The sequence below is a fragment of the Onychomys torridus genome, unplaced genomic scaffold, assembly GCF_903995425.1.
Source record: "Onychomys torridus unplaced genomic scaffold, mOncTor1.1, whole genome shotgun sequence".
NCBI lineage: Eukaryota > Metazoa > Chordata > Mammalia > Rodentia > Cricetidae > Onychomys > Onychomys torridus.
The window spans coordinates 278,960-351,048 of record NW_023411183.1 but is presented as its reverse complement, the minus strand read 5'-3'; the positions used below and the strand labels follow the sequence as shown (position 1 = coordinate 351,048).

The 72,089-nt window shown below is 35.9% G+C and overlaps 2 pseudogenes; both read right to left on the bottom strand.

Annotated features, from left to right (window-relative positions):
- Positions 1 to 3,150: 3,150 nt before the first annotated feature.
- Positions 3,151 to 13,075, bottom strand: LOC118574991 (annotated as a pseudogene).
- Positions 13,076 to 22,893: 9,818 nt separating this feature from the next.
- On the bottom strand, positions 22,894 to 61,655 carry LOC118574990 (annotated as a pseudogene).
- Positions 61,656 to 72,089: the final 10,434 nt, after the last annotated feature.

Below are 72,089 nucleotides of genomic sequence, written 5' to 3'. Positions count from 1 at the left end.
TGTCAACAAACTACCTGCCTTGGAATTTTCTGAGTTCCCTTCCAAAGGATCACTGAAGCAGAGTCAGGTTACTATTATAAACTGCCAAGTCTGCATGTATCCTTGCAAAGGAGACACAGACACACAGACACATAGACACAAACACTGACACAGATACACACACACACACACAGACAGAGAGAGAGAGAGAGAGAGAGAGAGAGAGAGAGAGAGAGAGAGAGACAGAGACAGAGACAGAGACAGAAAGAAAGAAAGACAAAGAGCGCTAAAGATGGGTAAAAGGAGAGGAGGAAGGAAAGGAGAGTGGGAGAGAAAGTGTTGAGGAAAATTAGATAGGAGCTTTCATCTATGTGTCTAAGAGCCTTAATCCCTCCTGAAATAGACATTTCAGGTGCAGGCAGTTGGGTTGGAGTCCCCAAACTACTGTTAAGAATGCCTCATCTCTATTCTGCAATGAAGCCTAGTAGATGCACTGAGTACACAGCATGGCTTTTAGAGGAATTGAGCCTTTGGTTCTTAATGGTACCTTAGAACAAGGGGTAGATGTGGTTTATGGCTTCCCTTAGGAATGATTTTTAGCATCAAAAACATTTTAAAACTTTTTCTGGTATTTTCCTTCTTAAGAATATGGATTTTGTTATTCTACGTTACTTTTGACTTCAAGCAAAGTACTTCCTTTATAGATGCTAATTATGAAAAAGCAGTAGGATGTTAGTAGAATTTTAGACTGACCTGTCCCATAGTAAAGTCAACAGATTATTATTCTCACAATGTTTATAATACATAAAATGTCTATATTATAGGACATTTTTGTCTCAATTTTTACTATTAGATTAAACTGGAGAGTAAGAAGAAATATGTCCATGCATTCATTTGTTCTTCAAGAATAAATTAATTTATATCTTAATTTTTATTCATACAACTCCATATAAGATTGATGTAAGTTTCAGGGTAATTTCAGAACATATCTAATTACTTACTTAGTAAGGAAATCTGAAGACCAACTGTAAAAGCATAGATGACATATATCAACTTTGAATGCCAATGAATAGAAACATTTTTAGTTTTGAGATGATAATGAAATTACATCATTTTTCTGTTCTTTTCTTCTCCCACTAAATATTCCTGTTTACCCATTCCTTCTCTCTTTCATACTTTTCTATAATTGTTATTACATATATACATGTATGTGTGTTTGAGTATATTTTAAGCATATAAATGTATATAAATAATGATACATAACATATATCTTATATTTATATGCACAAATAACCTATGCATTTAATTGAAATAATATATATGATTCTAATATATTTATATGTACACATATAATCCTAAATTATATATGAACACCATTTTGTCTTACAAATTGTTTAGTTTGCTCCGCCCATGGTAGACTGTTTCTTCCTCTGTCAGCATTACTTCGTACACGGTAGTTTTTATATGGTTCAGGTCCCATGAGATTTTGCCAATCCTATCAGGATTCAAAAGTTGTGGTCCTAGATCAGCTCATAATTAGGAAGCCATGTTTATTAGATTTTCTGTGTTGTTATGGGCAATGTATGGCATTGCTAGAAGACAATCGCAAAGCAAACTACTTGGTCCTCAGGCTCTTACATTCTATTTCATCTTCCTCAGTGAAATCTGAAACTTAGGAGTAGCAATAGTATTTATTGTAAATGTATCTGGTGGAATCTACAATTCTTCATTTTGATTGGCTGTGGCTTTTGATAATTGTGTAAATCTGAATCAATATGACATGTCCTTAAATAGATGTGAGGAATAGACTTAACTGTGTGTATGCAAACAATTACTTAGAATGTTTAGGGGCTATGCTGCTTTAGTGAAAAGGCAGTTGCATTTTCTCCTCTGACATCCAAAGTTCACTCACTCTTGGTAGTTGGTTTAGTTTCTATAACTAAGCATATTTTTCCCTTTGACCAGCAGGAATTCTGTTCAATTACTGATAACAACTGAATTTGCGACCCTCCCAGCCTATTATATAGACATAAGAACAAATAAATCACCCCAACAAGGATAAAACCCACAGTAGTAAAGGTCTAACAATTTTGTACAATTTTAATTTTATTTAATGATGTGGAAATGGAAAATATTTTACTTAATATATTGTATATATTTTTAGGAACTGGTGATGAATTCTGGAGAAATGTAAAATAATACAGCTGCACGTTGTAACCTATTTGTGACTTTAGAAGAAGAATACATACCAGTTCATGGAAAAGCAATGAATTGAAAGAAGCATTCAGACAAATGTTTAAATATCTAGACTTGAAGAGAAAGTGGATGTATTCATCACAACTTAACACAGTTAGAAATGTGACATTTGTCCTCAGAGGATAAATAAGGAAGGGGTCTTCCATGATATTCAATCTAGTAACTTGTTCTGAGTGTCTGCCATTTGACATTGGGTAATATAGTTCTTACTAAGTCTACATTATAACTTACCATGCAATATATTATGCAACGACTGGTGAAGTATTATATTCTCAAAAGCTTACATTCACCTTTTGTAAAATCCTGTGTTCTTCAGTATAATCACTCAAATCCAAATGGAGCATGATAATTTACTAAAGGGCCTTGGGGTCTTAAGAAACAGATTGATGCCCTTGTACAAATCTGGTATATTAAAAGCTGAATATAAAATAAAATTATAATCTACATATTTTGTCACAGAGATTGGAAGTCAAGAAAAAAATTTATTGGAATCCACTTTCAAAATTTAAAACAACATGTGATTAATACAACTAGAAATTAGAATATGCATGATTCTCTTAAAAATTATATCAATAACATAAATATTAATTGTTTATATTAGAGGAGAATATGGTAGGGTACTATGACTGGCCATCTTTAATTCCAGAAGAGCAGAGGCAGATGTAAGTAAATCTCTGAGTTCAAAATAACATGATATTCACAGAAAGTTTCAGAAAAGCCCAGATGTATACTGAGGTCCTGCTAATATGAAAATAAAATCTGGATTTTAAGCATGAATCACTCTATTGGCTCCATTATAAAGAATCTATAATACAATTGGTTAAAAACATAATAGCCCAATGAATGAAACCTATACTATAGTGGTAAAACACACATTTGCAATAGATATCAACTGGACTTCATCTTTGAAATTTATCACTTATCATAAGAACTATGTTTAATTTTGTACTTTGTTTTAGGAGGGTTATTCCTTCTAGAATGTGGCCTATTCCTGATATGATGAACTGAGTTCTTATCTGGCCTTACTAAGATAATATAACACTTAGGGGCAAAAATGAAACCAAGGAGGGCTGCACTAGAAGCCAAGATAGAGAAGACTTCCATAGCCACCATGACCTTCCCCTTGGTGCTGTGGTAGACAGGGAGGAATGTGACCCAGACACAGAAGAACACCAGCATGCTAAATGATAGGAACTTGGCTTCATTGAATGTGTCTGGCAGATTCCGAGACAAGAAAGCCACAGTGTAACTTCCAAGTGCCAAGGAACAGAGGTATCCCAGTATACCATGGAACGCAAAATCTGAGCCCTTGTTACATACAAGTATGATATGTCCATGTTCAGCATGAGCATCTTTGTCAAGGAAGGGAGGAGAGGTTCCTAGCCAGATTCCACAGAGGACAAGGTGGACCAGAGCACATATGGGGATTATAAGGTTTGGAGCCTTTGATATTATTAACCACCTCACCACTTTCCTTGGAAAAGTGACCTTGAAGGCAATAAGCACAGTGATAGCTTTAGCCAACACAGTGGCAAGAGCCACAGTGAAAGCACCTCCAAATGTGATCTGCTGCAGGATACAGGTTGTGGTGTTGGGATAGCCAATGAAGAACAAAGAGCAGAGGAAACAGACAGTGAGTGTGATGAGCAACATGTAACTGAGGGTCCTATTATTAGCCTTGACAATTGGAGTGTCTCTGTGCTTCACAAATAGTGCAAGAACCACAGTTGTGAGTACCGAGAAGCATAGAGCTATGATTGTGAGAGACATCCCCAAGGGGTCCTTATGGTTGAGAAAACTCACAGATTTCTGTAGGCAATGCTTCTTCTCTGTGTTTGCATAATGACTTTCTGGACATTTCATGCACTTTTCCATATCTGGTAAAAAATGAAGGTGATATTTTGTCTGAATTGATGTTATCTCTCTAATTCTAACCCATTTCTCTGTACCTGTTCACAGGATTGTTATCTACATCACTTTCCTTCTCAAGGACAAAGAAGTATGGGCTCTGTAGTGAATACTTTCATATTTATAATGTATATCTTCCTTACTGGATATTTCAGTTATTATTTATTTGCACACATAAACTGTATGGCTACAACTCACACCTTTTTCCTCGTGTTCCATTACTTACTGTCTCCATCGTTTACTTCCCAACTTATTGTGCTTTCTATATCTTCTTTTTATATTTTAATACACATTGAGTCTATTCTGTGATGGTTGTATTACAGGTTATAGGGGAATGTAATGGAATTTGTGTAGCATTTCAGAATTCACAATCCTAAAGAAAAGAGATGTCCCTCTTTTGTAAGTAGTTATCAATTACCAGTAGCTTCTCATACAACCCATAATCTTTATAGTGATATAAATTAAATAAACCTTTTCTCTCGTATATACTTTCAGTGCCTCTGTCTTACTGGTATATCTCTTTGCAAGTCTTTAGAATATGGACTTATAGTGCATAAACATGCTTTCTTTTGGATTCCACATCATAGGTTATATCCACATAATGAATTTGAATAGTGCAAAAGATAAAAAATGGCCTGTGAAATAATTTTGATAATAGTTTGCTTTTTAGCATAGGTTCTCAAATTTCTTATCATTATAAAATACTTTGACTCTTTCCTGTGGATGCTTTAGTAAGTAGACATTGCTATATTGTTACAGGATTGAATAGTGCACTAGTGAACTGTTGTAATTCCAGTTGGGGAAATATCAGAACTGTTTTAGAGTATGAAATAAAACAGTCCTTTACTAGTCTTCTCTTGTAAATTTGCAAAAGTCACCTTGTATTTGAAGTATATTAACAATAATTTATGCATGCCAGCTTTCTACTATCATTTTTCCTGTGTTTGTAAAAGAAACTCATCACCAGACTTTTAATTTTATTTTGTTAATAAATTTATTAACATATTATTGAATAATCATCAGAAGAATCAAATTTATTTCCATATATTTTGTAAATATTGCTCCCTTACATCTATTGTGACACATTGATATCTGTTGTTGGGATCTACTTTCAAGGTATTGCCTCAGACTCTTTTATGTGGAGGTATTTATTTTCCTTTGATTTTCTACCTTTCAATGGATGACTAACATGTATAACTCCATTCCTTGCTAAAGGCACACAGTACATGTAATACAACATACATATATATATACATATATATACATATATATTTTAATATACTATAACATTTTTGATACATTGAATCAGTAATCTATCCTAAAATATCTGACATAATTGAGTTACATAATTTTTGGAACTATGCTTATTAATTAGAATCTTGAAGGACTTTCCATGGGTAAGTGAAGCATTCCTATATATATGAATGTGTACAATTTGTGCTTAGATATTCACTAAATAAGTATTTTTTAATACCAGCTTGAGTGTACAGTCTATTATATCTCAAGTTCAGACACCCATGGGAGAAGATCCAAAAAGACTCTAAATTCAGAGGTCATGAAATACTGCAAGGGAATAGAAAGTTACAGACACAGCAGGGCAGTTGAATACATAAATATTAGGTATGTTATCATACATATCATGCCTGAAAAGCATAGGCAAGATGACCTATCATCAAGCATATATGGTTGCCATAAAATACTACACTTAACTAAAAAGCTATTTGACCTCACAGGTACTATAAGAGGAAAACTCATTAATGCTTAAGAAGGTGGCCATGGCTAATCAAGCAGTACTCCACTGGAGGCTACAATATACAGTATTTGGGTACCATAAATTGTATTTAGTGAGTTTTCCTTAATTATTTAAAATTAAGAGAGAACAAATTAGATAGGTAGATAAGTTACAGATTTGGGAGGGTATGAATGTCACTCAAATACATAGTATTAAATTGTCAAAGTAGGGTTAGGAGATTTAGATCAGTTGTAGAGTGCTTGCCTAGCAAGTGCAAGGCACTTGGTTCTGTCCTAAGCTCTGAAAAAAAAAAGAAAAAATAACAAAAATTCTCAAAGAAAAAGAATTGTTTAAAAATTTCAAAATTAGAATAACCCCAGTAACAAATTTAGTACTAGGTATGAAAATACTAGCTTTTAAAGAATTTTATTCCCAATGAAACATGCTGTGAATACATTCATGACCTGTTCTTCTAAATGCAGATTCTATATTCCATTGCATCTCTTAGGTCTTGGAACAGCTCTCCATAACAGAGTGTAGAAACTGCCTTCAGTATATTGTTTCATAAACTACTTCTCTAAATTGAAGCAAAAAATTGACATAATCACTAAGGAAATTTGAAAGTTTTGTTATTATTTACAGCCAAAAAGTATATATTGGGGTTATTAAACCCAAATTTCTAACCTTCTGCAATGTATGAAAAAGATTGCTGGGAACAATCATTAGAATAACCTATGAGCTATAATCATTATTGAAATACAGTTATAAAATATCTAATTTTGATACTTTTTTGAATTATGTTTTACATTATGTGTGCGGGAAAAGCATATTGTTCAGCACAGAGGAATGAAGTTTCCTGCAGCAAACAATATCTGCAGTTGGTCGTAGATATAAATCAATTGCACATTTTAATGTTCATTCTTTACTATTTCAAGAAATGGTGATGCACGTTTCATATACTAAATAAGAGAAGGAATAAATTTGTCTGACTTCTCTCTGGATATTTTTCAGTTTGTAAGATAATGCAGTATCCTTTAGAAATGAGGAACCATTCCTGTAGATTTATTCTTACCTGTCTCATTGGAAATCTCATTGTCTGCACAAGGAGTGCAATCATAGCAGCAAACAGCCTTGCCCTCTAGGGACATTTTCCTGAATCCAGGCCCACAGTTCTCACTGCACACAGAATGAGGAATCTGAGAAAAATTGCAGCAAAGTTAACAAAATCTCATGGTTCCTTGAAAACCGCAATAATAAGGTTTTTTATATCACACAATTAATTTCAAAGTTTTATTCCTATAAATTTCAAAAGGATCTCAAGCATCTGTGATCTACATAAGATTGGTCTAAGGATTTTCCCACTCTTAGACTAGAGTATAGTGGGGTAGGAAAAATTATGATGCTGGTAGATCATAAAAGCCACGACCTAGAAGGTCAAATGGACTTTCCAGATAGTTCCTGTCTCTATACTTACTTTCTAAGTAAGTGTTGTGAAAGTTTTATTTTCATAATGATTGTGAATGTTGATTGTCAACTTTATAGGACTTATAATCATGATGGAAACATATTGTTGGGTATTTTTGTGAGTATTCTTAAAGAGAAGTTTAAAGGGTTCACTCTAAGTGTGACCGTCATCATTCCAAAGGTGGTTGTGTGAGAATGAATGAGAATGTGAAAAAGGTGATCTGTGGTATTTACATTATTATACTGACTGAGGATATGATGTCACTGTGAATTTCATGTTCCTAGAGCAATACATTTGCAAAGATAAGGGCTGCATTCTCATAGTGTCCGCCAAAAGAAACACTTTTTAATGTAATATTGGGTATGTATGTATTTGCAGCAACAGAACAGGAGAGAAACATACAGGAGAGAAACATACGCACATGCTCACTATAATATTGTCCCATTTAAGAGGTGGATGAAAGAAAAATGATAACTATTTACGGTCTGTAATTTTTAAGCATGGAATCAAAATGAATGAACTTTTCAAATTTCAGATACAGTGAAGGTATTCTAATAGAGACATTGTGTATTGCTTTGAAAAAAAAGTGGCAATCACAAGCACAGATAGGTGACTACATATTTCCTCAAGGTCGGTGCTATCTTGAGAGTTATTGATATTTTAAGAATTGAAGAATTATTGGAAGAATTATTTCAATGGTTGGAGTTCTGATGATTTGTGAACCTGATCCAATCCCACTATTACTCTCTACTTCCAATGTGTGGACTGAGACTTTTTGATTGAGGTTTCTGCCCATCTCTCCATGGGTGCCATTCATTGGTGTGCCTCCTGACCATAAAGGACTCCCATAACTTTAGAAATGTAAGTCAGATAAACTCATTTTATTCAAAAGTCACTTTAGGTGATAGTGTTTGATCATAGAAAGAAAAAAGAACTTATTCAGTTTGTGTTGTGAATGAAAAGAATTTTATCTTCAGAGTGTCCTGGGATTTATTATGAAGCTTGCATGTACCACTTCTGAGATGAACTTAATTTGTGTCCACTTGATAAAAACTATCCCATACATCACTGAGAAATAATAGACATTTAAAGCTAAGAACTCCCACTTTTAAGAATCAGGGAATGGTAAATCATTATCTTCTACTAGTTCAGTTTTATATTTCTCTACTTGGAATTTATTTTAATGGGATTTAGTTTCAAAACCAGGAGTTGCTATAATGGGGGATGTGTTTGTGTTATTATGATAAGTTGAATGCATTGAGATAATATATAACTCACCTCTGAATATCCTTTTGGCCATTGTACCATCTGCTCAGTCAAAGACAACTGTTGACCTTGGGGAAAACTGGGTGAAAATGTTCCAACTTCCACTTTTCGCACAAGGCCCTTTGGAAAATTCCAAAAGTTGAGAATATCATACTTAGTATCATGTAGCTTCTGTTCCAATTCTAGAGCCATGTTGGCTCCCGCATGGATATTCCTCAAGAAAGGATGCAGCTGAAAGTGATGCAAGAACATATTTTAAAGTGGATGTGAGAGGTTGACCAGAAATACATTATTGAGTGACTATCACTGGTCATGATCTCTGGTGTAGGCTACCAAACTAGGTTTTACATATTTCAACATTTTGCATATAATATATGTATAAATACACATATCCACAAAGACAAATTTGTATATATGCATATGGAGGTAGTATGCATATGTTCAATTTTATATGTAAAATGTTGAAATATGTAATACCTTGTTTGGTGCCTGTGAAAAGTCTTAAAATGTCACATTGTTGATGCTCTAATTCATTGGAAGGGATATTACCTGCCAGGGGGAGAACTCCATTCTTTCCCCCTTTCCAAATGGTTGCATTTGTACTTGCTGAAGACTCATCTCATGGAGACTCTGCGCCACAGTATAAACAGCCTTGTATGTATTGTAGCTGTCTTCATTCATTGCTGTGTCAAAAATGTATCTAGGCAGAAATTCCAAGGAAGCATTGGGTTGGCAGTTCTCCAACAGATGACAATCCAGTTCTGAAAATGAGCACTTGAAGAACATCATCCACAATTTAGGAAGGTAATTGTCTTCTGGGTATTTATAAGGATTAACTGTTTGGATAAAATTTTTAAATTCAATGACCTGTTCATGGTGTTGTGAAAAAATGAGACTTCCATGGAGTGAATCCAGCAAAAAATAGTCAGCGATATTAGTAAGGTCCCATTCAGAGGTCATGAGCCAAACTTTCTTTGTCAAAATCTGTTGCCCTAGATTTCGCATTAAACCTTGTAGTGAATCATTGTCACCATAAATGATGATGATATTGGCTGAATGATTCCTGGACCATGCCAAGAACTTTCCAGTATTTGTATGAAAATGTATTCCAGGTACTTTGGATCATTTCAACAAAAGCTATGCATACTCGATTTTTCTCCATCTTTTCTCTGATATCTGATAGAAACTGAGTCCCTCTGTGATCATCTGGTATAAGTAGAACCAACCCAGTTCCAGCCAAAATGAACAATCAGAGAGACCATTGCAAGAGACAGAGATGTGTCTTTGGGGGCCATCTGGTAGAGAGAAGTAAAACTGACCTTCGGTCACTGAAGATTAGGATCAAAAGGACCAACAGTGAGCTGAAGAGAAAACAGTTTGGAACAAGAGAAAGAACAATGGCATTATGCACAATCCTGTTCTGCAGAAACAGATGGAAATGGTCAGCACAATGATGGATTCACCTTTAATTAAAGTCAAATTTATCTGACAGAATTTTTCAGAAAATTACTAGCCTGTCCTCCATCTTTATTAATTCTCCTTGTTTACTCCATCCTCCCTTTCTTTCCTTTCCAAGTGACTGAAATAGAAGTCCATCTCCAATTGTCTGGACACTTGTCATCAATATCTACTAATCCAAATGTCTGACTTTTTCTTTAGTATAGCCCAAAATGTCAGCAAATAGACCTGGCTCTTCTCCCATACAACTCCTCACCTGTGGAAATTTGTAGAGCTGAAGCAGAGTCTCAATATGAGCAGATTTTGCCCATGATGGTCCTGTTAGTACAGCAGCTGACTTTCTCTTTTTATACAGTTATAATTACAGTAGGGACTACTCAGCCCTGTGAGCCAAATAAGGGGATTCATAAGAATGTTTTTCTCACTGTATGGGACATTATAAAAATCAAATCCCAGAGATATGTTGGGTAAAAGATGAGGGTTCCTGTTAATTGTTCAATGGCAAACACCAGGGACAGAACCAACTGGTATATTTTAAAATTATACCTGCAGATATTGAATAAAAATACACCTGAGGAAATTACAGACCACACAGAGCTGCAGATTTAGTGCAATGGTTTTCTAGTGCAAATATTAGTGTTTATATGAAATCCACATTAAAAATTTTCCACCAAATGCTGGAATTCAACTCACTATATTACCTTGTTAGGATGATATAAGATCATGTAGGTGTGACCTTATAATATGCAGTCCCATGACTGCTCACTGTATTTTTATTGTTTTGGTACACAAAAAATTTTACCTTGTAAATGTAAAAAGTCACTTACAAAATACCATATCTCCTGCTGCATTGTTTTTTGTTGAGTGATTCATCTTTATAAATATTTGTGAAACTTTGACTACATTATATTTGTGTGAGATTATATTATTTTGTATCTTTATGTGTGTGGCACTGTGTGTGAAATGTTTGAAATTTAAATGTTATGGGCAAGACAGAGAATAACCTCCACAAGCAGATGTTGCTTTACTTTTCCTTTAATAGTGGTTCTACTCATCCATTTGCATATGCCTGGATTTATTTATTGCATACTTCCTGGGCTTTTCGTGTATAAGTCTCTCTCTTGCTCATCATCCCTAGATTGCACATGTTCACTCAAGAATTTTTGTGGACTGAACTCAGGTAATCTCACTTGCACCTCAGGCATTTTTACCTTCTGAGATATTCCTTAATTGTCAATGCCTGAAATTTAGAAATATAGGTTTCATTAGACTACCATAAAATATTGCTTAATAAACCTCATTGCCAAGCAATGGAAACCAGTTTTTGAATTGTTGTTTTTAGGGAGTCCAAGAGACTTCCTCCCAAAATATAAGCAGTTGCCCATGTCCTTTGTACCTTTTACAATAAGAAGGAAATATCTTATTGAAGATATCACACACTTCAAAAGTGAAAAGATCAATCTGTATTAACCAGGAAGCTTCCCTACTGAGGACTGGCTCCCAAATTAGACACAGTCATACAACCTCAAAATGAAGAAAAGCTACCTGTAGTCCTATCCATATGTAAGGAGAATGAATAACTACAATAGTCAGCAGAGTGAGATATTCTTATAGGTGTAATTATGATACTTATAACCTTGGATAACTCTGTTTCCTGACCAGCAGGAATTTTTCAATACTGATAACACTTGAATTTGCGACCCTCCAGCCTGATTATATAATAAAGACAAATAACTCACCCCAAAACAAGGATCCAAAACCCCACCAGAGTACAAGGTCTACAATTTTTGTAGCCATCTTTATTTTTTTCGTTTTTTTCTCACTTTATTTAACGATGTGGAAATGGAAAATATTTTTACTTAATATATTGTATTATTTTTAGAACTGTGTGTGAATTCTCTGGAAAAAGTGTACATAATACACGCTGCACGTCTGTGAAACCCTATTTTGTGGGAGAGCTTTAGAAAAGAACTACTATACCAGTTCAATGAAAGCAATGAATTGAAAGAAGACAGTATCAAGACAAATGTTATAATATCTATGACTTGAAGAGAAAGTGGATTGTATCCATCACACTTAACACAGTTAGAAATGTTGAATTTGTCCTCAGAGGATAAATACGGAAGGGGTCTTCCCATGAATTCAATTTAGTAACTTGTTTCTGATGTCTGCGCATTTGTGACATTGGGGTTAATATTAGTTCTTACTAAGTCTACATTATAACTTACCAATGCGCACATATATTATGCAACGACTGGTGAAGTATTATAATTCTCAAAAGCTTACAGTTCACACCTTTTTAAATGCTGTGTATCTTTCAGTATAATCACTTCAAATCCAAATGGAGGCGCATTTAATTACTAAAGGGCCTGGGTTCTAAGAAAACAGCATTGATGCCCTTAGTACAAATCGTGGTATATTTAAAAGCTGAAATAAATTAAAATTATACATCTACATATATTTGTCACAGAGATTGAGTCAAAGAAAAAAATTTCATTGAATCCACTTTCAAAAATTGTAAGAACAACATGTGATTAATACAACTAGAAATAAGAATAGCAATGATTTCTCTTAAAAATTCTATTCAATAAACATAATATTAAGTTGGTTTATATTAGAGGAAATATTGTAGGGTACTATGACTGGCATCTCTAATTCCAGAAGTAGCAACAGAATGTAAGTAAATCTCTAGAGTTCAAAAAACATGACTATTCACAGAACAGTTTCAGAAAAGCCAGATGTATACTGAGGTCCTGCTCAATTAGGAAAATAAAATCTGGATTTTAGCAATGAAATCACTTAGTGGGCTCCATTATAAAGGAATCTATAATTAACAATTGCGATTAAAAACATAATAGCCCAATGATGAAACCTACACTATAGTGGTAAAACCACATTTGCACATAGATACAATGGAACCTTCATCTTTAGAAATTTACTCACCTTATCATAAGAACTAATGTTAATTTTGATACTGTTGTTTTAGGAGGGTTTATTTGCCTTCTAGACATGTGGCCTATTCCTGATATAATAACCTAGTCTTATCTGGCTACTAAATAATATAACATTACGGCAAAAATAGAACCAACGGAGGGCCTGCACCTAGGAAGCCAAGGATAGAAGATTCCACTAGCCACCATGACCTTTTCCGCCTTGGTGGCTGTGGTAGACAGGGAGATTGACCCAGACATCAGAAGAACCCAGCAATGCTAAATATATGGAACTTGGCTTTCATTGATATGTGTCTGGCACGATTCCGAGAGACAAGAAAGCCACAGTGTAACTTCCAAGTGCCAAGGAAGCAGAGGATATCCCAGCTAATACCCATGGAACGCAAGAATCCGACGCCTTTTACATACAAGTATGATATGTCCATGGTTCAACATGGAGCATCTTTGTCAGCAGAGGGAGGAGAGGTTCTAGCCAGCATTCCACAGTAGGACAAGGTGGACCAAGCCACAATATGGCGGATTAAAGTTTGGAGCTCTTTTGATATTATTAACCACTCACCACTTTCCTTGGAAAAGTGACCTTGAAAGGCAATAAGCACAGTGATTAAGCTTTAAGCCAACAGTGCGGCAAGGCCACAGTGAAAGCCCTCCAATGTATCCTGCTGCAGGATACAGGTTGTGGTTTGGGATAGCCAATGAAGAACAACAGAGGCAGAGGAAAACAGACAGTGAGTGTGATGAGGCAACCATGTACTGAGGGTCATATATTAGCCTTGGACCAATTGGAGTGTCTCTGTGCTTCACAAATGTGCAAGAACACAGTGTGTGAGTACCGAGAAGCATAGAGCTATGGATGTGAGAACATCCCAAGGGGTCCTTATGGTTGAGATAAAACTCACAGATTATCTGTAGGCAATGTCTGTCTTCTTCTGGTTTGCAATAATGATTTACTGGACATTTCATGCACATTTTCCATATCTGCGGTCAAAAATGAGGTGATATTTTGTCTGAAATTGTGATTATCTTCTATTCTTAACCCATTCTCTGTGACCTGTTACAGGATTGTTTATCATACAAGTCACTTTCCTTCTCAAGGGTACAAAGGAAAGTATGGGCTCTGATTAGTGAATACTTTCATATTTTATAATGTCTATCTTCCTTTACTGGATATTTCATTATTATTATATTTGCACACATAAACTGTTATGGCTACGACTTCACACCTTTTTCACTCGTGTTCCATTACTTACTGTCTCCATGTTTACTTCCCAATCTTATTGTGTTGCCTATTCTTCTTTTTTATATTTTTAATACACGATTGGATCTTTACTGTGATGGTTGTATTACTGGTTTATAGGAATGATAACTGGATTTGTGTAGCTTGTCAGAACTCACAAATCCTTAAAAAAGAGATGTCCCGTCTTTGTAAGTATGTTATCAATTACCAGTGCTTCTCATAAACCCATACTCTTTATAGTGCATATAAATTAATAAACCTTTTCTCTCGTATCATCTGTTCAGTGCCTCTGTCTTACTGGTATAATTCGTCTTGCAAAGTCCTTAGAATATGGCTTATAGTGCATGAAACATGTTCTTTTGGTTCCATCAATAGGTTACTATTCACACATAATGAATTGAATAGTGCAAAAGAAGAAAAATGGCCTGTGAAATAATTTTGATAACCAGTTTGCTTTTTAGCATAGGTTCTCAAATTTCTTAATCATTATAAAACTTTGACTCTTTCTGGGAGCTTTAGTAAGTAGATCATTGCTGAATTTTACAGGATTGAATAGTGACTAGTGAATGTGTGTACATTCCATTGGGGAATAGTCAGAACTGTTTTTAGAGTTGAAATAAAACAGTCCCTTTACTAGTGCTTCTCTTTGTAAATTTGCAGAAATGTCACTGTATTTGAAGTATATTAACAGAATTTATTGCATGCCAGCTTTCTTACTATCATTTTTCTGTGTTTGTAAAGAAACTCATTCACAGACTTATTAATTTTATTTTTGTTAATAAATTATGTTTAACAGATATTATTGAATAACACTCAGAAAAATCAAAATTTTTTCATATATTTCTGTTAAAGTATTGCTCCTACAGTTATATGTGACACATTAGAATATCGTGTTGTGCGGATCTACTTTCAGGTATTGCCTCAGACTCTTTTATGTGGAGGTATTATATTTTCCGTTGATTTTAGCCTTCAGATGGATGAACTTAACATGTGTATAACTCCTCATTCCTTCTAAGGCAGCACAGTACATGTAATACAACATACATATTATAATACATATATAACATATATTATTTTGCAATATACTAATAAATTGATACATTGGAATCAGTAAATCTATTAAAAATATCTGACATATTGAGTAAGTAATTTTTGAACTATGCTTATTAATTAGAATTTGAAGACTTCCATGGGTAGTGGGAGCATCTATATATCATGAATTGTTTACAATTGTGCTTAGATATTCACTAAATTAAGTATTTTTTAATACAGCTTGAGTGTACAGTCTATATATCTCAAGTTTCAGACACCCATGGGAGAAGATCCAAAAAGACTCTAGAATTCAGAGGTCATAGAAAATACTGCAAGGATAGTAGAAAGTTAACAGACACAGCAGGGCAGTTGAATACATAAAATAATTAGGTACTGTTATCATACATATCATGCTGAAAGCATAGGAAGATGACCTATCATCAAGCATATATGGGTGCATATAAATACGTACAAGCTGTGAGACTAAAAGGAGCTATTTACCCTCCAGTTACTATAAGAGAAAATACTCATTAATCGCTTAAGAAGGTGGCCGATTGGCTAATCAAGCATACTCCACTGGAGGCTACATATACAGTATTTGGGTTACCAATAAATTGTATATTTAGTGAAGTTTTTCCTTAATTATTTAAAATTAAGAGAGAACAATTAAGATAGGTAGATAAGTTACAATTGGAGGTCATTGAATGTCACTCAAATAACATTAGTAATTAAATTGTCAAAGTAGGGTTTAGTAGATTTAGATCAGTTGTAGAGTGCTTGCCTAGCAAGTGCAGAGGACTTGGTTCTTGTCTAAGCTCTGAAAAAAAAAAGAAAAAATAACAAAATTCTCTAAAGAAAAGAATGTTTAAAAATTTAAAATTAGAATTAACCCCAGTAACCAAATTTAGTACTAGTAATGATAAATATGCTAGCTTTTATATAGAATTGTTTTCCAATGAACATGCTGTAATACATGCAGATCGCTTTCTTTAAATGCAAGATTTCTATATTCCTGCATCTCTTAGGTCTGTGGAACAGCTCCTCCATAACAGAGTCGTAGAACGCCTTCAGTATATTTTTCATAAACTAACTTCTCTTAAAATTGGACACGCAAAAAATTGACATAATCACGAAGGAATTTGAAAGTTTTTTATTATTTATACAGCAAACAGTATACTATTGGGTTTATAAACCCAAAATTTCTAAACCTTCTGCAAATGTAATGATAGAAAGATTGCTGGAACATCATTAGAAGCATAGACCTAAATGAGCTATATATCATTATTGAATATACAGTTATAAAGATTAATTTTGCTTAACTTTTTTGAATTATGTTTTTACATTATGTTGCGGGAAAGCATGATTGTTCAGCACTAGAGGAATGAAGTTTTCCTGCAGCAAACAATCACTCTGCAGTTGGTCGTAGTATAACATCCAATGACGATTTTAATGTTCATTCTTTACTATTTCAAGAGAATGGTGATGCACGTTTCATAATACTAAATAAGAGAAGGAATAAATTTGCTCTGACTTCTCTTGGATATTTTCCTCAGTTTTGTAAGATAATGCGTAATCCTGACGAATGAGGACCATTCTGTAGAGTTTTTCTTACCTGTCTCATTGGAAATCTCATTGTCTGCAGACAGGAGTGGCAGATCAATAGCAGCAAACAGCTATGCTGCTCTCAGGACATTTTCCTGAATCCAGGCCACAGTTCTGCACTGCACAGAATGAGGAATCTGAGAAAAATTGCAGCTAAAAGTAACAAACATTACTCATATGGTGTCCTTGAAAACCGCAATGAATAAGGTTTTTTATATTCACACAATTAATTCAAAGTTTATTCTATAAATTTCAAAGGATCTCAAGCATCTTGTGATCCTACATAAGATTGGTCTAAGGATATTTCCCACTCTTAGACTAGAAGTATAGTGGGTAGGAAAATTTATGAATTGCTGGAGATCATAAAAGCACGACCTAGAAGGTCAAATGTGGAACTTTCAGGTAGTTCCTGTCTTATACTTACTTTACTAAGTAAGTGTGTTGTGAAAAGTTTATTTTCATAATGATTGTGAATCGTTGACTTGTCCAACTTTAATAGTGACTATAATCAGATGAAACCATATTGTTGGGTATTTGTGAGTATTCTTAAAGAGAAGTTTTAAGGGTTCACTCTTAATGTGACCGGTCATCAATTCAAAGGTGTTTGTGTGAGAATGAATGAGAATGGAAAAACGGTGATCTGTTGGTATTTACACTTATTATCCACCAACCTACCGTCACTGACTCGAGGAATATGATGTCACCTGTGAATTTCATGTTCTAGAGGCAATACATTGGCAAAGATAAGCGGCTTGCATTCTCAATAGTGCCGCCAAAAGAAAACACTTTATTTAATGTAATATTGGCGTATGTATGTATCTTGCAGCAAACAGAACAGGAGAGAAAATACAGGAGAGAAACATACGCACATGCTCTACCTATAATATGTCCCATTTAAGAGGTGGATGAAAGAAATGATAACTATTTAACGGTCGTGATAATTTTAAGCAATGGAACAAAGTGAATGAACTTTTCAAATTTTCAGATACAGTGAAGGTATTCTAGATATGAGACATGTGTATTGCTTTTGAAAAAAAAAGTGGCAATCGACAAGCACAGGATTTGGTGACTAATATTTCCCTCAAGGTCGGTGCATCTTGAGAGTTAATTTGATATTTTAAGAATTGAAGAATTATTGGAAGATTTAATTTCAATGGTTGGAAGTTCTGATGATTTGTGAACCTGAAGTCCAATCCCCACTATGATCGCTCTCTATCGTCCAATGTTGTGGACTGAAGACTTTTTATAATTGAGGTTTTTCTGCCATCTTCCGATGGGTGCCATCATTGGAGGGTTGCCTCCTGACCAATAAAGGGAACTCCATAACTTTAAAATGTAGTCAGATAAACTCATTTTATTCAAAAGTCACTTTAGTGATAGTGTTTGATCATAGAAAAAAAAGAACTATTTCAGTTTGGTGTTGTGAATGAAAAGATTTTATCTTCAGAGTGTCCTGGGATTTATTATGAAGCTTCGCATGTACCACTTCTGAGATGAACTTAATTTGTGTGTGCCACTTGATAAAGAAGCTATCCCATACATCCCTGAGAAATAATAGACATTTAAAGCTAAGAACTCCCCTTTTAAGAATCAGGGAATGGTAACATCATATCTTTCTACGTAGTTCAGTTTTTAATTTCTCTATTGGTATTTATTTTATATGCGATTGTAGTTTCAAAAACCAGGAGTTGCTATAATGGGGATGTGTTTGTGTTATTATGAAAGTGAATGCAATTGAGATAATATATACTCACCTCTGAATGTATCCTTTTGGCCATTGTCCATGCTGCTTAGTCAAAGATAAACTGTTGACTTGGGGAAAACTGGGCTGAAATGTTCCATCTTCCACTTTTCGGCACAAGGCCCTTTGGAAAAATTCCAAAGTGAGATATTCTATACTTATTATCATGTAGCTTCTGTTCAACTTCTAGAGCCATGTTGCCTCTCCCGCATGGATATTCCTCAAGAAAGGATGCAGCTAAAGTGATGCATAAGAACATATTTTAAAGTGGATTGAGAGGTTGACCAGAAAACATTATTGAGGACTATCACTGGTCATCGATCTCTGCTGTAGGCTACCAAACTAGTTACATATTTCAACATTTTTGCATATAAGTATATGTTATAATTACACATATCACAAAGACAAATGTGATATATGCATATGGAGGTAGTAGCATATTTCATGTATATGTAAAATGTTGAAATATGTAATACCTTGTTTGGTGCCTGTAAAAGTCAAAATGTCACATTTTGATGCTCTAATTCATTGGAAGGGAACTTACCTGCAGGGGAAACTCCATTTCTTTCCCTCTTTCCAAATGGTTGCATTGAACAGAAAATGAGCTAGAATGGATTTAAGCTTGGGAAAAGATGTGAGGTGGAGTGGAAGGACTGTAAGGAATGAGGAAGGGAAAACTGCAAACAGGATATAAAATAAAGAAGAAAGAAACAAGGACAAAGAGAATAAAAATAATAATTCTCCCTCCCTCTACCTTTCTTTAAATTGTCCTTTATATCTCACTCTGATCTTCAAATTCAAGGTATCCTTCTTATTTAATTGTTATCACATGCAAATGTGTATTTGGATTGGCATATATATTCCTAAATATAGCATACTCAGGACATGTAACATTACAAGTATGCATATTTAAAACACTAAGTGCTTGTTACTGAACAACACTTTTTAAACAACTCCCTGGAGAGAGCTACCACCCATCATGCCAGCTTAACTCATTTGTCTGTAGTAATTTGTATAGGGCTGAGGATCTTATCAATGACCTGCATGTCATAGTAACACAATGAGTTCTAGAGTGACAGAAATAGCTTGGTGGTAACCTACACATCTTTAATTAGTCTCAAAATCAGCTTAAACAAGAGGAATACCATGTCAACAAACTACCTGCCTTGGAATTTTCTGAGTTCCCTTCCAAAGGATCACTGAAGCAGAGTCAGGTTACTATTATAAACTGCCAAGTCTGCATGTATCCTTGCAAAGGAGACACAGACACACAGACACATAGACACAAACACTGACACAGATACACACACACACACACAGACAGAGAGAGAGAGAGAGAAGAGAGAGAGAGAGAGAGAGAGAGAGACAGAGACAGAGACAGAGACAGAAAGAAAGAAACAAAGAGCGCTAAAGATGGGTAAAAGGAGAGGAGGAAGGAAAGGAGAGTGGGAGAGAAAGTGTTGAGGAAAATTAGATAGGAGCTTTCATCTATGTGTCTAAGAGCCTTAATCCCTCCTGAAATAGACATTTCAGGTGCAGGCAGTTGGGTTGGAGTCCCCAAACTACTGTTAAGAATGCCTCATCTCTATTCTGCAATGAAGCCTAGTAGATGCACTGAGTACACAGCATGGCTTTTAGAGGAATTGAGCCTTTGGTTCTTAATGGTACCTTAGAACAAGGGGTAGATGTGGTTTATGGCTTCCCTTAGGAATGATTTTTAGCATCAAAAACATTTTAAAACTTTTTCTGGTATTTTCCTTCTTAAGAATATGGATTTTGTTATTCTACGTTACTTTTGACTTCAAGCAAAGTACTTCCTTTATAGATGCTAATTATGAAAAAGCAGTAGGATGTTAGTAGAATTTTAGACTGACCTGTCCCATAGTAAAGTCAACAGATTATTATTCTCACAATGTTTATAACATAAAATGTCTATATTATAGGACATTTTTGTCTCAATTTTTACTATTAGATTAAACTGGAGAGTAAGAAGAAATATGTCCATGCATTCATTTGTTCTTCAAGAAAAATTAATTTATTTATCTTAATTTTTATTCATACAACTCCATATAAGATTGATGTAAGTTTCAGGGTAATTTCAGAACATATCTAATTACTTACTTAGTAAGGAAATCTGAAGACCAACTGTAAAAGCATAGATGACATATATCAACTTTGAATGCCAATGAATAGAAACATTTTTAGTTTTGAGATGATAATGAAATTACATCATTTTTCTGTTCTTTTCTTCCCACTAAATATTCCTGTTTACCCATTCCTTCTCTCTTTCATACTTTTCTATAATTGTTATTACATATATACATGTATGTGTGTTTGAGTATATTTTAAGCATATAAATGTATATAAATAATGATACATAACATATATCTTATATTTATATGCACAAATAACCTATGCATTTAATTGAAATAATATATATGATTCTAATATATTTATATGTACACATATAATCCTAAATTATATATGAACACCATTTTGTCTTACAAATTGTTTAGTTTGCTCCGCCCATGGTAGACTGTTTCTTCCTCTGTCAGCATTACTTCGTACACGGTAGTTTTTATATGGTTCAGGTCCCATGAGATTTTGCCAATCCTATCAGGATTCAAAAGTTGTGGTCCTAGATCAGCTCATAATTAGGAAGCCATGTTTATTAGATTTTCTGTGTTGTTATGGGCAATGTATGGCATTGCTAGAAGACAATCGCAAAGCAAACTACTTGGTCCTCAGGCTCTTACATTCTATTTCATCTTCCTCAGTGAAATCTGAAACTTAGGAGTAGCAATAGTATTTATTGTAAATGTATCTGGTGGAATCTACAATTCTTCATTTTGATTGGCTGTGGCTTTTGATAATTGTGTAAATCTGAATTTCAATATGACATGTCCTTAAATAGATGTGAGGAATAGACTTAACTGTGTGTATGCAAACAATTACTTAGAATGTTTAGGGGCTATGCTGCTTTAGTGAAAAGGCAGTTGCATTTTCTCCTCTGACATCCAAAGTTCACTCACTCTTGGTAGTTGGTTTAGTTTCTATAACTAAGCATATTTTTCCCTTTGACCAGCAGGAATTCTGTTCAATTACTGATAACAACTGAATTTGCGATCCCTAGCCTAATTATAGACATAAGAACAAATAAATCACCCAACAAGGATAAAACCCACAGTAGTAAAGGTCTAACAATTTTGTACAATTTTAATTTTATTTAATGATGTGGAAATGGAAAATATTTTACTTAATATATTGTATATTTTTAGGAACTGGTGATGAATTCTGGAGAAATGTAAAATAATACAGTGCACGTTGTAACCTATTTGTGACTTTAGAAAGAATACATACCAGTTCATGGAAAAGCAATGAATTGAAAGAAGCATTCAGACAAATGTTAAATATCTAGACTTAAAGAGAAAGTGGATGTATTCATCACAACTTAACACAGTTGAAATGTGACATTGTCCTCAGAGGATAAATAAGGAAGGGGTCTCCATGATATTCAATAGTACTTGTTCTGAGTGTCTGCCATTTGACATTGGGTAATATAGTTCTTACTAAGTCTACATTATAACTTACATGCAATATATTATGCAATGACTGGTGAAGTATTATATTCTCAAAAGCTTACATTCACATTTTGAAAATCCTGTGTTCTTCAGTATAATCACTCAAATCCAAATGGAGCATGATAATTTACTAAAGGGCCTTGGGGTCTTAAGAAACAGATTGATGCCCTTGTACAATCTGGTATATTAAAGCTGAATATAAAATAAAATTATAATCTACATATTTTGTCACAGAGATTGGAAGACAAGACAAAAATTTATTGGAATCCACTTTCAAAATTTAAAACAACATGTGATTAATACAACTAGAAATGAGAATATGCATGATTCTCTTAAAAATTATAAATCAATAACATAAATATTAATTGTTTATATTAGAGAAATATGGTAGGGTGCTATGACTGGCCATCTTTAATTCCAGAAGAGAGGCAGATGTAGTAAATCTCTGAGTTCAAAATAACATGATATTCACAGAAAGTTTCAGAAAAGCCCAGATGTATACTGAGGTCCTGCTAATATGAAAATAAAATCTGGATTTTAAGCATGAATCACTCTATTGGCTCCATTATAAAGAATCTATAATACAATTGGTTAAAAACATAATAGCCCAATGAATGAAACCTATACTATAATGGTAAACACACATTTGCAATAGATATCAACTGGACTTCATCTTTGAAATTTATCACTTATCATAAGAACTATGTTTAATTTTGTACTTTGTTTTAGGAGGGTTATTCCTTCTAGAATGTGGCCTATTCCTGATATGATGAACTGAGTTCTTATCTGGCCTTACTAAGATAATATAACACTTAGGGGCAAAAATGAAACCAAGGAGGGCTGCACTAGAAGCCAAGATAGAGAAGACTTCCATAGCCACCATGACCTTCCCCTTGGTGCTGTGGTAGACAGGGAGGAATGTGACCCAGACACAGAAGAACACCAGCATGCTAAATGATAGGAACTTGGCTTCATTGAATGTGTCTGGCAGATTCCGGACAAGAAAGCCACAGTGTAACTTCCAAGTGCCAAGGAACAGAGGTATCCCAAGTATACCATGGAAGGCAAAATCTGAGCCCCTTGTTACATACAAGTATGATATGTCCATGTTCAGCATGAGCATCTTTGTCAAGGAAGGGAGGAGAGGTTCCTAGCCAGATTCCACAGAGGACAAGGTGGACCAGAGCACATATGGGGATTATAAGGTTTGGAAGCCTTTGATATTATAACCACCTCACGCACTTTCCTTGGAAAAGTGACCTTGAAGCAATAAGCACAGTGATAGCTTTAGCCAACACAGTGGCAAGAGCCACAGGAAAGCACCTCCAAATGTGATCTGCTGCAGGATACAGGTTGTGGTGTTGGGATAGCCAATGAAGAACAAAGAGGCAGAGGAAAACAGACAGTGAGTGTGATGACAACATGTAACTGAGGGTCCTATTATTAGCCTTGACAATTGGAGTGTCTCTGTGCTTCACAATAGTGCAAGAACCACAGTTGTGAGTACGAGAAGCATAGAGCATGATTGTGAGAGACATCCCCAAGGGGTCCTTATGGTTGAGAAAACTCACAGATTTCTGTAGGCAATGCTTTCTTCTCTGTGTTTGCATAATGACTTTCTGGACATTTCATGCACTTTTCCATATCTGGTAAAAAATGAAGGTGATATTTTGTCTGAAATTGATGTTATCCTCTCTAATTCTAACCCATTTCTCTGTACTTTCACAGATTGTTATCTACATCACTTTCCTTCTCAAGGACAAAGAAGTATGGGCTCTGTAGTGAATACTTTTCATATTTATAATGTATATCTTCCTTAGCTGGATATTTCAGTTTTATTTATTTGCACACAATAACTGTATGGCTACACTCACACCCTTTTTCCTCGTGTTCCATTACTTACTGTCCTCCATCGTTTACTTCCCAAACTTATTGTGCTTTCTTATCTTTCTTTTTATATTTTAATACACATTGAGTCTATTCTGTGATGGTTGTATTACAGGTTATAGGGGAATGTATGGAATTGTGTAGCATTTCAGAATTCACAATCCTAAAGAAAAGAGATGTCCTCTTTTGTAAGTAGTTATCAATTACCAGTAGCTTCTCATACAACCCATAATCTTTATAGTGATATAAATTAATAAACCTTTTCTCTCGTATATACTTTCAGTGCCTCTGTCTTACTGGTATATCTCTTTGCAAGTCTTTAGATATGGACTTATAGTGCATAAACATGCTTTCTTTGGATTCCACATCATAGGTTATATCCACATAATGAATTTGAATAGTGCAAAAGATAAAAAATGGCCTGTGAAATAATTTTGATAATAGTTTGCTTTTTAGCATAGGTTCTCAAATTTCTTATCATTATAAAATACTTTGACTCTTTCCTGTGGATGCTTTAGTAAGTAGACATTGCTATATTGTTACAGGATTGAATAGTGCACTAGTGAACTGTTGTAATTCCAGTTGGGGAAATATCAGAACTGTTTTAGAGTATGAAATAAAACAGTCCTTTACTAGTCTTCTCTTGTAAATTTGCCAAAGTCACCTTGTATTTGAAGTATATTAACAATATTTATGCATGCCCAGCTTTCTACTATCATTTTTCCTGTGTTTTGTAAAAAGAAACTCATCACCAGACTTTTAATTTTATTTTGTTAATAAATTTATTAACATATTATTGAATAATCATTCAGTAGAATCAAATTTATTTCCATATATTTGTAAATATTGCTCCCTTACATCTATTGTGACACATTGATATCTGTTGTTGGATCTACTTTCAAGGTATTGCCTCAGACTCTTTTATGTGGAGGTATTTATTTTCCTTTGATTTTCTACCTTTCAATGGATGACTAACATGTATAACTCCATTCTTGCTAAAGGCACACAGTACATGTAATAAACATACATATATATATACATATAGTACTATATATTTTAATATACTATAACATTTTTGATACATTGAATCAGTAATCTATCCTAAAATATCTGACATAATTGAGTTACATAATTTTAGGAACTATGCTTATTAATTAGAATCTTGAAGGACTTTCCATGGGTAAGTGAAGCATTCCTATATATATGAATGTGTACAATTTGTGCTTAGATATTCACTAAATAAGTATTTTTTAATACCAGCTTGAGTGTACAGTCTATTATATCTCAAGTTCAGACACCATGGGAGAAGATCCAAAAAGACTCTAAATTCAGAGGTCATGAAATACTGCAAGGGAATAGAAAGTTACAGACACAGCAGGGCAGTTGAATACATAAATATTAGGTATGTTATCATACATATCATGCCTGAAAAAGCATAGGCAAGATGACCTATCATCAAGCATATATGGTTGCCATAAAATACTACACTTAACTAAAAAGCTATTTGACCTCACAGGTACTATAAGAGGAAAACTCATTAATGCTTAAGAAGGTGGCCATGGCTAATCAAGCAGTACTCCACTGGAGGCTACAATATACAGTATTTGGGTACCATAAATTGTATTTAGTGAGTTTTTCCTTAATTATTTAAAATTAAGAGAGAACAAATTAGATAGGTAGATAAGTTACAGATTTGGGAGGGTATGAATGTCACTCAAATACATAGTATTAAATTGTCAAAGTAGGGTTAGGAGATTTAGATCAGTTGTAGAGTGCTTGCCTAGCAAGTGCAAGGCACTTGGTTCTGTCCTAAGCTCTGAAAAAAAAAAGAAAAAATAACAAAAATTCTCAAAGAAAAAGAATTGTTTAAAAATTTCAAAATTAGAATAACCCCAGTAACAAATTTAGTACTAGGTATGAAAATACTAGCTTTTAAAGAATTTTATTCCCAATGAAACATGCTGTGAATACATTCATGACCTGTTCTTCTAAATGCAGATTCTATATTCCATTGCATCTCTTAGGTCTTGGAACAGCTCTCCATAACAGAGTGTAGAAACTGCCTTCAGTATATTGTTTCATAAACTACTTCTCTAAATTGAAGCAAAAAATTGACATAATCACTAAGGAAATTTGAAAGTTTTGTTATTATTTACAGCCAAAAAGTATATATTGGGGTTATTAAACCCAAATTTCTAACCTTCTGCAATGTATGAAAAAGATTGCTGGGAACAATCATTAGAATAACCTATGAGCTATAATCATTATTGAAATACAGTTATAAAATATCTAATTTTGATACTTTTTTGAATTATGTTTTACATTATGTGTGCGGGAAAAGCATATTGTTCAGCACAGAGGAATGAAGTTTCCTGCAGCAAACAATATCTGCAGTTGGTCGTAGATATAAATCAATTGCACATTTTAATGTTCATTCTTTACTATTTCAAGAAATGGTGATGCACGTTTCATATACTAAATAAGAGAAGGAATAAATTTGTCTGACTTCTCTCTGGATATTTTTCAGTTTGTAAGATAATGCAGTATCCTTTAGAAATGAGGAACCATTCCTGTAGATTTATTCTTACCTGTCTCATTGGAAATCTCATTGTCTGCACAAGGAGTGCAATCATAGCAGCAAACAGCCTTGCCCTCTAGGGACATTTTCCTGAATCCAGGCCCACAGTTCTCACTGCACACAGAATGAGGAATCTGAGAAAAATTGCAGCAAAGTTAACAAAATCTCATGGTTCCTTGAAAACCGCAATAATAAGGTTTTTTATATCACACAATTAATTTCAAAGTTTTATTCCTATAAATTTCAAAAGGATCTCAAGCATCTGTGATCTACATAAGATTGGTCTAAGGATTTTCCCACTCTTAGACTAGAGTATAGTGGGGTAGGAAAAATTATGATGCTGGTAGATCATAAAAGCCACGACCTAGAAGGTCAAATGGACTTTCCAGATAGTTCCTGTCTCTATACTTACTTTCTAAGTAAGTGTTGTGAAAGTTTTATTTTCATAATGATTGTGAATGTTGATTGTCAACTTTATAGGACTTATAATCATGATGGAAACATATTGTTGGGTATTTTTGTGAGTATTCTTAAAGAGAAGTTTAAAGGGTTCACTCTAAGTGTGACCGTCATCATTCCAAAGGTGGTTGTGTGAGAATGAATGAGAATGTGAAAAAGGTGATCTGTGGTATTTACATTATTATACTGACTGAGGATATGATGTCACTGTGAATTTCATGTTCCTAGAGCAATACATTTGCAAAGATAAGGGCTGCATTCTCATAGTGTCCGCCAAAAGAAACACTTTTTAATGTAATATTGGGTATGTATGTATTTGCAGCAACAGAACAGGAGAGAAACATACAGGAGAGAAACATACGCACATGCTCACTATAATATTGTCCCATTTAAGAGGTGGATGAAAGAAAAATGATAACTATTTACGGTCTGTAATTTTTAAGCATGGAATCAAAATGAATGAACTTTTCAAATTTCAGATACAGTGAAGGTATTCTAATAGAGACATTGTGTATTGCTTTGAAAAAAAAGTGGCAATCACAAGCACAGATAGGTGACTACATATTTCCTCAAGGTCGGTGCTATCTTGAGAGTTATTGATATTTTAAGAATTGAAGAATTATTGGAAGAATTATTTCAATGGTTGGAGTTCTGATGATTTGTGAACCTGATCCAATCCCACTATTACTCTCTACTTCCAATGTGTGGACTGAGACTTTTTGATTGAGGTTTCTGCCCATCTCTCCATGGGTGCCATTCATTGGTGTGCCTCCTGACCATAAAGGACTCCCATAACTTTAGAAATGTAAGTCAGATAAACTCATTTTATTCAAAAGTCACTTTAGGTGATAGTGTTTGATCATAGAAAGAAAAAAGAACTTATTCAGTTTGTGTTGTGAATGAAAAGAATTTTATCTTCAGAGTGTCCTGGGATTTATTATGAAGCTTGCATGTACCACTTCTGAGATGAACTTAATTTGTGTCCACTTGATAAAAACTATCCCATACATCACTGAGAAATAATAGACATTTAAAGCTAAGAACTCCCACTTTTAAGAATCAGGGAATGGTAAATCATTATCTTCTACTAGTTCAGTTTTATATTTCTCTACTTGGAATTTATTTTAATGGGATTTAGTTTCAAAACCAGGAGTTGCTATAATGGGGGATGTGTTTGTGTTATTATGATAAGTTGAATGCATTGAGATAATATATAACTCACCTCTGAATATCCTTTTGGCCATTGTACCATCTGCTCAGTCAAAGACAACTGTTGACCTTGGGGAAAACTGGGTGAAAATGTTCCAACTTCCACTTTTCGCACAAGGCCCTTTGGAAAATTCCAAAAGTTGAGAATATCATACTTAGTATCATGTAGCTTCTGTTCCAATTCTAGAGCCATGTTGGCTCCCGCATGGATATTCCTCAAGAAAGGATGCAGCTGAAAGTGATGCAAGAACATATTTTAAAGTGGATGTGAGAGGTTGACCAGAAATACATTATTGAGTGACTATCACTGGTCATGATCTCTGGTGTAGGCTACCAAACTAGGTTTTACATATTTCAACATTTTGCATATAATATATGTATAAATACACATATCCACAAAGACAAATTTGTATATATGCATATGGAGGTAGTATGCATATGTTCAATTTTATATGTAAAATGTTGAAATATGTAATACCTTGTTTGGTGCCTGTGAAAAGTCTTAAAATGTCACATTGTTGATGCTCTAATTCATTGGAAGGGATATTACCTGCCAGGGGGAGAACTCCATTCTTTCCCCCTTTCCAAATGGTTGCATTTGTACTTGCTGAAGACTCATCTCATGGAGACTCTGCGCCACAGTATAAACAGCCTTGTATGTATTGTAGCTGTCTTCATTCATTGCTGTGTCAAAAATGTATCTAGGCAGAAATTCCAAGGAAGCATTGGGTTGGCAGTTCTCCAACAGATGACAATCCAGTTCTGAAAATGAGCACTTGAAGAACATCATCCACAATTTAGGAAGGTAATTGTCTTCTGGGTATTTATAAGGATTAACTGTTTGGATAAAATTTTTAAATTCAATGACCTGTTCATGGTGTTGTGAAAAAATGAGACTTCCATGGAGTGAATCCAGCAAAAAATAGTCAGCGATATTAGTAAGGTCCCATTCAGAGGTCATGAGCCAAACTTTCTTTGTCAAAATCTGTTGCCCTAGATTTCGCATTAAACCTTGTAGTGAATCATTGTCACCATAAATGATGATGATATTGGCTGATGATTCCTGGACCATGCCAAGAACTTTCCAGTATTTGTATGAAAATGTATTCCAGGTACTTTGGATCATTTCAACAAAAGCTATGCATACTCGATTTTTCTCCATCTTTTCTCTGATATCTGATAGAAACTGAGTCCCTCTGTGATCATCTGGTATAAGTAAACCAACCCAGTTCCAGCCAAAATGAACAATCAGAGAGACCATTGCAAGAGACAGAGATGTGTCTTTGGGGGCCATCTGGTAGAGAGAAGTAAAACTGACTTCGGTCACTGAAGATAGGATCAAAAGGACCAACAGTGAGCTGAAGAGAAAACAGTTTGGAACAAGAGAAAGAACAATGGCATTATGCACAACCCTTGTTCTGCAGAAACATGGAAATGGTCAGCACAATGATGGAATCACCTTTAATTAAAGTCAAATTTATCTGACAGTATTTTTCAGAAAATTACTAGCCTGTCCTCCATCTTTATTAATTCTCCTTGTTTACTCCATCCTCCCCTTTCTTTCCTTTCCAAGTGACTGAAATAGAAGTCTATCTCCAATTGTCTGGACACTTGTCATCAATATCTGACTAATCCAAATGTCTGACTTTTTCTTTAGTATAGCCCAAAATGTCAGCAAAGTAGACCTGGCTCCTTCTCCCATACAACTCCTCACCTGCGGAAATTTGTAGAGCTGAAGCAGAGTCTCAATATGAGCAGATTTTGCCCATGATGGTCCTGTTAGTACAGCAGCTGACTTTCTCTTTTTCATACAGTTATAATTACAGTAGGGACTACTGAGGCCTGTGAGCCAAATAAGGGGATTCATAAGAATGTTTTTCTCACTATATGGGACATTATAAAAATCAAATCCCAGAGATATGTTGGGTAAAAGATGAGGGTTCCTGTTAATTTTCTCAATGGCAAACACCAGGGACAGAACCAACTGGTATATTTTAAAATTATACCTGCAGATATTGAATAAAAATACACCTGAGTAAATTTCAGACCATACAGAGCTACAGATTTAGTGCAATGGTTTTCTAGTGCAAATATTAGTGTTTATATGAAATCCACATTAAAAATTTTCCCCCAAATGCCTGGAAATCAACTTACTATATTACCTTGTTAAGATGATATAAGATCATGTAGGTGTGACCCTTATAATATGCAGTCCCATGACTGCTCACTGTACTTTTTATTGTATTTGGTACACAAAAAACATTTACCTTTAAATGTAAAAAGTCACTTGCAAAATACCATATCTCCTCTTGCATTGTTTTTGTTGAGTGATTCATCTTTATAAATATTTGTGAAACTTTGAATACATTATATTTGTGTGTGATTATATTATTTTTGTATCTCTTATGTGTGTGGCACTGTGTGTGAAATGTTTGAAATTTAAATGTTATAAGGGCAAGTCAGAGGATAACCTCCACAAGCAGATGTTGCTTTTCTTTTCCCTTTAATAGTGGTTCTACTCATCCATTTGTATATGCCTGTATTTATTTATTGCATACTTCCTGGGCTTCTCGTGTATAAGTCTCTTCTCTTGCTCATCATCCCTAGATTGCACATGTTCACTCAAGATATTTTTGTGGACATGAACTCAGGTAATCTCACTTGTACCTCAGGCATTTTTACCTTTTGATATATTCCTTAATTGTTAATGCCAGAAATTTAGAAATATAGGTTTCATTAGACTACCATAAAATATTGCTTAATAAACCTCATTGCCAAGCAATGGAAACCAGTTTTTGAATTGTTGTTTTTAGGTGAGTCCAAGAGACTTCCTCCCAAAATATAAGCAGTTGCCCATGTCCTTTGTGCCTTTTACAATAAGAAGGAAATATCTTATTGAAGATATCACACACTTTAAAAGTGAAAAGGTCAATCTGTATTAACCAGGAAGCTCCCTACAGAGGACTGGTTCCCAAAGTTTTAGACACAGTCATACAACCTCAAAATGAAGAAAAGCTACCTGTAGTCCTATCCATATGTAAGGAGAATGAATAACTACAATAGTCAGCAGAGTGAGATATTCTTATAGGTGTAATTATGATACTTATAACCTTGGATAACTGAGAGTTACCAAATTGGATTTAAGGCATGATGGGATAGGAAGGTAACTGTACTTGTACATATAGACAACTACCTGTAGCAGAAGGAATAGACTCTAGAGGAGAACCTACTCCTGTCAGTTTTCATAACTAGTATAATCTCTAACTGCATTCTAAACTTAATCTTGTACCCACAAATAAGTATAGCTCTCCCCCTGTGTAAATTTGCTTCTTTATATGGTAGACACAGATCATTAAAGGATGCTATAATTTGTAATCATATACTGTTTAGTCAACTGCAGAGTATCTAACACCAATTAATATATATTTACAATACAATGCTTATACTGAAAGACAGGAAAATTCATAGATGATAGGTCAAAAAACTGTTGTTATGAGACAGAGATGAGTTTGAATGTTGCCAACCTTAACCTTGTATGAAGCTACAGTCACTCTGAATTCAAGCCACAAATAGATGCAACAAAGAAAAATAATTACAGACTAATGTCCCTCATGAACATTGACACAAAAATGCTCAATAAAATATTGGCAAACAGACTCTAAGAACACATCCAAAAATTATTCACCATGATCATTTAGGCTTCATCCAAGAGCTGCAAGGATGGTTCAACATACAGAAATATATCAAAGAAATACATCATACAAACGGACTGATAGAAAGAACCATGTAATCATTTCATTAGAAGCTGAAAAGGCTTCTGACAGAATCCATTACCCCTTCATGATAAAGGTCTTGTAGAGATCAGGAATACAAGTAACATATTAACCATCATAAAAACAATATACTGTAAGCCAAATCCAACATCAAATCAAATGGAGAGAAACTCAAACCAATTCCACTAAAATCAGGAACAAGAAAAGGCTGTCTGCTATCCCCATATTTATTCAATATACTACTAGAAGTTCTAGATAGAGCAATAAGGCTACAAAAGAAGATCAAGTATATAAAAATTAGAAAGGAAGAAGTTGAAATTTTACTACTTGCATATGATATCTTTGTATACATAAGTGACCCCAAATATTGTACCAGGGAACTCCTACCAATCATAAACACCTTCTGTACTATGGCAGTACACAAAATTAACTAAAAAACAATCAGTAGCCCTCCTATATACAAATGATAATTTGGCTGAGAAAGAAATCAGAGAAACATCACCTTTCATAATAGCCACAAATAATATCAAATACCCTGGGGTATCTCTACTTAAGCAAGTGAAATACCTGCAGGACAAGAACTTTAAACCTCTGAAGAAAGAAATTGAAGAAGATATCAGGAAATGGAAATATCTCCTATGCTCATAGATAGGTAGGATTTACATAGTTGGAGCTTCCGTTCTCTGAACTGATAGCTCGGGAACCTGCATGGGATCAAACTTGGCCCACTGAATGTGGGTGACATTTGTGTGGCTTGATCAGTTTCTGGGGTACCTATGGTGGGATACCTTGCTCAGCTTTGATATAATGGGGAGGGGCTAGGATTCCTTCAACTTGGTATGCCAGATTTTGTTGACTACCATTGGAGGCCTTACCCACTCTGAAGAGTGGATGGGGGTAGAGTGGGAGGGAGGTGAGGAGTCAGGAGAATGGGATGGAGGGAGAACTGGAGTTCGTATGTAAAATGAAATCATTTTAATAAATAAATATATTAAAAATAATAATAAAGGAAAGAAATTAGCAAAAATGTTTAGAAATAAAAATACAACATTCTAACTATACAGAAATATATTTTAGTAACTCATGATGTAAATATTGTCACAAATGGATGATATCTGTAGATGACAGATGAACATATTGGAAGTCTTAGAAATCTTGGAATGTGGTATAGGAATTACTGCCCCTGAACCACATACTTTCCTTTGGACATCAGAGATGTCATTAATTTTTTATTCAATTACATTGGATACAATAGTGACATTGGACAACTTAATATTTCGTAATCTCATCAGACTAAATCAATCTAAAATGGTCTGAATTGTTACTGAATATGAATGTGGTGTTAGATAGGCATATGCATTTCTGGAAGTGACACATTGAGATAAATATTAAAAGAATCACCACAGTGATAACTCTGACTGCCATCAGTGCTCACTTCTATGAGACCCCAAAACATTCTTACAGCAGGTAGGTTGGTGTGCATCTGATTAGCTGCCTGTATGTGTGTTTCTGGTTGTGTTGTAATATATCAGGGCAGAATACATATTCTTTGTGAAACACCCGAAGAAAAATGGAACTAGCAAGTAAGATCTCAGTGCTAATGGAAAGACCATACTGAGGATGAACCTCACACAGTGGCTAAAACAGAACAAACAACAAAAAAAGTGTTTTTAAAATAAATGAATGCAATCCACATAGACATTCATAAAAGAATATGGAGAACATTCCAGAATCACTCTGTCTTTATGAAGAGTAAAGGCTACAAAGTTTCAACTCATGGAGAGAGGTCCATCAGTAATGAGGCCACAGGCAACAATGGAGGGAAGAGCTCAGAATCATGACTGTTAAGGGTAGAGCCATTTTCACTGCTAATACACAGAAGGAGGACACATGGAGGGAAACATGCAGGTGACTTTCTATGTATGAGTTATGCTTCAGAAAATTGATAGTTATGTCTCTTTATTGCTGGTTTTTCAGTTCTGAAAAATAAAATATACATATATTTATATGTATGTAGTGTTGCCCTTAACTATTTGTCCTAAAAAGACAGTGAAACTGGTCATTACTCTTATTAAAAAGCAATGTTGATAAATCTTTTTCAGTCCAAGTTACAAAAAATTGTGGCATTTTATAATTAATGTCTTTTTTGTTTGTTTTTTGAGACAGGGTTTCTCTGTGTAGCTTTGCACCTGTCCTGGATCTCGCTCTGTAGTCCAGGCTGGCCTCGAACTCACAAAGATCCGCCTGCCTCTGCCTCCCGAGTCCTGGGATTACAGGCTTGAGCCACCACTGCCCGACTCTATAATTAATGTCCTATCCTGAATGTTTCATGAACAAAACTGCCGAAACATGATATGAATGAGGAGGAGAGTATTAGACACACCAAAGTGGCTGGGAGAAAGACCATAAGGTATTAATCCTAAACAAAGAATTATAGGCAACCAAGGAATGTTAAGTGTCAGAGAAATCTTCTATAGGGAAAAGCAACCCATTCAAATGTCAAATATCAAATGGTTTCCCCAAATATATACAATAGTGTAGTTTTATATATTCTGACCTGCTTGTATTTAGGAACACACATAAATGTGTGTGTGTGTGTGTGTGTGTGTGTGTGTGTGTGTGTGTGTGTGTGTGTGTGTGTGTGCAAACATCTGTCTATGTAACAACGTTATAAATAGCCCATGAATTTGAAAGGGAAGAAGTAGAGTTACGTGGGAAGGTTTGGAGGTAAGGAAGGAAAAGAGAAATGCTCCAACAATATTATATTTTCAAAAATAAATTAAGTAATAAAAAATTGTAAAACAAGCATCCCACTGCAAAATATTTTAGAATAAGCTGCAAGAAAATACTTCCAGAAACTTCACATAAAAAGGTGTATTTTTATAGTAGAGGAGAAAAACTCTTAACATCCGAATTGTGAAATATAAAATTCATATGATACATGAATTTATATCACATCATAAACATAAGAAATATCTGTTGATTTGGGAAAATCTAGTTTGACATATCAAGTTAATCACATTTTTTAATTTACTGGGAGGGACATGTTCCTCATCTCATACATTTCTAGAGATAATACCAATTTTATCTTGGAAGTGTACCAGTTATCATATATAACAGTATTTGCCATATGGTTGAAAATATATTTCACCTAGGGCAAAATCTTTGCACTGAGTATGGCATAAGTTTGATCTCAACACACACATGGTAGGAGGTGAAGTTAACCTTTCACAGATGATCTCTCACCAGCATATGAGAACTGAGGCATGAGTATGCATTGAAAAAAAAGTGGTAAAAATGCTTTGAAACATCTGTATCATGTGAATTCCAATAGGCTAATTCATATTGCCCCTAAAAGATCACTTACATTAATCTGGAAGCTGGCATGAAATTTTAATGTTGATATAGTATATTTTCTGAGCAGTTATTATAGTCTTAAAGTAAAATCCATTTAGTAATTTAGAACACTCTAAAACCAATTTAGTGCAGGAAGATTCCTGCCTACAGCTTATAAGTGTTGTAATGTTGATCACTAAGATGAGTATTCTAGGCATGCAAAAATTCAGAAACAATTGAATAGAGACAAAGAGACAGAGCATCAGAGAGAGGATAAATTCCCTCTCTTAACATATATATGCACTCTCATACTGTAATAAAGGATGTAATAAGAAGCCCTAGAAAATGATGTTAGTGCTGACATATATATATATATATATATATATATATATATGTATATGTATATGTTTATGTATATATATATATGTATATATATACTTCTTATACCCTAACCTGTATGTCAAAATTTAGGAAAGTTGTTATACAACACTAGATTTTGAGGGAGGAAAGGAATGGAGGAAAGGTACACATATTAATCTTTTGTAGTACAAAAAGTATTTTCTTACCAAAAACTTAGTTTGATTTTATTTCTGACTTAATACAAAACAAGCCTCATGAGGCCACGTTGAAACCAATGTATCTTATGAACACACCCATGAAAATGAGATAAAAATGTTATTTAAGATGCATGGAACAACATGTAAAAAGGCAAAAGTGTCTGGCAGTAATAGATGAGCAAATAATTAATTTAATTACAGGAACCTAGAAGACAGACTGAGATGTCTAAACAGAAAGAACCATTCCCAACTTCTAAGTTTGACACTTTTACTCCTAAGTCAGTGGCATCTTGTGACTCTACCATCACATCCCTCTGTAGTAACAGCTTTTGGGTGCATCAACTTTTTTCACAAGAGTACATCTTGACATCTACTCTACCCTGAAGAGGCAGGTCAAACTTTGACAAAGCCATCTTTCCTCTGAAAATCTAACATGAAAAACATGTTACTTAAAGGCATGACCAAGAAAGATCACAGGACTACAATTGTGTAATCATATTTAGAAACAATTATCAATTAACAAACAAGAAAACTTATTTTTTCATCTTTGAGAAAAGAAAATAAAAGAAGAGTAACATGCAACTAAAAAAGAAATTTTGAATTTTTCTTCATAAAAATGGAAGTTTGGAGGATTGAATACATATATTACCTGGGTCATATGTAATATGAAACCTGAAATCAGACAAATGAGTATCATCACTTACTGTATGTGAACATCGCTGAAATAGTATGGCAGATTAGGATGTGGAATTTTTCTGCTTGTGTACATAGTATGAACTGGGAAAAATACTCCCATGACCACATCTCCTTCATGTTGAAAATCTTCTTTGATTCTGACATAACACTCAGAGAAACTGTAGGCAAATACATAACTGTGATTAGACAAGATCCTGATAACAGTAAACAAAAGAAAACATCCTATTAACACACATGTCTGCTCAGACATAAGTCTGAAGGATCCAGATCTCACAGTGTCCAGCAGGTTTTTACTTAGCTCTGGTGTTTGGGATCATATGTACTTCTAACTTTGTTGATGAGTGAGGTTGTCACAGTAATCACTCTGAGCACTTTCTTATTCCCCCTCTACTGCCATTGGGATTTCTGGAACTCTTTGTACCCTTGGGCTCTGCATCTGGGGCCCTATATTCAGGTGAAAAACAAGCTGAAAAATATGTTTATAGATTTTCTTCTGTACCCAAAAGCACCATGATTTCAGCAGAAAAAAAACATGCAGTAAGAGCTCAGGGATGAAATACTTTTTGGCTTATTTGGCCACAAGAATGAAACACGAAACTTTTCATATGAAAACACCTAAGGTTGTTGTAAACAGGCCATATCAGAGGATGACTTTCCAAGTGCAGTGTGAAAGAGAAGGGGCCAAACTCCCATGCTGAACAATACCAAGCAGAATAATTGACACATAACAATTTAACAAACCAAAGGAAATCAGTAGATTCTACCTTGTTTATGTCTGTATTTCAGAATTTTCTTCCTTCTATGTTACATCCAAATATGCAGATCAATGTAATGCCCACACCTAATACAATCCATTAATTTCTCACTTTGAGAGAATTAATGGTCCTGTTATATTATTCAGTTACAAATTGGCCAATTATTTGAGAAATGAAGTTTCCTGGTAAGATGCTGGACTTTGACTACTGCCCCACTGCTGTCCTATTTAATCCTCAGTAAACCCATGAGTAGATAATTTGTACTAATCCACACTAGTGGGTTTACCAGCTTCTTACCCTATTATAAGAATATGATGGTGATGGGAAATCCTTCTTTTCTGCATAAAGCATAATAATTTAAACCCTCTAAATGAACCCATCATCTAATAAACCAAATGAAGCTGTGATGAGGAGGGCTCTATTTCCTAGTTCACAGAATAAGGTAACTCAGTGAAAGTACATTATATTATGTTGCATTAATGAATGTTTGTTCCAACCCATATATGAGCTCCTTGAGGAAAGGATGGAAGAGTGGAGTGTACAAAATCCCACAGACACTAGTCTGTAGATTGATAACCTTTATTTCTTTCTGAGTCCTGTGAAGTAGAAAGCAGACTGAAACATCTGAAATAATTCAGTTGGTAGTGAAAGTAGGATATCCCTTGTGGTTGTGTTGTGTTCCCCACAATATTGTACACCCTTATAAATTTATCTGGGGTCAGAGAACAGACAGCCACTAGAACAAAGCCAAAAATGGTGGCTAGAAAATGGGTCAGAGCAAGCCATAGCAGAAGTTGGGTGGTGGTGGTGCTGCACACCTTTAATCCCAGCACTTGGGAAGCAGAGCTAGCCAGATCTCTCAGTTCAAGGCCACTTTAGAAACAGGTAGGCATGGTAACTGATGCCTTTAATCCAAGGGAGTAACAGCAGAAAGTAGAAAGATATGTAAGGCATGAAGACCAGAAACTAGAAGCTTTTGGCTGGTACAGCATTTTTGCGGGTTAAGCATTTGGGGTTTGGAGCAGCACAGATCAGCTGAGATTCATTAGGATGAGGACTCAGAAGCTTGCAGTCTGAGGAAAAAAGACCAGCTGAGGAACTGGCGAGGTGAGGAAGCTGTGGCTTGTTCTGTGTCTCTGATCTTCCAGCATTCAGCCCAATAACTGGTCTCAGGTTTGATTTCATTAATAAGACCTTTTAAGATTCCTGTTACAATCCCTCCATCATTTATACATAGAAAAATATCACTTGCCCATCAAGAATGTAGAAAGACAGATGACCTGAGATAAGCGAACAGAATATGTGGATGCTGTGTTGTCTGGTAAGGGATGTGCTACTCAGGCACAAAACACTTTGGACTTTATCACTTAGATCCTATGATGTGCTGGGAATTGGTTTAGCTCACTGTATTTTACTTTATGTCTTGTTGTTACATCTTAGAAGCTCATTCTTTTGTAATGAGAGAAAAAAATCACGTGAACTTCTTTTTCTTTTAACATAATGTAATTTTACATATCAGCCATGGATTTCCCTGTTCTCCCTCCAGCCGCCCAACCCTCCCTAACCCACTCCTCATTCCATTTCCTCCAGGACAAGGAATACCCTAGGAATTAACCTTAACCTGGTAGTTTTGTTCAATGCAGCCCCCTCCTCCCAGGCTGAGCAAAGTGTACCTGCATAGGCCCCAGGTTCCAAACAGCCACCTCATGCTCTAAGGACAGGTACTGGTCCCACTTTCTGGGTGTCTCCCAAACAGTCCAGTTATCCAGAGGGCCTGATCCAGTTGGGGCTCCTCAGCTATTGGTTCATAGTTCATGTGTTTCCATTAGTTTGGCTATTTGTCCCTGTGCCTTTTCCAATCATGGTCTCAACAATTCTCAATCATACAATCGCTCCTTTTTCTCACTGATTGGATTCCTGGAGCTCCACATGGGACCTGGCTGAGGATCTCTGCATCCACTTCCTTAAGTCAATGGATGAGAGTTCTAGCATGACAACTAGGGTGTTTGGCCATCTGATAACCAGAGTAGGTCATTTAGGGCTTTCTCTTGACCAGTAGTCTATTGTGGAGGTATCTGTTTGGATATCTGGGGACATCTCTAGCACTTTGCTTCTTCCTATTCTGGTAGTGTCTTCATTTACCATTGTCTCTTTTTCATTGTTCTCCCTCTCTGTTCCTGATCCAGCTGGTATCTCCCACTCCCCTAAACTCTCTTTCGCTAGATTCTTGCCCTTCCTTACCCCCTCATGTCCAGTTTAGTCATGTAGCTCTTATTAATTTTTCTGTCATTGGGGGAATCCCTGTTTTTTCTTAGGGTCCTGTTTTCTAGGTAGCCTCCATGGAGTTGTGAGTAGCAGTCAAGTCAACCTTTGTTTTACATCTAGTATCCTCCTATGAGTGAGGACATACCATGTCTGTCTTTCTGAATCTGGATTACCTCACTCAGGATCATTTTTTCCTAGATCCAGCCATTTTCTTACAAACCTCATGATGTCATTTTTCTCTCCTGAGTAATACTGCATCGTGTATATGTACCACATTTCCTTTATCCCTTCTTCAGTTGAAGGGCATCTAGGTTGTTTCCACATTCTGGCTATTACAAGAAATGCTGATAGGAACTTAGCTGAGCAAATGCCCTTGTGGTATGATTGACCATTCCTTGGGTATATGCCCAAGAGTTGTACAGCTGGGTCTTGGGTGAGATGGATTCCCAATTTTCTAAGAGAGTGCCATATTGATTTCCCAAGTGGCTGTACAAGCTTGCATTCCCACTAACAGAGGAGGAGAGTTCCCTTGCTCCACATCCTCTCCAGAATAAGCTGTCTTCCGTGTTTTTGATATTAGCCATTCTGACAGGTGTAAGGTGGTATCTCAGTGTCATTTGATTTGCATTTCCCTGATGATTAGGGATGTTGAGCAATTCCTTAAATGTCTTTCAGCATTTAAGTTTCTTCTGTTGAGAACTCCCTGTTTAGCTCTGTAGCCCATTTTTTAATTAGACTGTTGGCCATTTTGATGTCTAATTTCTTGAGTTTTTTTTATGTATTCTGGATATCAGCCCTATGTCAGATGTGGGGTTGGTGAAGACCTTTTCCCATTATGTAGGCTGTCACTTTGTCTTGTTGACCATGTCCTTTGCTCAAAAAGCTTCTCAGTTTCAAGGGGTCCCATTGATTGATTGTTTCTCTCATTGTCTGTGCTACTGGTGTTATATTTAGGAAGTGATCTACTATGCTAACACATTCAAGATTACTTCTTTCTTCCTCTTCTATCAGGTTCAGAGTAACAATTTATGTTGAGGTCTTTGATCCACTTGGACTTAAGTTTTGTGCACAGTAACAGATATGGATCTATTTGCAGCCTTCTACATGTTGACATCCAGTCATGCCAGCACCATTTGTTGAAGATGCTTTCTTTTTTCCATTGTACCATTTTGGCTTCTTCGTCAAAGATTAAATGTTCATAGGTGTGGGGGTTAGTGTCAGAGTCTTCAATTCGATTCAATTCATCCAAATGTTGGTTTTTATGCCAGTACCAAGCTGTTTTTATTACTGTAGATCTACAGTAGAGCTTGAGGCCAGGGATCATAATGCCTCTGGAGGTTATTGTGTTTTTTAATCTATACTTTGACACATGGCTTGGGGCTTACCAGTGTCTTTACATGTTGCTTCTCATGGCGGCAGCTGGCGGTGTCTGTCTGCCTCAGCCTTCCACCTCCCAGAATTCTCTTCTCTCTTGTCCTGCCTATATATCCTGCCTGGCCACTGGCCAAACAGCATTTTATTTATACAGAGCAAAATCCACAGCACTGGAGGGTTTTTTTTTTTTTGTTTGTTTGTTTGTTTTGGGTTTTTTTTTTTTTGGTACGTATTTCCTTTGGCTATCCTGGGTTTTTTGTTTTCCTATATGAAGTTGAGTATTATTCTTTCCAGGTCTGTGAAGAATTGTGTTGGGCTTTTGATGCAGATTGCATTGAATCTGTAGATTGCTTTTGTTAATTGCCATTTTTACTATGTTAATCCTGCCTATCCATGAGCATGGCAGATCTTTTCTCTTTCTGACTTCTTCAAATTTCTTTTTTCATGGACTTATAGTTCTTGTCACATAGGTCCTTTACTTGATTAGTTATAGTTACCCCAATGTACTTTATATAATTTTTGGCTACTATAAAGGGTGATGTTACCCTGATTCCTTAACCAAACAAAGATGCAACTAAGAAAGAGAACTTCTGACTGATCTCCCTCATGAACACTGATACGAAAACACTCAGTAAAGTACTGGCAAACAGTCTCCAAGAACACATCAAACACATCAAAACAATTATCCAATCCACCATGATCAAGTAGGCTTCATCCCAGGGATGCAAGGGTGGTTCAATATTGGAAAACCCATCAATGTAATACACCATATAAACAAACTGAAAGGAAAAAAACCACATAATAATCTCACTAGATGCTGAAAATGCATTTGACAAAATCCAACACCCCTTCATGATAAAGGTCTTGGAGCGATCAGGTATACAGGGAATATACCTAATCACAATAAAGGCAATCTACAGCATGCCAAAAGGCAACATCAAATTAAATGGAGAGACACTCAAAGTGATTCCACTAAAATCAGGAACAAAACAAGGCTGTCCCTTCTCCCCATACTTATCCAATATAGTACATGAAGTTCTAGTCAGAGCAATAAGACAATATAAGAAGATTAAGGAGATACCAATGGGAAAGGAAGAAGTCAAGCTATCACTTTTTGCAAATGACATGAGAGCATACATGAATGACCCCAAAAATTTGACCAAGGAACTTATATAGCTTATAAACACCTTCATCAATATAGTATGATACAAGATCAACTCAAAAAGTTCAGTACCCATCCTATAAACAATTGACAAACAGTCTGAGAAGGAAATCAAGTGAATGTTAATTTGAGGGAAGATTGGGTGGAACTGGAATCAGTGGAGGGGTGGAAAGCTATGATCAGAATATATTGTATGAGAAAAGACTATGTTTTCAATAAAACTTGAAAAATTAGAAAGAAGAAAGCAAAATTCTTTAATCTTAATGGACTAGATACTTAATCTTTTTATGGCTTTGTCTATTGGGACATAATGCACATGCCAAAACTAATGTCTAGTACCATTATTAATACCTTATGAACCATTATGTTATTCCACACAGGTTATTTCTTTGTATGTATGTTTATTTCTTGGTGCTTTAAAAACCCAATCAGTTTTTCTCCCTCCCCTCTCCCAGACCCACTTATCCTCCCACTTCCTTAAAATACCCTTCCAGTACTCCTCCTGTTTCCATTCAGATACATGTGGGCCTCCCATGGATATCAGCCAGCCATGGTATATAAAGTTGCAGTAAGACTGAGCAATTCCTCTTCTATTAAGAATAAAGTAGGCAAACCAGTAGGAGTAATGCATTTCAAAATCAGGCAACAGAGTTAGAGACAGATCCTCATCCCATTGTTAGTATTCCCATGAGAAGACTAAGCTACACAACTGTAGCATGTATGCAGATGTGTTAGATCAGTCCCCTTCAGGGAGTACTGGGTGAGACAACTGTAATCTGGGGGCCATCTCTGTGATGATCTAGAAACCTAGAGTAATGGAAATTCTCAGGAATCAATGAGAGTGTCCCTATTAATACTCTTAGCAGTGGAGGAATCACTATGATTTTCTCTTCATTTAAGTTCATTTAGGCATGGGCTTGATGTAAACTTCATTTGGTTACCTGCAGTATATCTCTTATTTCTCTAATTTCTCTACTACTTCCATCATAAAGGGGTGTTGAATTCTGTCAAAGGCGTTTTCTGCATTCAGTGAGATGATACTGTGGTTTTTTTCTTTCAGTTTCTTTAGATGGTGGATTACATTTATTGATTTTCATCTGTTGTAGCATCCCTACACCTCTAAGATGAAACATAGTTGATCATGGTGAAAGATCATTTAAATGTGTGCTTGGCTCCTTTGATTTTAACATATTGAGAAAATTTGCACCTATGTTCATGAGGGAGATTGGGCAATAGTTCTCTTATTTGTTGGGTTCTTCCTTGGTTTGGACAATGTTCCTCTCTTTATAATTTGTGAAATAATTTGAGAAGTAGTTGTGTTATGTCTTCTGTGAAATAATGGTAAAATTCTGTACCAATTCCGCTTGCCACATAATAATTAAACAATTAAACGTAGAGAATAAAGAAAGAATATGAAAGTCAGCAAAGGAAAAAGGCCAAGTGACTTATAAAGGCAAACCCATCAGAATAACAACCGATTTCTCAATGGACACTTAGAAAGCCAAAAGGACCCAGCCTGATATAATGCAGACACTAAGAGACCATAGATGCCAGCCTAGATTAATATACCCAGCAAAACATTCAATCATCGTAGATGGAGTGAACAAGACGTTAAGACAAAACCAGATTTAAACAATACTTATCCTCAAATTGGCCCTACAGAAAGCACTAGAAGGAAAATTCCAACCTAAGGAAGTCAGATACACCCTTGAAAACACAGGTTATCAATAACACCACAGCAGTAAACCCCAGAGAAGAGAAGTATACACACATTACAACCAAAAAATAAAAATAATAACAGGGATGAACAATCACTGGCCATTAATACCCCCTAATATCAATGGATTTAATTCACATAAAAAAAGACACAGACTAACAGAATGTATATGAGAACAGGACCCATCGAAACAATACATTCAAGAAACACACATCAAATTCAAAGATAGACACTACTTAAGAATAAAAGGCTGATAAAAGACTTTCCACTCAAATGGTCTGAAGAACCAAACTGGTGTAGACATCCCAATATCCAGGAAAATAGATTTCAAACTAAAATCAATCAAAAGAGATGATGAAGGACATTACATACTCATCACAGGAAAGATCCACCAAGATGATGTCTCAACTCTTAACATTTATGCCACAAACACAAGGGCCCCCGTATATGGAAAAGAAACACACCTAAAGCATAAATCACATATAAAACCCCACACATTATTATTGGGAGACTTCAACAACCCATTTTCAACTCTGGACAGATCTACCAAATTTAAACTTAACAGAGAAATAATGGACGTAACTGATATTATGGCTCAAATGGACTGAATCAATACCTACAGAACATTCCACCCAAACATAAATGAATATACCTTCTTCTCAGGACCCCATGGAACCTTCTCTAAAATTGATCACATACTTGTCCACAAAGCAAATCTCAAAAGATTAAAAAAAATGGAATAACTTCCTGTGTTCTATCAGACCACCATGGATTAATATTAGACACCACCACCACCAACAACAAAAAACTACAGAGATCAATGAAAAGGAATACATCACATACCCAAACCTATGGGACACTCTGAAAGCAGTGCTAAGAGGGAAATTTGTAGCACTAAATGCCCACATGAAGAAGTTGGAGAAATCTCACACTAGTGACTTAACAGCACACCTGAAAGCTCTAGGACAAGAACAAGGAAAGTCTTCCAGGAGGAACAGACTCCAGGAAATTATCAAATTGAGAGCTGAAATCAGTAAAATTGAAAGAGAACAATTAAAAAAGTTAATGAAACAAAGAGTTGGTTCTTTGAGAAAATCAACAATATAGACAAGCCCTTATCCAAACTAACCAAAAGGCAGAGTTAGCATCCAAATTAACAAAATCAGAAATGAAAAGGGGACATAACAACAGACAATGAGGAAATCCAGAGAATCATCAGATCAAACTTCAAAAACATCTACTTCACAAAACTGGAATTTCTAAAACAAATGGATCATTTTCTGGATAGGTACCACAAACCTAAGTTAAATCAAGAACAGATAAATCATTTAAATAATCCAATAACACCTAAGTAAATAGAATCAGTCATTAAAAATCTCCCAACCAAAAAAAGCCCAGGACCAGATGGTTTCATTGCAGAATTCTACCAGATCTTCAAAGAAGACTTAATACAATACTCTTTAAATTATTCCACACAATATAACCAGAAGGGATATTACCAAATTCCTTCTATGAGGCTATAATTACCCTGATTCCTAAACCAAACCAAGATGCAACAAAGAAAGAGAACTACAGACCGATCTCCCTCATGAACATTGATGCAAAATACTCAATAAAATACTGGCAAAAAGTCTCCAAGAACATATCAAAACAATTATCCACCACGATCAAGTAGGCTTCATCTCAGGAATGCAAGGATGGTTCAACATATGAACGTCCATCAATGTAATGCACCATATAAACAAACTCAAAGAAAAAAAAACCACATGATCATCTCACTAGATACAGAAAAGGCATTTGACAAAATCCAACACCCCTTCATGATAAAGGTCTTGGAGAGATCAGGAATACAGGGAACATACCTAAACATAATAAAGGTGATCTACAGCAAGGCAGCAGCCAACATCCAATTAAATGGAGAGAACTCAAAGCAATACCACTAAAATCAGGAACAAGGCAAGGCTGCCCCCTCTCCCCATACTTACTCAATATAGTACTTGAAGTTCTAGCCAGAGCAATAAGACAACATAAGGAGATTAAGTGGATACAAATTGGAAAGGAAGAAGTCAAGCTTTCCCTGTTTGCAGATGACATGAGAATATACATGAGTGACTCCAAAAATTCAATCAGGGAACTGATACAGCTTATAAACACCTTTAGAAACATAGCAGAATACAAGATCAACTCAAAAAAATCAGTAACCCTCCTATATACACTAGACAAACAGGCTGAGAAAGAAATCAGACATACATCACCCTTTACAATAGCCACAAATGATATAAAATACATTTGGGTTACTCCAGCTAAGCATGTAAAGGACCTATATGACAAGAACTTTAAGTCTCTGAAAAAAGAAATTGATGATGTTAGAAAATGGAAAGATCTCCCATGCTCATGGTTAGGCAGGATTAACATAGTAAAAAAGGTGATCTTACCAAAAGCAATCTATAGATTCAATGCAATCCCCATCAAATTACCAACACAATTGTTCACAGACTTGGAAAGAATAATACTCAACTTCTTCTGTAAATACAAAAAAATCCAGGATAGCCATAAGAATCCTGTACAATAATATTACCTCTGGAGGCCTCATGATCCCTGACCTCAAGCTTTACTATATAGCTACCATAATAAAAACAGCTTGGTACTGGCATAAATACCAACATGTGGACCAATGGAATCGAACTGAAGACCCTGATATTAACCTGCACACCTATGAACATATAATTTTTGACAGAGAAGCCAAAAATGTACAATGCAAAAAGAAAGCATCTTCAATAAATGGTGCTGGCATAACTGGATGTCAGTGTGTAGAAGGCTGCAAATAGATCCATGTCTGTCACTGTGCACAAAACTTAAGTCCAAGTGGATCAAAGACCTCAACATAAATCCAGTTACTCTGAACCTGATAGAAGAGAAAGTAGGGAGTATTCTTGAATGCATTTGCACCAGATCCCTTTCTAAATATAACACCTGTAGCACAGACACTGAGAGAAACAATCAATCATTAAACCTTGCAGTGAATCACTGTCATCATAAATGATGATGATATTGACCGATGATTCCTGAACCATGCCAAGACTTTTCCAATATTTGTATAGAAATGAATTCCAGGTACTTTGAATCATTTCAACAAAAAGCTATGCATACTTGATTATTCTCCATATTTTCTCTTAGATCTGTTAGAAACTGAGTCCCTCTGTTGTCATCTGGTACAATAAGGCCAATCCAGGTCCAACCAAAATGAAGCATCAAAGAGACTATGGCAAGAGCCAGAGATGTGTCTGTCTTTGGGGGCCATCTGGTAGACAGAATGAAACTGATCTTTGTCTCTCAAGGGAGCATCAAAAGGACCAAGTGTGAGCTGCAGAGAAAACAAATGAAAACAAGAGGAAGAACAATGTCATAAATCACCATCTCTCTTCTGCAGGAACTAATGGCAATGGTCAGCATGAGGATGGGTTCATCCTGATTTTTAAGGCAAAGTTCTCTGACAGGATTTTTCAGGAGTTTACTGGTCTCTCCTCCATTTTTATTAATTCCCCTTTTTCTGCATTCTCCTCTTTCTTTCTTTTCTCAATTGACTGAAATTAGATCTGTTTTCAATTGTCTGGGCACTTAACTTCAATAGCTAAGGAATCCAATTGTCCCTCTTACCTTTACATGCCTCTGAAATGTCAGCAAAGGAGACCAGGCTCCTTTTCCCATACAACTCCTCACCTGTGGAAATTTGTAGAGCTGAAGCAGTGTCACAATACGAGTAGGTTTTGCCCAAGATGGTCCTGTTATTGCAGCAGCCGACTTTCTCTCTTTTACACAGTTATAATTAGAGATGGGAATACTCAGGCCTGTGAGCCAAATAATGGCACTGACAAGAATGTTTTTCTCACTGAAGTTGATATTATAAAAATCAAATCCCAGAGTTATACTTGGTAAAAGATGAGGGTTCCTGTTGATCTCCTCAATGGCAAATACCAAGGCCAAAACCAACTGGTATATTTTTAAATTATACCTGTATAAATTGAAGAAGAGTACACCTCATGATATTATAGACCACATATAGCTGCAGATTAATGCTATAATTTTATAGTTCAAATATTAGTGTTTATATAAAACACTCATTTGAAATCTCCCAATAAATGACTGGAATTCAACAAATTGTGTTAATTTGATAAGATGATATAAGATCATATAAGTATTACCCTTATAATTAGCTGTCCTATGGCTGCTTACTGTATTTTCTATTTGTATTTGGTACATTAAAAGTTTGCCTATGAACGTAGAAAAATGACCTTAAAAAGTATAATATTTCCTGTTGTATTGTTGTTTGTTGTATAGTTTCTATGGTTAGAGGAAAATTAATATTCCTCCATTAAGACACCCAGCTTTCCAAGAAAATATCTTCATCAAAGAATACCACTTAATTCTTGTGACTCATATCTTAAATAGTTTTGATTCTTTGACAAAATTCTCTTTTGTGTATTTATGTTTGTTGGTACCATTAGTGTATTTTGATTTTATGTGTGTGTGTGCCACTGTGTAAATGTTTGATTTTTAAATATAATGATCAAAAGATAGAGGGTAACCTCCACATGCAGTTCTGTATAGTTAGAGGTGCACTCATGAAATTTCTGTGTATGTAAACTCAGGTAATATCACTTCACCTGAAACATTTTTACCTTCTGATACATTCCTTATTTTATTGTCAATGTCTGAAATTTAGAAAAATAAGTTTCAATGAAATATCATAAAATGATAGTGTTGGGGATTTACCTCAGTGGTAGAGTGTTTGCCTAGCAAGCACAAGGCCCTGGGTTTGATTCTCAGCTCAAAAAAATATCATAAATTAATAATAAAAATCTAGTGCCAGGCCTTGGACACCTGTATTTGAATTTTCATTTTTAGGAGAATCCAAGAGACTTACTCCAGAAATAAAGGCTGTGCTCCATGCCCTTTGTGTCTTCCAGAAAAAGGAGGTAAGATCCTATTTCTGAAGATATCACAACACTTCAGACAGCATGTAAAATTATCTATCTGGATTTACCTGGAATCCTCCCTACTGAGGACCAGCTCCCATAGTGACAGAAGTCATTCAAGCTCACAATGAAGAAAGGCCATCAGTAGTCCTCAGTAGTCCTGTCCATCTGTAAGGCCAGTGAGTGACTGCACTAGTCAGCAGAACAAAATATTCTGATAGGTGGAATCATGACACTTGTAGCCTTGAATAACTGTCAGTTATGTAAATGGAGTTAAGGCATGATGGGATAGGAAGGGAGCTGTGTCTTTCACTGTACTTCTACATCTAAACCCCACCCTATATAATGATACTTCTTTATATGGTAGACACAGATCATTATAGGATGTCATAACTTTTAAAATATACTGTTTTACCAACAGCAGTGTGTCTATGTACAATTAATATATTGACCATACAACTCTTACACTTAAAAATCAGGAAACTTTGTAGTAGAGGGGTTGTAAGACTCTTATGAGCAAGAGGACCAGGGAAACTGTTGCAAGACATTGTCTTCAAATTAAGAGAGACAATATGAAGAAGGGTTAAGGAAGTGGCAGGAATTAATGTGAGTGTGATAAATTATTTGAAAATCTCAATGCATTAATAAATACTTTTATTCAAAATAATTTATTTTGAGAAAAACTGCCTGTTGTTTCTGAACTTGATGGAAAGATGGTATTGCTGAAGACAATATATGGATGAGTCATAGACCATGGAGTTATCAAGCTGGTACTGGACTGCACTCTTCCACCCTAGTGCATAACTTTCACAGTTCAACTAGTGTAACAGGAGCCCAGCACTTAGTAGGCCCTCAGACTTTAGCACAACTGATTCAGTCATGGAGGGTTCAGTAAAAATGTAAAACTCAGCAGGTAGAGAACACCAGCTGTCAAAAAGGAAAACAAAGACCTAATCCAACAAAGTCCATTGTTTTGGGAATGTCTCTAAGTATACTATCTTTCTTTTTGCTCGGGTAGTTTCACTTCTGGCTAATAGCTCTGGTTAACTGAAGTATGTAAACTCAGAAGATGATTTTTGTGCTTAAGAACTCATCCTGATAAAGTCTTAGTGAAAGACTGAGATCCTGAGCACCCTTTATAGTAGTAAGCCAGCTAATAGAGACTTTCTATTATGTTAAACTCATATCCAAGCAGTGATCTATGGTGAATATCTACAACATTTCCTGAGGTTCCACCAAAATGTCAGAACAAGATCATGAGACATAAGGTGTCTCAGAACCTCAACCCAAAAGGAAACAAATTAGAAAGACTCCTGATCTGTCACATCTGCAGGTAATTTAGATCATGGTGCCTTCTTTTTGGACATGAAGGAGGTCAGAGATGGATGCTGATCCAGTGGTCAGGAACCATGTGAGATGACAGTGGATGCCTATATCTGCTCAAGTGTATGAATGTGATGTGGCTAGCACAGGTTGTTTTTACTGCATTTCTCTCTCTCTCTCTCTCTCTCTCTCTCTCTCTCTCTCTCTCTCTCTCTCTCTCTCTCTCTGTGTGTGTGTGTGTGTGTGTGTGTGTGTGCGTGTGTGTGTGTGTGTGCGCGCATGTGTGTGTGTGTGTGTGTGTGTGTGTGTGTGTGTGTGTTTCTATGCATTTCTCTTAGTTTAGTTTCCCTGTATTAATTCTTGACATTCCCAAGCATGACATTATCCTGCAAACTGGCTTAAGACATGGGCCTCTTGTTGTTGGGGACACAAATCTTTTTGGCTCATCTAGGTCCCTCAGTAAAACAAACAAACAAACAAACAAACAAATAAACACCTCAACCTGTCCCACTCTGGAAGCAGAAGTACTTTCTCTTTTTGTTTGTTGTTTGATTCCTGCTCAAAATACACACTGGCCCCAGTTTGGAGATGGCAAGGATTCAGGCTTCTCATCCAGGATCTCCTGCATCTAAGCAGAATGAACACAGGGAGGGAGAAATTGTTACACCAGGGGAGCATTCCCTCCACACTTAATCTGCTCTGAGATGTCATGAAGAAGAAGAAATTCCCCTGGACTGAGCCTGAAGGAAAAGTGAAATTTATACTTATTTTTCTTCATGATTTATGACTTCTTATTAACCAAAAATCCATATAATTTAAAAACTCTAAACACACAATTCTCTGTAAAATAAAAAAAACTAAGGGAAAAAAAAAACCACCTGTGATGCTGGTAATGGTGATGTCTGCCAGAAAACACAGCATGGACACAACATATTCTCCTTTCTGTCCAACATTGACCAAAGAGCTTTATTCAACTTTGGCTGGGTACTTTTTCAATGAGTATGGACAGCTCCTAGAAAGATTTCTTTTGTCTTCCAGCTGGCATCAGATGTTAAGAAAATGTTATAAATTTTAAAAATTAACGTTTACTTAGGTCCTAGTTTTTAGAGGTAGTTTAACCTGTATTTAACAACAAGGGACTGAATGGGAAAAGATCTTTTGCATAAAGTAAAAGTCATCACCACCTTCTCTGATAATGAGATACAGACTTACAGAAAACAAGCATAATTTTGGTGTCTTGCCTTTTGCCAGAGGAAACCAACCCTGCAGACCTGGCCCAACACCAAGTTCCTATAATTGTTCAACCAACTGCTTCAGCTATCTCTATCTAGATTTAACAAAACAAAATGTTATTGGAAGCAAAGGGGAAAGTTGAAGCCCATATTGAATGGTGAGACTAGACAGGCACATTGGTGTCCTGTCAGTTATCCTGGAATACTCGTCTGCTGCCTGTAAAGAAATCTAGGACCTATGATTTTCCTGAGTCTGATTCCTCCAGAGAAAAAGGTATACACTCTCCTGGTTCTGAAAGATGTATTTTTCTGCCTCATATTGGCAGAGGTGAGTCAACCCATCTTTTCTTTTAAATAGACAGACCTAGAAGGAGGTCTATAATGGGAAACGTAACTGGATCAGGATGAATTGAGGATTTAAAAACTCTCCAACTATATTTGAGGAGACATTAAATGCTAACCTCTTGCCCTTCCTTTACAGGGAAAATAACTTATAAAAGTGACATTGAGGGACTTTTAAAAGATTTACAGAATTTGGCCTGTATAACATCAGCTGAAAAGGGCCATGTTTGTAGAATGTTACCTCTCTTGGCTACAAGCAGAGGGAGGAAAGAGGAGACTGTCTCAGCAGGATTGCTGCCATCCTTCACATTGCAACTCCAGAGACAATGGGCAGGTTCTAGAATTCCTAGGTGCAACTGAGTATGTCAGCTTCTGCATAGCATAGTTTGTGGAAATAAAAATGTCTGTATACATGAGCACAAAGCATGGAAACTCAGCCCTTTATTTTTAGTGAGACTAAACAAAAGGCACTCAAGGTTTTCAAAAGTACTCTGAATTTAGTTCCCGCCCTGGGACTTCCAGATGCCACAAAACCTATTCATCTGTCTATGACACAAAAGACTAAGGGGATTTTACCCAAACGTTGAGGTCATGCATGGAAATTCCCTGTGTCACATCTGTCCAAATGATTTGACCGTATAGCCTCAGGATGGCCAACCTGTCAAAGATTTTTGGAGACTACTGCTAGCTTATTAAAAGAAAACAAGTGAGTTAACAGTGTCAGAATCTGATATTCATAACATCAACTGCAGATGAGGTCTTCCTCTGAGCAACAAAACAACACCAACTGTACAATGACTCTGTGACCCAGTACAAAACCCTACTCCCGGCCCCATCTTGAGTCCATTTTGTCAACAATCCAGCTGTCCTCTTGCCTGGTGATGACCTGCAGGTGCTCATTCAAGACTGAAAGATGAAACCAGGTAAATGGCAGAAACAGTACTTACTTAAATAGTTTTTCACCAACCGTGTACCTCATTTTAGGGAGAAGTACTGATTGACCTCATCTAGAATCTCAGATGGGGAAAAATAGTCGACTACCATATACATGCAACATTAGTTGGTGTACTTTTACAACTTGGCATGTCAACTGAATGATCTATAGATAAAGTGGGCTTCTCAATGCTGGGAAAAAGGACAACAAATAATCTTGTCCCTTGTAGGGGCTATGTGGCTTTCTGTAGAACTTACTGTGCTCCATGACCAGGCACTTGAACTCATTATCTGACAGATAACCCTAAGACAAGTTGGGCCTATTGATGCTCTGATGACACAACCCACAACCCAGCCTGAGTCTGCATGATTAAAAAAAATGAACAGTTCAAAGGCATATGTTAATGGAGGATGCAATAATAAAAGATCATTCTCTCAAAAAATATCTGCCTGGACTCTGACAACTAACACTTATCAGGCTACTCATCTGGAGACCAAAACCCTTCTGAGTTGTTCACTCCAAGGCATGTTATACCTATACTGGATACAATAGCATGGGGTTTCTCAGTCATATATCAGTTTTGTGCACACACAAATTGAAATTTGTACCACAAAGGGGTCCAAATGAGAGACCAACACCCTGGGAAGCTTTGGAAAGACTGACTTCTGCCAGAATCCAGCTCCAATGAGGGCAGGGTCTGAAGATGGGTGGATGCAAGAGTCCCCATGGGAGGAAACAGGCATGGGACACTTCTTAGTTTTGATTTAGGGTAGATGGACAGAGAGGAAGAACATTTTGATATGGCTTGTCCAATTCTGATGGGAGCCACTTCCAGTAGGACACATCCCAGGAGAGGATGAAAGGAGTTGGTGAGGAAAGGAAGTGAGCGAGGCCATAGTAATTGGGAGAATCTTGCAGCCTGACTGACTAGCAAAAAGGAAGCTTCTTTATTCCTACAGAATTCAATAATCAGGCATACAGTCATGATGTTCCAAAACATAGATTATATCATTATTGTTTTTGGAAATGTGTTTCACTTCCTTTTACTTATCTTTTCATCATCATTATCACATTATGACAGAACAGATATCCTTTCCAATCGTTTTCCCTCGTTTTTATATAATTAATAAACAGAGTTATCATTCTTACTCATTAAACTTATAAACCATTTTTTAAGAATCTAGAGGCTTATGGTAGTCTTTTCTCAGGCTTGTAGCTCTGGTTGCTTCAAGGATTTGAGACCAAAACAAAATTTCCAAGCCATTCTGGCATATTGCCATGTCCCAAATAGTTGTATTATTAATTCTTAATGGTCTGAGTGCCCAGTAACACTCATCAGGATAAAACACTTGCAGTTATTATTCAAATTCTGGCATAATACAATGTTCATATCTATATTTTTATACATTTTGTTCATAAATCTAATCCTGGCATTCTGTTGTTCCATGGCCATATGCCAACATAGTGGCTGTGCATGTGTTAAATTTTCTAAGAAAGAGAAGTCTTGATACCTCATATTTTTATCATCTTTCTACATCATTCTTTGCTCATCAGTATAAGTCTCTGTGTAGGGAAGAGTTATCTTCAGTTAATCTAACTTTGTTACTGTATATGTCACAAAATTGTCTGAGTATATTGATGGAAGAGGCTTGTAATCTGATCTGTGGCCAACTCCTCTAGCTCACTAAATCATGTTGACCTTTTTAAGTTTACTGTGTTTTGATTATCTTGTTTCTCACTAATCCAGGAAGAGATGTTTCAAGCATGTCTCACAGCCTTGTTGTTGAAAGTTTTCTCAGGTCCTTGGTTCCATTGTTCCCACCTGGCACTGTAGTCCATCAACCATTTATAAAATAACCACTCAGAGGTTTACTATTATTTACATACTGTATAGTCTATGGCAGGCCACTTGCTAGCCAGCTTTTATATCTTAAATTAACATATTTCTATCAATCTATGTTTTTCCATGCGTTTTGTGGCTTTAGTAGTTTGTTGGCATGTTCCTTGGGCAGCAGACTGATGTCTCCCCAGACTCTGCCTTTCTCTTTCCTGTCTCACCTTGGATTTCCTACCTGTCTGTAAGATGCTTTGATATTTACCTAAGCAACTTATTTATTAACCAGTGGGAAAAAATCTATTCACAGAGTACAGAAAGACATTCCCCAATACTTCCCCTTTTCTATCCAATCAAAAGGGAGGTTTTAATTTTCATATAGTAAAATTATATATAACAAAACAGTTATTAAACAAGAATTACTGTTACAATATATAGTCTACATGTTTTTGGCAAAATTAAATTATTCCATCTATTCTATATTTGTGAATCTAAGGTTTCATAGCTAATTTATCTTTTATCATACCCAATGAAAATTATAATTATAACTATCTAGGCTTCAACTACATCAGGGACCCCAGAAGGATATAATATAACCTAAGTAAACAGCAACAGCATTGTAAACAACTTCCAAAACTCTAGAAAAGCAGAGACAGCTGGCTGCCTGGACATTTATCTAAATGCTCTGTAATGTTGAGGTATCCATCTTCAGCATATAGTCCCAGAATTTTTCAGTCACTTTTTCCTGTGTTCATAAGAATGTCTGGCAATATCCTTTTGAAAGCAGGAAACTGAAGGACCATATCGTCTTGTTTTGGCAAAATTTAGTGGTCATTTTTTCATGGGTCCTGTACGTCCAGTCAATGCAACATTTTGTCAATCAGTCCAGGCAAGAACAATTTCTTGCCCAAATGGCTAACTTTTACCATAAGGAAAGCAAACTTCATATAGAGTTTCTTTGATGCCTATTATCTTTTATGTAGTAAATCAGTATTGACAGGAGCAGACTTGTCTCATTGTCCTTAAAGTCTAAGTTTAAACACTTTAAATGCCATATTCTGTAGGTCCTTGAAGTGTTTGAAGATTTCCTACCTAATCAAAATATATCTATATATACATAGAAAATTTAACTTATATGACTATAAGTTTGATTGTCATAGCTGACTCATGAACTGTATTTTTAATCACACATTATTGTTTCAAATGAGCTGCACAAACATAATACCTTAAACAAGAGTAGATACATACATATAGTATAACAAAATTAACTTTAAATTTGTAACAATAAACTAAAATCCATAGCAATGTAAAACATTTTAAACAAGTTGTTTCTGTTTAAAAGTAGACTCAATAATCTACCCTTCATCCTATTGTATCAATATCCTACATTTCTGTATCATATCCACCTTTCTTCTTTTAGAAAGAAACTTATTATGACCAATAGCAATTTGTAGCCAACCCCCAAACAAGGGCAAACATCCATAATCAATTTTTTGGTAATGTGGGCATAATTTTCTAGGCTACTTCCTGCTGATTGTGGGCACTGGTAATCTTTAAGGGATCCTGAGAAAATTAAGAATTATAATTAAATCTTGGCTGTAATAATCTGTGAGGATGGATCATCACATCCAGTTTCTTTGAAGTTGATTTTGGATGCTGGATTTTCTGGGCCATGGTTGTTTTTGGAAACTTTTCAGGGGGTCTTGGTTGATCAAACCATATTATCCTGGAAACAATCCATAAGTTCTCATTGTCTGTGGAAATAAAAGCAGAACCTATTTTCCAAAGCAACACATACTTAGACACAAATTTAGAAATCAAGATACCATTAAAATATGTGTATATTGTTTTAGCTCATCAGCCTTTATAATAAAATGTCTTTCTGCAGTTAAAAATCCCACAGGCAATATAATCCAGACATTCTCTATGATTTTCATTTTTACATGGTTTATTTTTACATTACTTTCATTGTTTCTTTAAAGACTTTATTTTTTAAAATCACCTATTACTTTACATAACAGTCTATTCTCTTTGTCCTCTTTCTTCCAAGCCTATGTATATTTTTACACATAATGTAAATCATTTGGAGGTTTATTCCATCTGAGTCAGTCTTATGTGCACATATAATTCTTTTTTTGATCATTACAAACTGCTGCAGGGCTAAGATTGAAGCTGCAGCCATGGCTGCTGACTCCACCCACTTCAGCTTCCCAACATAATAGAGGTACCCATGAAAGTCATGCTTATCCCAACAACTCTGGGATACACACTGCCATCAGACAGCATACAGCTGGTATATAAACCCTTTTTTGTCTGTATGAGTAATGGCTAAATCCAACATGAAATATTCTGTACAGGTTGAAAACATCTCTGTGTACTGAAGCTGGAATGTGATATGCTACACTCAAGCCCAAATGCTACAGTGTCTCACAGCCCATGTCCTACATATATGGCATGAGACATGAAATAGAAAGCTGTTTTTGGATATGTTTTAGAATCTCTTTTAAAGTTACCTCAGGTTTTAGGTGGAAACTCAAGCCAACACATTAGGCAGCCAAATGAAGCCAGAAGGATTCCTCCAGTCCTGCCTTACCCCACAGTCCCATGGCCACTTATAAAATAATCACTCAGAGGCTTAATATTATTTACAAACTGTAATGCCTAGGGCTGGCCTCCTGATAGCAAACTCATGTATCTTTGATAAAATCATTTCTATTAATCTATGTTTTGCCACATGTTCCATGGCTTTACCAGTCTGCTGCTATGTTGCTCCTTGGGTAATAGGGCAGCATCTCTCCACTCTCTGCCTATATCTTTACTGTCTCTCTCCTTAGATTGCCCACTTGCCTAAAAGCTGCCTTGCCATTGGCCAAAGCAGCTTATTTATTAACCAATGGGAACAACATATATTCACAGAGTACAGAAAGTATCCCACACTATAATCTCATAAACAGAGCTCTGGCTACTTTATCTGTGTCACCACTTACAAAGTGTAAAGAAGACCTTCTTCCTAGAAGGGGTGAATAGTATGTTCAGGACTGTCCCAGGGAAGCTTAGAAGCACCATTCCTGAGACAAGGCATACATGATTTAAAAAAATGTTCCATCAATTCTAATAACCCCAAATTGTACAAATATTAAAAGTGACCCAATTATGAAACTGGTAGAGATGAAAACCAAAGGTGGTATGCAGGTCATCAGGAAGCTCAGCTTTGCTTGATCTTTATCTTTGTCATTCAGCTGTTCTGGGTTTCAGACTTTTGTTCTTCCCATCAGATATGGCTGTGGCAGACTGTGGGAGGCTAAAAATATTTGCTACTTTCTTAAAGTACCTTTTTTTGGATGAGTAGCAATTTTCCCAAGGAGACTGAATCTGTTGAAATAGTACCTTAAAAAAAACTCCTGCATGAAGGAGTACCCTGATTTTCCTCTTTCTAGCAAAATGATCCAACAGTAGACTGATTTTCATGGCCAAAACCCTCTCTGTTAATAACGTTGATTTTAAACATAGAGTTAAAACTTCATTGTGTATCTAGACCTCAGAATTCTTGGTTGATAAAAGAATGAACAGGATATCAATGGAAACTCTAGCAAAACTCTCATTAGAGTACAGAGAAAGATTTATAGTCCTTCTTCCTTTACTTTGCCTCAGTTTCCTGAACCCCATATAGCAAGTGATCACCTCCCTATAGATTATATTTGGAAGAATTCCCTGTCTATTTTCCAGCCTCAGAGATCAGCTATTGAAAAAACTCTCACCATGCCTTTTTCAAGAAAAGACCATCCAGTTCTATGTACATGCTATTCAGTGAACTATCTGAGAAACCCAGGCAACCCCAGAGTCAGCCAGCAATTTCCCCATGTTTAAGTCCAGCGAATCCCTCTTTGTCAAGTGAGTAGCCAAAGGGACACTGGAAGTAACATTGAAAGGACCCTACAACATGTTTCTCTCTACTCCTATTGTGGTGCAGGTAGGTCTTCTTACACCATAGATGCACCATACCCAGGTAAAAAGTAGAAGCTACAGATGTGTCTCTTAAATGGACTGTCCCTGGAATATAGACCAATTGCTATTAAGGTTCCATTGGACTCAGCCTCCTCCAATCCCTGCCCCTGTACCTCTTACTGAGTCTTGTGTTTTAAACTATGTATATAAACACAAGGTTAAGAACCAAACCTCACCATTATGAGGTATGGACTTGAAACTGAGGAAGACTAACTGTAGTTGGAGTTTTCCTGCCTGGCCCATAGTCAGGACAAATCTCTCTTACCTGCCAGTCCCACAGTCACTCAGACCCAACCAAGAAAGCACACAAAAACTTATATTGCTTACAAACTGTATGGCCGTGGCAGGCTGCTTGTTATCTACCTTTTCTATCTTAAATTAACCCATTTCTGTTAGTCTATACTTTGCCACATGGCTTGTGGCTTACCATTGTCTTTACATGTTGCTTTTCATGGCGGCGGTTGGCAGTGTCTCCCCCCAACCTTCTACTTCCCAGAATTCTCTTCTCTCTTGTCCCGCCTATACTTCCTGCCTGGCCACTGGCCAATCAGAACTTTATTTACACAGAGCGATACCCACAGCACTTCCCCTTTTCTTTTTTTTTTAAGGAAGGTTTTAACTTTTACATAGTACAATTACATATAACAAAACAATTATCAAGCAAGAATTACAGTTACAATATTAAAGAAGATATCCTATCTATCATATTTATGAGTCTAAGGTTTTATATCTAACGTATCTTTTATCATAACTGAGGAAGTTATAACTATCTAGTCTTCAACCACATCAAAGACCTCAGAAGGATATATCATTACCTGAGAACCGGGAGAAGGATGTAAACATTTTTCAGGAGTCTTGCAAGAGTAGAAAGAGACAGCTGGCAGCCTGGACAGTCACTTAATGTTCCTTTGTAAAGTTGGGGCATTTGTCTTCAGCCCACAGGGCTAGAGTCTCTTGGTCACTTTTTTTAGTGTCCTGTAGAATGTCCTTTGCGAAGCAGGAACCTGAAGGACCATTTTGTCAAACAAAGTTCAGTGGTCACCTTTCTATGGGTCCTGCATGTCCAGTTGATCAAGCAGTCCACACAAGAACAGTTTCTTGCCCAAATGGCTATTTTTGCCAAGGTGAAGATAAGATATGAAGTGTCTTCAATGCCCATTCTCCTCTCTGAAGTAAATCGGTGCTGCCAGGAGCAGACATGTCTCACTGTCCAGAAAGTCTAAATTTTAAAAATATTTTAAATGCCATATTCTGTAGACCTTTGAAGTGTTTGAAGATTACCTGTCTATCTGAAATATCTCTGTGTATACCTAGAAGACTTAACTAACATGGCTATGAGTATGATTATCATAGATGACCAGTTATTAATCTATTTTTAATTATCCATTACAATTTTAAATGAGCTTTATAAACATAATACCTTAAACAAGAGTAGAAATATACACACAATATAACAAAATTAACTAAGTTTGTATCAATAGACTAAAATCTAAACCAATGTAAAACATTTTAAACAAGTTGTTGCTCTTTAGATGTAAGTTCCCTAATCTACCCTTTCATCCTATTATATCTATATCATATCCCCTTTTCATCTTTAGAAAAAGATCTCCTTTATAATCAAACTGCATTAAAGAAAAATATTGGTTTTTCTCTGTCCCACACCAGAGGGCTCTTCTGATTTGGGACACAAGAGTCTCTTAACCTTTTCTTTTAGCAATATATCTGGGTTTAGAGAAGAAGTGAGCCAATTCCATCTCCAAAGCCAGCTTGATAATTTTGGGAATGTGGGCGTAGATTTTCTCACTACTTTCTGCTGGAGGGGGGTGCTGTATCTTATAGGAACACAAAGAAAATTTTAGGATTATAGAGTAGTCCATTAGGATGAACCTCTGAGCCAGTTGCCTTGAAACTATTCTGGAAGTCGTTGTGTCATTGGAGAGCTTTCAGGTGGTCTTGGCTGATCAAACCTGATATATCTTAATCTGGAACAAATCCACAGCCTCTGGTTTTCTGTGGAAACAAAAGCAGAGACTCCTTTCCAAAGCAACATATGCTTATATCCAAATTTTGAAGTCAAGGTACCTTTAAAAATTACATATTTGTTTAACTCAACAGCTTTTATGATCAAATCTTTTCTTGCAGTTAAATACCCCAAAGACAATATAAACCAGATTCTCTGTGTAATATCCATCTTTGTAAGACTGAAACGCCGCTGTGGCTGCTGGCTCCGCTCACCTCAGCTTCCCAACATGGTGGTAGTACAGTTTACTGCCAGCTCTGGGTCTGGAGCCATGTGTACCATCAACTATCAGAAGCAGTTCTATCAAAGCTGTGCATAGCCCAGAAACTTTTTGTCTTTTTTTTTTTTTGGTTTTAAACTAGCAAAGACTAAATCTACCATGCAGCAGAGTGAAGTGTCACTTGTAGACTCCTCATTCCCGCCACACTGCAGGTCAGACTCACACTTCAGGAACCCGCCATAGTAGCTCAAACCGGCAGGCTGCCGCTAACTTGAGAGAAACAATTAGGAAGCTGTTTTTAGCTCTGTTTTAGAATCTTTTTTCTCAGGTTTTAGGTGGAAATTCTTGCCCCACATTGGGCGCCATTTGTAGTTGGAGTTTTCCTGCCTGGCCCATAGTCAGGACAAATCTCTCTTACCCGCCAGTCCCACAGTCACTCAGACCCAACCAAGAAAGCACACAAAAACTTATATTGCTTACAAACTGTATGGCCGTGGCAGGCTGCTTGTTATCTACATTTTCTATCTTAAATTAACCCATTTCTGTTAGTCTATACTTTGCCACATGGCTTGTGGCTTACCATTGTCTTTACATGTTGCTTTTCATGGCGGCAGTTGGCGGTGTCTCCCCCCAACCTTCTACTTCCCAGAATTCTCTTCTCTCTTGTCCTACCTATACTTCCTGCCTGGCCACTGGCCAATCAGAACTTTATTTACACAGAGTGATACCCACAGCAACTAATTTACAAAAGGTATTACCTGGCGTGACTACAGACTATCAGGCTATATCCCATCTTGGCCTTTACTTGTTGATGCCTACTTTAAGTATTTGTTTGTACTGCAGAATTGAAGGATGCTAGACTTTGTCTTTTTAGATAGAAATAGAGTTTGTGGTTGCATGGACATGCTGTGGCCAGATCCACTAACTATCAGGAACAAGAGTTCCTTTATAAAAGAGATTCCTAAAAAGATTGATTTAAAAGGATTTTGGACTTTGGGAAATAGGAATAACCTAACCAGTCAGAATCTACCCTGTGCGAAGGGACTCTTGGGATAGAGTTAATCATTCCCAAGGAAAAATCAGTCAGGACTTTTCATTATGCTTAGACATATAGCTTGCATAACATATAGGGATGTGCACTAAACAGACTGTCAGCTTATTTACTGAAAATACAGTGACTTTGGGCAGTCGTAATCAACATTAGAATACTCACAAGAGGCAAAATTTCTTATATCCAAAACTTTTAACTATACTTTTCCTTATTCTGATACCTTCTCTTCAGCCTAATGTGTTAGTTCATATGTATAAAGCAATATTACACAGCCTCTGAGAACACATGGTGGATATGTACTAGTGATTTAACTAAATGGCTCTTTTAATACTTTGAAAACTAAGAAAATAGGTTGATCAAGACTTAAAGGCAGTAAAGGTTCCTGTTTTTGAATTAAACAGATTACTTTATAGAAATTGTTCTACAAAATTGAAGAGATAGAGTTCTCATAACATAAAAGAAAGTGTGTATGGATTTGTAAGAAACCTGTTGTGTCTTTGCGAACTGATCAGGAATAATTAGAAATAATCTTGTCATGGTTGGGAAAATAATTGGTCCTCTTGGCTAGCTACACTATATCAGCACTGTCTGGACCTATAATTTTCATTCTGATTGAAATAAGTATGGGGACTGCATAATAATCTAAAATAGTTAATATTTGACTCATTCACTGAGACCAGTGGTAAACATAGCAGTGTTCTAGACTTTAGTAGGTCTTTAGATCTTAGCACAACTGATTGCATGGTGGAAGTGCCATTCAGCTTGTAAAGCTCAACAAATAGACAAAACCACCTGACAGAAATGCAAGTAAAGATTTAATTCATCAAAGCACATGTTTCTCAGATTGTTTCTAAGTGTAGTAAACTTGCTTTTTGCTTCTGTATTTCCACTTTTGGCTAATTATTCTTTTTTTCTGATGTATGTTAACACAGAACACTTTTTTTTGTATTTAAGAGCTCATCCTGATAAAATACCTATGCTACACTTGGATCCATATCACCCAGTGTAGTTTCAGGCTGAATATGAAATCCTTTCTGCTGCCTTAAACCATGCTTGAGTAGGCTTCTCTGGTGAATACCAGAAGGGAAAAAAGTCAATATCATCTGGTTATGATCCCTGCTAGATGCAAGAACAACTGACCTAAGTAGACATGCCCTTTGATGCAATAGCAAAAGAAATAGTACATGAGTATTGAAATAATTTTCTGTTTGGATATAGGGCCCATTCCATGAGAAGAAACTCATTGATAACATGTTTATTAGGAATATGAAAGTGTGATTTGTGAGGTCCTAGGCCCAAGGAGAGACTAGAATAGAATTATTGATGCCTAATAATTTATTCGTCAAACCATAAATCAGAGCATTGATTCACCCTTGTCAGAGAAACTTTTCCTGGTAGATGTAAATTAACAGAGACCTTCAAGTGGTCACTTTGGAGACAATGAGGCAATGGATAATGCTCAGCTACAGATAGGGCATACATATCATACTCAGCCAGAGAAATCTCTGTGATTGTACAAAGGTTATAGGTAATTACAAGAAAATTATTTTCCAGAATGAACGGAGCAATTGTGCATATTTGTGCATAGCTATTGTGACACCACATCTGGAAAAACTTGTGCTAGAAAATGAAAACAAGCATGGAGAAGAGAGTTAAGTGTCAAATCTCACTATGAGCCCTGGATAATTTTAATTTGATAGTTTTTGTTATAGTCAGTTATTATCAAAAGTTTGACTTCCAGTAGAATTACCAGAGTCTAAAGAAGCCTCCAGTTTTATGAATAATTCAACAACATAAACAGGCCTCATTGGGAAAAAATAATGAACTTAAAAGCTGGTTGAATAGGAAGGTTAGCATAGTTAGGTACCTACCGAAGGAGTTAGGGGAGGAGTAAAACAATGACCTTAGAAGCAGCAGGGAAAGTTGAAGGCCATATTCAATGGTGGGAATAGACAGGCACACTGGAATCCTGTCAGTCACCCTGGAATACTTCTGGCTTGCTGGTAAAGAAACCTGAGACCACATATTCTCTTGAGTCTGATTCCTCCAGAGATAAAGTTGTATAATCCCCTGCTCTGGAATGATGTATTCTTCAGCTTCCTATTGGCAGAGGTGAGTCAACCCATCTATGCATTTAAATGGACAGACCAAGAGGGAGGTCTATAGTGGGAAACTTACCTAGATCAGGATACACAAAGGATTTTAAATACTCTCAAATCCTGTTTTAGGAGACATTAAATGCTGAACTCCTGCCATTTCATCAGAGGTTTCCTGGGAAAATAATTTATAAAAGAGTCATTGAGGGACTGTTACAATACTTACAGCCATTGTGCTACAGAATGACAGATGAAAAGGGCCATATTTGTAGCAAGCTACCTCTCTTAGCTGCAAGCAGAGGGAGGAAAAAGAAGACTGTCTCAGTAAGATTGCTGATATCCTTCAGATTCCAGCTCAAAAGACTAAGGGAAAGGTTCTAGAATTCCTTGGTTCTGCTGGGTATTATAGCCTCTGTATACAAGAATTTGGTATTCCTCTCCTAGGCAGTTCCTCAGCAGGTCTTGTTTCCTCAGACTGGAAGCCTCTGTGTCCTCATCCAAATGAATCTCAGCTGAACTTCTGCTCCAAAGCCTAAAAGCTTAACCAGCCAAATGCTTCTAGTTTCTGGTCTTTATGCCTTATATATCTTTCTGCTTTCTGCCATCACTTCATGGGATTAAAGGCTCACTTCTTGGGACTAAAGGTATGTGTCATGATGCCTGGCTGTTTCCAATGTGGCCTTCAACTCACAGAGATCCAGAGGAATATCTGCCTCTGGAATGCTAGGATTTCAGGTGTGAGTGCCATTGCCTATTCTCTATGTTTAATATCATGGCTTTTCTGTTCTCTGACCCCAGATAAGTTTATTAGGGTGCACAATATTTTGAAGAAAACAATACCACCACAACACAAAAACCAATGTAGTGAAGCAAAATTCCTTCCCACAGCTAATAAGTTTTGTAATCTTGATAATTAAGATTATCATTTCTAGGCATGTAAAAATTCCATGCATGAAAAGAGACTTAGAGAGCAGACATACGCATTCCCTCTTTGAAAACGTATGTGCACTCTCACACTGTAATAAAGGATATAAAGCCTTACAAAATAATTTTAGCTTTGAGATACATACACTTCTTATTCCCCAACTGGTGTGAAAAAATTAGGAAAGGTATTGTACAATGGAAGATTTTGAGGGAGGAATGAAAAAGAAGAAACACACACATATTAATATTTGTAGTAACAAAAATATTTCCCTACAACAAACTTAATTTATTTTTTTTTTGGACTTAATAAGAAACAACCCTAAGTGGCCACAATCTTGTCCTTGTGTCTTATGACCATATCCATGAAAATGAGATTAAATTAGATTAGAAATGCGTGGAAAGACATGTAAAAGAGAAAAATGTGTTTGTTATTAAAATATTAGTAAATAATTAATTTTGAAAGACAGGCAGAACAGTTCTGAGAACAAGGAAAAATTGCCAACTTCTAAATCTGACACCCTTACTCCTAACTCAGTGGTATCTAACAGATGCAAAGTTGTTACTCTACCATCTCATCGCTCCATAGTAACATTTGTTGGCATCACCCCTATTCACATGAGTACACATAGAATTCTAGACTGCCCTGAAGAACCAGGAAAACTTTGATATAACAATCCTCCCTCTGAAGACATAACATGAGAAACATGGCTGTAAGGCATGTCCAAGGAAGATCACAAGATGATAATAGTCATTTTTGGAAACAAAAACCAATAAACAAACAAGCAACCTTATTGTATCATCTTCAAGAATAAAAAATAAATGAAGAATAACACAATTAAATAAGGAATTTTGGATTGGAAAAGGGTTTTTCTTGATAAAAATAAGCAGCATAGAAGCTTGAATACACATAACCTGAGTCACTTGTAACCTGAAATCTGAAACAGGATAAATGAACAACAACACTTACTGTATGTGAAGGTCAGTGTAAATGTATGGCAGATAAGGATGTGCAACTTTCTTGCCTGTGTAGTAAGTATGAACTGGGAGAAATATACCAATGACCACATCTCCTTCATGGTGAAAATCTTTGATTCTGAAATAACACTCAGAGGAGTATAGGCATCTGCATGACTATGATTAAACAAGATCCCGATAATAATAACCAAAAGAAAACATCCTACCAACACACATGTCTGCTCAGACATCAGTCTGATGGATCCAGATCTCACAGTATCAAGCAGGTTTATGCTTAGCTCAAGTGTTTGTGACCATATCCACTTCTAACTTTGTTGATGGGTGAGGCTTTCACAGTAACTCAGAGAGCTGTCACTTCCTTATAACTCTTCCACTGCTGCTGAGAATTCAGGAACTCTTCATTCTCTTGGGCTATGCACCTGAGGCCCTGTATTTAGGTGAAAAACAAGCTGGAAAATATGTTTATAGATTTTCTTCTGCACCTCTAGGCACCATGATTTCAGCTAATACAACAGGCAATGAACTCTGCTTTGGCTAATTTGTTCACAGGAATGAAGCAAGAAACTTTTCATATGAAAACAACTGAGATTGGTGTTAACAGTCTACATCAGAGGATGACATTCCAAGTGTAGAGGGTAGAGAAAGGGCCAAAATACCTGATGGACAGAACCCACCAAAATGGACATCATGATTTTCCAAACCAAAGGAAGTCAGTGGACTCTACCTTGATTAGTGTCTGTGTCTCAGTGATTCCTTCCTTCTATGAAACATCGATGTATGCATATTAATATAATATCCACATCCAGTATAATCCGTTTGTTTCTCACTTTGAGCAAATTAATGGTCCTGCTAATTTATTCTGTTCCAAATGGTCCAAATAACTGAGAAATGAAGTTTCCTGTTTAGTTTCTATGCTTTGAGCTACGACACCTCTGCTCTCCTAGTTAATCCTCAGTAAATAATTGGGTAGACATGTTGTTCTTGTTCTAATCCACACCTGTATCTAGTGCAGTGGGTTTACCAGCTACTTACCCTGTTCTAAGAACATGAGGATGATAGGAAATCCTTATCTTTTCTGTATAAAGGATAATAATATAATAGCCTTCTAAATGTAATTAATAAACCAAATGAAGCTATGTTGAGCAGCGCTCTATTTCCTAGTTCATAGGATAAGGTGACACAGTGAAAGTCTTTTGTATTATGTTGTATCAATGAATTGATGCTCCAACACATTAATAAGTTCCCTAAAGAAAGATTGGAAGAGTGGGATGAATAAAAACCCACAAATATTTGTCTGAGTTTTGATAAACGTTATTATTTCTTTTTCATTCATGTGCATTAGAAGACAAACTGAAACATCTCAAATATTCCATTTGGCAGTGAAATCAGAAAATCCTTCCATCATTTGTGCTTCACATCTGGAACATAGAAACCAGGAGGAATTGAATTAACCAAACAGAATATCTAGATGCTGTGTAAATATCTTCTAAGGTATTGCTATTTATGTACAACAATATTTGGTTTGGTCACTTAGATCCTATGATATGTTGGTTTTTGTTTTAGCATATTATATCTTATTTTATATTTTGTTGTTACCTTTTATAAGCTCATTCTTTTTCAATGAGAGACAGAAATAAAGTGAATCTCAATATGATAGAAGTGTGAGAAGTACTGGTATGAGTAGAGGGAAAGAAAATTGATCAGGTTATACTGTGTGAGGAAAGAATCTGTTCTAAATAAAAGGAAGAAATTAAAAAGAAGAAAGCAAAATTCTTTCACCTTAATAGACTACAATCTTATTCTTGTTATGAATTTGCTTATCCAGAGCATAATGCACATCTCAAAACTAACATTGAGTGCCTTAATGAGTATCTTACACACCATCATGGTATTCCAGTTAGCATTGTTGCTTTGTGTGTGTTTATGTGTGTGTGTGTGTGTGTGTGTGTGTGTGTGTGTTTATTTGTTTTTTCTTTTTAAATCCCAGTTTCCTCTAGATGTATCCGGCTTATTAAATAAGAAACACAGAACCGATTGCAGAGTTAAAACACACGAGGTCAGAGCAAGAGCAGAAAATCTTACCCTTCACTGCTTCTGCGGTTCTTCCTCTCTGCAAGAGACCTACTTCTCTGCATCCTGTCTATTTAAAAACTTTCTGTTCTCTTCTCTCATTGGTTGTAAACCCAGCCACATGACCTCCTCATCACTGCCTGTTTGTACAGACCTCCAGGTCTTCTATGGTTGGTATTGAGATTAAAGGCCTGTGTCTGCCATGCTGGCTGTGTCCTTGAACACACAGAGATCTGCCTAGCTCTGCCTCCTAAATGCTGGGATTAAAGGCGTGCCCCACTACTGCTCAGTTTCTGCTCTGGCTTGCTCTGACCTCAAGGCAACATTATTGACATATAAATAAAATCACATTTCAATACAAATAAAATATCACTATATTTCCCCTTTCCTATTTTAATAAAAAGAAAAAAGGAAAAAGGTATAACTAATGTAAGAAAAACTATATACAAAAGTACAATAACTATATACCATATATACAAACAATAAATACCTAAACAATGTCTAGTCCATTTGTACTTGACAAATTCAGAGAAAATAATTCCATTATCTATCCTATTTTGGTAAGTCCAGAATGTACCTGATTCACTTTTTATCCTAACTTATATTGCTAATGGAACTGTCTTATAACATCTTTCAAATTTATACACTTACAGCTCTTAGTGAGTTTCCCAGAAATCCTTAACAAAGATAACTATAACTAACTGATCTTCAACTCCCACAGAGACCCAAGAAGGAAACAATACTACCTAATAAAAAATAAAAACAAGAAGTGCATGCAAGCAGCTTCCAAAAAAAAAATGTGAGTTGACAGAAACAACCAGCTGCCTGGACAGTCACCTGAGGTTTCTCTGAAGTGTTGGGTCATCATCTTCAGCCTATAGGCTTAGCATATCTGACAGACTCTTTTGTGAACTAGGATGTATACAAGGTCAAAAGTTTGACCTCACATTTGGTGAGAGTCATGTACCAGAAACACCTGAATTCCATTAGTGTCATGTCATGATTCAGGATTTTAAATTCTGGAAATTATTGATGTCTTTTCAATTCAGCTGTCCATTTTTCTTGGCTGTGTATATGTGGCTTCATCTTGGCATCTTGTTCTTCTCCACATCTCTCTATTAAACACCAGTCTACTATTGAGAGAGGTGAGCTTAGTTATTCTTCAAGAATAACTGTTTCATCTGCTGTTCCATTGCACATCAGAAGCCACTGGCCCACTCCCTGTTCAGCTGCCTTCAAAGAAAAGGACACAGTACCTTTTACAGATTGCAAAGGTCACTCACTTCAGGGATGGTGCCATATTGTCCTGGCTTCAGAAGATGCCTTTTGTTAAAGCCACAACCACACTTTTTTTGGCAAGAATTGGTAGTCCTTGGTTTCATGTCCTGTCTGTCCTGTTTGTCAGCAGTTGATTCAAGGATACTTTGTTGTCCAGTGGCTAACTTTTGCCACAATGAAAGTTAACTCCATATACAGTTTCTTCAATGCCCATATTTTCTCTGAAGTAGATTGGTACTGCCAGGAGCTATCGTGTCTCATAGTCATAGCAAAAAAGAAAAATTCCTAAATTATTAAAACATTTTAAATGCCATATTCTGTAGATCAATGAAGGGTTTGAAGATGACCTGTCTATCTAAAATATATCTGTTTGATCTTGAAAACACACCTAATATGACTACAAGATCAATTGTAATGTCTAACCACTAACTTTCATTTCTATATATCCTAATAGTTGGTAATACTAACATTCAAGGATTAGCAAATTGCATTACATTGTTAAGTGTATGGTATAAATACAATATCTCAAGCAAGATTAGAAATATGTATATGGCATATTCTAACAATCGCAATCTCAATAATAATAATAATTTGTATACAATATAAAACAATCCAATCCAATGTAAAGTATTTAAAACTAGTAATTGTCTTTTTCTTTTTTCTTGTTTTTTTTTTAACAATCACGTTTTGCCGAGCCCTTTTCCTAACCCTTGACAACAACTTGTAACCAACCCTCCTAAACAATGAAAACTATCCCAGACCCAATACCCTTAAAAAGACAAAAAAGCCACGCACTCCACACCAACCCTTTGGGAATGTGAGCGTCGTTTACTTAAAATTGCTTCCTGCTGGGTATGGGCGAAGTTATCTTTATTCTGAAAAGAAAAATTTTGGGTTAATTGACAAATTCTGGGAAAGGTAACTATATTCTTTGTTATCCATAATGCCAAAGTTCGGGGTTTATCTCAATTCCTTATTCAAGTAGTCTTTGAAACTGGATCATCTCAGCTAGCCATCTCAGAATTGCTCTAAGCACTTTGTAGTCCAAAGCTGATCTGTAGATGATGTTTGTCAGCTTAGTGCTACTATTTTCCACATGGAATTGTCATTGTGGGGCCCCATCTTCTTCCTGGAGATTTCAGTTGATGTTAGGCCTGGCCGTGATTTCCTGTAGAAAACTGTAAAGAGACTCAAACACAAAGACATGCATAGGCAGCTAATTGAAGCCTTTTCTCTAGAATTAATTAGTACTCTATATGACCATTATTATCTTAACAAAGTTTAAAATATATAAATATTGATATAAAATATATATAAATTTTGAGATAAAATTCATACTTTAAGACAAGTTTAATGAATCAGAATAGAATCAAAGAATTGAGATTAGTAATAGAATAGTCCCTTAATTAATTTGGTTTTTCTCCTGTCCCATGTCAGAACAGGGCTCTTTCTTCTGGTATGATACAGGGAGTTTTCATTTTCCTTTTAACAACATGCTTGAGTTTAAAGGAGGAGAGAGCCATTCTCCAACTCCAAAATCAGCTTGAAGCTTTAATTGAACTGGGACTACATGAAGACCAATAGTATTATTTTTTTAGAGAAGAGCAGAAACAAACATTTAGAAAGATTTATGAAATTTTGTAGATGATATACCAATAGGCCATTTTACTCTTTTTCCTGGGACAGATGATTTGTGGCTTTTGTAATGGGTGATGTATCTCAGATTTTCTTCTTAGCCTGTTTGTCTATTGTATATAGGAGGGCTACTGATTTTTCTGAGTTGATCTTGTATCCTGCTATGTTGCTGATGGTTTTTATCAGCTGTATCAGTTCCTTGGTTGAATTTTTGGGGTCACTCGTGTATATTGTAATGTCATCTGCAAATAGGGAAAGCTTGACTTCTTCCTTTCCAATTTGTATCCCCTTAATCTCCTTATTTGTCTTATAGCTCTGGCTAGAACTTCAAGTACTATATTTAGTAAGTATGGGGAGAGGGGACAGCCTTGCCTTCTTCCTGATTTTAGTCATATTGCTTTGAGTTTTTCTCCATTTGATGTGATGTTGGCTCTTGGCTTGCTGTACATTGCCTTTATTATGTATGTTTATGTATGTTCCCTGTATTCCTGATCACTCCAAGACCTTTATCATGAAGGAGTATTGGATTTTGTCAAATGCCTTTTCTGTGTCTAATGAGATGATCATGTGGTTTTTTCTTTGAGTTTGTTTATATGATGTATTACTTTGATGCACTTTTGTATGTTGAACCACCCTTGCATCCCTGGGATGAAGCCTACTTGATCATGCTGGATAATTGTTTTGATATGTTCTTGGACTCTTTTTGCCAGTATTTTATTGATTGTTTTTGCAAAAGTGTTCACAAGGGTCATTGGTCAGAACTTTTCTTTCTTTGTTTAGTTTAGGAATCAGGGTAATTGTAGCCTCATAGAAGGAGTTTGGTAATATTCCTTCTGCTTCTATTGTTTGGAACAAATTAAAGAGTATTGGTATTAAGTCTTCTTTGAAGATCTGGTAGAATTCTTCACTGAATCCATCTGGTCCTGGGCTTTTTTTGGTTGGGAGACTTTTAATGACTGATTCAATTTCCTCAGGGGTTATTGGACAATTTACATGATTTATCTCATCTTGATTTAACTTAGGTATGTGGTACCTATCCAGAAAATTATCCATTTTTTTATATTTTCCAGTTATATGGAGTAGGTTTTTGAAGTATGACCTGATGATTCTCTGGATTTCCTTATTGTCTGTTGTTATGTCCCCCTTTTCATTTCTGATTTTGTTAATTTGGATGCTCTCTCTCTGTCCTTTGGTTAGT